The 60,998-nt window shown below is 44.6% G+C and overlaps 2 protein-coding genes across 6 annotated transcripts; one reads left to right on the plus strand and one right to left on the minus strand.

The window, feature by feature from the left end:
- Nucleotides 1-11,397: 11,397 nt before the first annotated feature.
- Nucleotides 11,398-15,239, plus strand: PLA2G2E (phospholipase A2 group IIE). Its single transcript, XM_009234230.3, has 4 exons — nucleotides 11,398-11,495; nucleotides 12,390-12,528; nucleotides 12,740-12,846; nucleotides 14,694-15,239. Exons 1-4 carry the CDS (start codon nucleotides 11,456-11,458, stop codon nucleotides 14,834-14,836), a joined length of 429 nt encoding a protein of 142 aa, XP_009232505.2. The 5' UTR covers nucleotides 11,398-11,455; the 3' UTR covers nucleotides 14,837-15,239.
- Nucleotides 15,240-22,135: 6,896 nt separating this feature from the next.
- OTUD3 (OTU deubiquitinase 3) lies at nucleotides 22,136-53,640 on the minus strand. 5 transcript variants are annotated; one of them, XM_024235211.3, is made up of 8 exons: nucleotides 52,410-53,640; nucleotides 44,600-44,748; nucleotides 40,644-40,756; nucleotides 37,464-37,586; nucleotides 30,754-30,861; nucleotides 30,141-30,237; nucleotides 28,514-28,698; nucleotides 22,136-27,566 (listed from the first exon to the last, which is right to left on the minus strand). In XM_024235211.3, exons 1-8 carry the CDS (start codon nucleotides 52,853-52,855, stop codon nucleotides 27,390-27,392), a joined length of 1,398 nt encoding a protein of 465 aa, XP_024090979.2. In that variant the 5' UTR covers nucleotides 52,856-53,640; the 3' UTR covers nucleotides 22,136-27,389. The 5 variants fall into 5 exon arrangements, with proteins under 5 accessions (XP_024090979.2, XP_024090977.2, XP_024090973.2 ...); XM_024235209.3 differs by having other exon boundaries at nucleotides 28,514-28,692; nucleotides 30,730-30,861; XM_024235205.3 differs by having other exon boundaries at nucleotides 30,730-30,861.
- Nucleotides 53,641-60,998: the final 7,358 nt, after the last annotated feature.

The following is a 60,998-nucleotide window of genomic DNA, read 5'->3' on the forward strand; positions in this document are numbered from 1 at the left end:
AGTCTGGGTGACAGAGTGAGACTCTGTCTCAAAAAAAAAAAAAAATACTGTTGCTTTAAAAAGCCAATGTGTTTGGGGGTGGCTTGTCACTAGCAACAGATTACTGGAACCCAGCCTCTTTCCCATCTGGCATCCCCCACTAAGATCCCACCAGAGCCAGGGCTATGGCACGATTTAGAACTGTGTGGGTGCCTGCAGTTTCTCTCAGGTGAGAAAACAGAGGCCTGGGGGTGCCTCCCTAGGCTAGGGACAGAGCCAGAAGCCTCATCTCTCACCACCCCGTGTGAGATTCTTTCCTCTACCCTATGTCTTGGACTCCTTAGATTCTGAAGGAGTGGTCCCCTCACTGGTGCTCCATTGTTGCCTGGACAAAGACCAACCAGGCCCAGCTGTGCCACTTAACAAAGATGCTGGTGACCTTCTAAAAGATGACAACAAACCCATGCCATGGACTCCCATTCTTTACTTTCCATCACAGACAAGAGAGCCCGGCTGTGTGATGACAGCTGTGCAAAGCTTGTTCCTACTGGAGGGACAAGCCTCCCAGGCCTTTGGGTACCCACAGAAGCTCCCTGCTGTGGGGAGCAATACTAGGATGAAAATAGCACAGGGTCTGTCAGAAAAGTGTCCCTTTCTCCTGGGGGACTCCCTGATCTTCGCCACCACCTGCAGGCTCTAGGCCACCTGCACCAGCTCAAGCAAAAGTCTTTCTGTCAAGGGAATGGGAGATCAAGTTCCCAGGGTCAGCTTCCCAGCAAATCATGCCCTTCCAGGCCCACCCACCACCAGCACCAGGTCTTCAGCTTCCTTTCAGCCTTTCCTGGGTGCCATCTCCCTCAGACCACAGGGCCTTTGCAGGCTGTTCCTCCATTTAAACTCTCTCTACTTCTTTCTCTACCTGGGGAAATTTTTGAGATCCCTGGTCAATCATTTCTTCCACAGAGAAGCCCTCACTGACCCCCTGCCCAGAAGAGACAGCCCCATAAAACACTCTTATAGCCCCATGGAATTTTTTTTTTTTTTTTTTTTTTGAGACAGAGTCTCACTCTGTCACCCAGGCTGGAGTGCAGTGGTGCAATCTTGTCTAACTGCAACCTCCGCCTCCCGGGTTTAAGCGATTCTTCTGCCTCAGCCTCCCAAGCAGCTGGGACTACAGGCCTGCACCACCACACCCAGCTAATTTTTGTATTTTTAGTAGAGACAGGGTTTCACCATGTTGGCCAGGCTGGTCTCAAACTCCTGACCTTATGATCCGCCCACCTCAGCCTCCCAAAATGCTGGGATTACAGGTGTGAGCCACTGCACCTGGCCCACCCCATGGAACTTTCTATCAAGCTACTTACCTCTATTTGTAAGTGTCCATTCAGTATGTAATGAGTAATATCTGTCTCCCCACTGGACTGTAAGCTCCATGAGAGCAGGAACCACACCTGGTTTTGCTCTCTGATGGATGCCCACCACATACTAGGTCCTCAATATAGTTTATTGACTCAAGAAGCAATTAATCCTTCCAGGAATAAGGTTATCCCATTTTGCTTAGAAATCCTTAAAGGTCTGAGGGAAGCAACACAAGGCTGAGTGATGAGATGTAGCAGATAAGGGCCGTCAGCATAGTGCCACCATATAGGGCATTAACAAATGAGATTCATTTATTCTGCCATTTTGATCGTTAGGATAATGATGATGATGGTGGTGGTGATGATGATGATGATGGTGGTGGTGTTAGTGGTAATGATTGTGATGGTGATGACAGTGATAGTAATGGTGAGTATGATGATGGTAATTTCATGATGATTATGATGGTGATAATGATGATGGCGATAATGATGATAATGGTGATGGTGATGATGATGGTGATGGTGATGATGATTATGGTGATGTTGATAGTGATTATGATGATGATAATGGTGATGGTGAAACGGTGATGGTGATGGTGAAGATGATGATGGTGACGGTAATGGTAATGATGATGATGATGGTGATGGTGATAATGATGTTGATGGCAATGATGGTGATGTTGATGGTGATAATTATGGTGATGGTGACTATAATGATGGTGATGGTGATAAAGATGATAGTGATGACAGTGATGTTGATGGTGATGATAATGGTGATGAGGATGATGATGTGGTGATTTTATTAGTCCATTCTTGCATTGTTATAAAGGAATATCTGAAACTGAGTAATTTATAAAGAAAAGAGGTTCTGTAGGCTGTACAAGAAGTATAGTGGCTTCTGCTTCTCAGGAGGCCTCAGGAAACTTAAATTGTTGGGAAAAGGGCTTGTGGGGTACCTGTATAAACTGGCCATAAAAATATAGGACAATAAGTTATGAAAAGCCACAAAAGGCCTCTGAGGAGGAAAGCCTCCTAATTGCCATCATGTTCCCATGCTCAGAGCGAGACCCACTCTCTTATCTCTAAACACTGTGTTGAAGGAGAAAGACACTCCTTTGAAGCACTGGAATGTGGACAGACGTGCAGGCTCCTAGTTAAGCCCACTCCCACTAGCTACTCTCTGATAAGTTAAAGATACACTGAGCACAAAGGAGATTCATTTAAACCGCTATTGCTATAAATTACACCTATGATGCACTGCCACCCTTTCACTGTTTTGCCCTGAACATCTGCTTCTTAGATCTAAGTGATTGTACCCAATAAATAGTGTGGAGACCAGAGCTCTGAGCCTTTTGCAGCCTCCATTTTGCAACTGGTCCCCTGGCTTCCACCTTTATGAACCCTTAACCTGTCTTTTCTCATTCCTTTGTTGCCACCAGACTTTGGGTACCCTACGGGTGGTGTTGAGGCTGGTCCCCAACATTCTGGTGCCCAACATGGGGCCTGAAAGAATCCGGTGAAGGAACACTCAAGTCTGTGAAACAGAGGACCAACAGACAAAGGACTCCCAAGGACGAAAAAGTTTCAAGCTCTGAAGGTATGCGGGGCACTTGGAGAAAGCTAGGAACACAAATGGGACAAACTGAAAGTAAGTACACCATGTATTTGAGCTTGCTACAGCAGCTCTTGAAGCATGGTGGGGTAAAAGTTGATATGGAAAATCTTATGGATTTGTTTCATGCTGTGGAACAATTTTGCCCTTGGTTCCCGGAACAGGGAACTTTGGAATTAAAAGATTGGGAAAGAGTTGGAAAGGACCTTAAAGGAGCACATAGAAAGGGAAAGGAAATCCTTTGCCTGTTTGGTCAGTTTGGTCATTGGTGTGTGCAGCACCGGAGCCTTTTCAGACAGATGATGAGACTGAGTCAGAGGAGGAGAGAGAGGAGTTTAATAATCAGGACTCTGAACCACCTCTACCAAGTACTAACAAAAAGGAGGGTCCAGAGATGATTTCTCACAATCTCCCCAGTCTCCCTAAACCTACTCAGAAAATTGTTCAGCCCATGGCTCCTTCAGAGGAATGTCCGGAATGGCCACCTCCTCCTCAGCCAAGTGAGTGTAGGGGGAGGGAGCCCAAGACTCAGCTCGCCGTGCCCATTATTGCCCGACCAGCAGTTCATTATGGAGAGGGGGAAATTCAGGCTCATCCTGCAGCTCACTATGGAGAAGGGGCCACACAGGCTTCCATTCGTCAGTCACGACAAAGTGGGGACTTGGAGACTTGGTAGTTTCCAGTGACTACAATACTGCCTCAGCAGGCTGGGGGGCATGCTCAGGCTCACTAGGAACCTTTTCCTTTTAAAATATTAAAAGATTAAAACAAGCAATAGGGCAGTATGGACCTAACTCACCTTATGTTCAGGCCTTATTACAGGCTGTGGCTTATGACAAATGTCTGTGCTCCTATGATTGGGAGACATTAGCTTGGTCTACTTTATCCCCTTCTCAATTTTTACAATTTAAGACTTGGTGGACAGATGAGGCCACTAATCAGGTGCATAGAAATGCTAGATCTCAGCCTCCTGTTAACATTACCTTTGATCAATTGCTTGGAATAGGGCAAGCCTGGGGTACAATAGAACAACAGATAGTGATGAATGATGAAGCCATTGCATAAATCTTATCAGTGTGTATGAGGACCTGGGAGAAGATTCAGGATCCCGGTGTTATATATCCCTCCTTTAATTCAGTCAGACGGGGCCCTAACGAACCTTACCCAGACTTCATTGCCTGCCTACAAGATGCAGCTCAAAAGGCTATCTTGGATGCACATGCCCGAGAGACAATTGTCCAACTATTGGCCTTTGAGAATGCTAATTCTGAGTGCCAGGCGGCCATTAGACCTGTTAAAAGAAAAGCACCAAAAGACAAGGTATTAAGTCAATATATTAAAGCCCGTGACGGCATTGGAGGACATGTATACAAAGCTAACCTCCTAGGCCAGGCAATGGCAGGTTTAAAAGTTGGAAATAACACACAGAAGTTCTCAGGGTCCTGTTAAAATTGTGGACAAATGGGACATACTAAAAAACAATGTAAGAAGGATCAAAACAACAAAAACACATGATAACTTTTCCTCAGCCTAAAGAGCTGAATTACAGGCAGTGATTACAGTATTAAAAGATTTTAATCAGCCAGTTAATATTCTTTCAGACTCAGCTTATGTTGTACAAGCTACTCAGCATATTGAAACTGCCTTCATTAAATATATTATTGATGAACAGCTTTATCAATTGTTCAACTCTTTACAAACAACTGTGCATACTCAGGATTTTCCTTTCTATATAACTCATATCTGAGCACATGCCAATCTTCCAGAATGCTTGACTGAGGCTAATGAGCAAGCTGACTTGTTGGTTTCCCCCATACTTACTGATGCCCAAAGTTTCCACTCATTAACACACCTTAATGCAGCAGGACTTAAAAACAAACATCAAATTATGTGGAAACAGGCCAAGGACATTGTACAACATTGTCCTCAGTGCCAGGTACTGCAACTATCCCATCAAGAAACTAATGTTAACCCTTGAGGGTTGACACCTAACATGATCTGACAAATGGATGTCACCCATGCTGCTGCATTTGGCAAACTTTCTTATGTCCATGTGATCATAGACACATATTCTCATTTTATATGGGCTACTTGCCAAACCAGCAAGACTGCAGCACATATAAAAAGACACTTGCTTTCCTGTTTGCTGTTGTAGAAATTCCACAAAAATTAAAAACAAACAATGGACCAGGCTACTTTAGTAAATCTTTCCAAACATTTTTAAAACAATAGACCATTGAACACAGTACGAGTATCCCGTATAATTCTCAAGGGCAAGCGATTGTTGAGCGAGCCAATTGAACCTTAAAAATGCAATCACATAAACAGAAAATAGAGGGAGATAGGGAAAATTCCACCCCTCATATGCAATTACAATTGGTTCTTGTTACCTTAAATTTTTTTAGCATCTCCTGGAATCACGTTACTACAGCAGCTGAACAGCATTTAACAGGACAGAAGGTAAATGTTCATGAGGAAAAACCTGTGTGGTGGACGGACTTTAAAACAAAGTCCTAGGAAAGAGGGAGAGTTATAACATGGGGAAGAGGGTTTGCTTGTATTTCCCCAGGAGAAAACCAGCTTCCAGTTTAGGTACCTACAAGACATCTTAAACTCTACCATGAGCAAAATTCCAAAGAAGAGAAAAGGATTTTGGAACCAAGATCTCCACCTCCCAGCATGCCTGATGGCTCGAATGAATGTTTCAGCTGACCAGATGAAGACCAACAAAACCCATCAAGCAAGCCCACCGACTTGAGGATAGATCAAGAGGCTGACCCAGCTTGCAGAAAAAAACCGAAAAGCACAACAAAAACCACTAACCGCAAGTAACCTGATGGTGGCTATAATTGCGGTAATTACCATGGCGGTAAGTCTCCCTGTGGCTACAGCAGACCAAAATTATACCTATTAGGCATATGTCCCATTTCCGCCTTTAATTAGGCCTGTCACGTAGTTGGAACCCCCAGTTGAGGTTTATATTAATGATAGTGTTTGGATGCCTGAGCCTACAGACACTCATGGGCCCTGTCAACCCAGAGGAGGAAGGAATGTTAATAAATGTGTCCATGGGTTATCAGTTCCCCCCTCTTTGCATAGGGCCAGCTATCAGTTGCTTAAAAGGCTACTGACAACATTGGCTAGTTAAAATTCCAGGTCATAATCAAAGACCGGTATCCTATCATTTATTTTCTGGATGGAGCCCAGATCATTCACAAAGTTCGGTTCAATTAAAACAGTTCAAGCCCAGAAAAGAGAGGTGTCAACAACCTCAACAATGGTCAAAGAATTTAGAAATATTGATTTGGAAAAATTGCATCTCTGATCATGCTGTGGTACTACAAAATAATTTCTATGGAATTGTCATTGATTGGTCCCCTAAGGGGACCTTTGCAGTTAATTGTACCAATGAGAATAATAGATGCAAGACAGGACTAAAACAGAAACTATACAATCAAAAGGATGACACTATTTACACTAAAAAACATGCCCAGTTTCCCATAACTTGGACTGATTTTGGTGCAGCCGGCCCACAACCTAAAATGATTAATCCAATAATGGGCCCTGAACATCCCAAATTATGGAAGTTAATGGCCCAATCTCATATTCAGGTTTAGGAAGAAAAATATTATCTTTAAAAAAAAGTGAGAGACTTCAATTTGTGTATCAGTTTCCTTCCAACCGAACAGTGCCCATTCAAAGTTGTGTCAAGCCTCCTTTTATGTTGATGGTCGGAAATATTGATATTCGACCTAATTCTCAAACTATTACTTGTCAAACCTGTCGCCTTTTCACCTGTATTGATTCCACATTTGATGTAAAAACATCTGTGTTGCTGGTGAAGGCTAGAGAAGGAGTTTGGATACCGGTTTCCCTCAATAGACCTTAGGAAGCCTCTCTTTCCATTCATATTGTCACAGAAATGTTAAAAGGAGTGTTTACCAGAACAAAAAAAGTTATTTTTACCCTTATAGCAGTCATTATAGGCCTTATTGCAGTCATAGCTACTGCTGTGGCTGCTAGAATTGCTTTACACTCCTCTGTTCAAACTGCAAAATAGGTAAACAATTGACAAAAGAATTCCTGAAAATTGTAGAATTCTCAGACCTGGATAGACCAAAAATTGGCAAACCAAACAAATTATCTTAGACTGTTATTTAGATAGGAGATCATATAATGAGCTTAGAGCATCGATTGCAAATGCAATATAATTGGAATACTTCTGATTTCTGCATAACTCCCCATTCGTATAATGGTACTCAACATCATTAGAAAAAAGTTAGACATCATCTGGAAGGAAAGAATAAAAATTTAACATTAAATGTAGCCAAATTTAAGGAACAGGTTTTTAAATCATCTCAGGCTCATTTAACTCTCCTGCCTAGGACTAACACTCTTGCTGGAGCTGCTGATGGACTTTCAAACATAAACCCTCTGAAATGATTTAAGACCACTGGAGGATCAACTATTGCAAATTGTGCTTTAATGTGTATCTGTTTATACTGTTTGCTTTTAGTCTACAGATGTGAAAGACGCCTCTGAAAAAAAACCAGACACCACGAACAAGCCATAATAGCAATGGCGGTTTTAAAAAAGAAAAAAGGGGGGCATGTTGGGAAAAGGGCTTGTGGGGTACTTGTATAAACTGGCCATAAAAATATAGGACAATAAGTTGTGGAAAGCCACTAGAGGCCTCTGAGGAGGAAAGCCTCCTAATTGCCATCATGTTTCCATGCTCAGAGCGAGACCTGCTCTCTTACCTGTAAACACTGTGTTCAAGGAGAAATACACTCCTTTGAAGCACTGGAATGTGGACAGACATGCAGGCTCCTAGTTAAGCCCACTCCCACTAGCTACTCTCTGATAAGTTAAAGATACACTGTTTGAGCACAAAGTAGATTCATTTAAACCACTATTGCTATAAATTACGCCTATGATGCACTGCCACCCTTTCACTGTTTCGCCCTGAACATCTGCTTCTTAGATCTAAGTAATTGTACTCAATAAACAGTGTGGAGACCAGAGCTCTGAGCCTTTTGCAGCCTCCATTTTGCAACTGGCCCCCTGGCTCCCACCTTTATGAACTCTTAACCTGTCTTTTCTCATTTCTTTGGTGCCACTGGACTTCAGGTACTCTACAGGTGGTGAAAATTGACACTAATTTTCAGTTGTTTAGAAGGTAACTCCTCAGTGATTCACTGTTTGGGCTCTCATAACCCAGGCCAGGAGAGCCAGGGGCTTCCAGGAGATCAAAAGGAAATGGTGAACAAAGGTCTCCCTTTTCAGGAGACCATGACTCACAGCCGCTAGGGGAATGGTACTAAACCATTAGAAAACAGCACTAGGGGAATTGTACTAAACCATTAGAAACTGCCCCCCATGATCCAATCACCTCCCATCAGGCCCCACCTCCAGCACTGGGGATTACATCTCAATGTGAGATTTGGGTAGGGACACAGATAAAAACCATATTAATGATATTGATGGTGATGAGGATGGTGATGGTGATGGCAATGGTGATGATGATGGTAATATTGATGGTGATGACAATGATGATGATGATGATGATACTGATAGTGATTATGATGATGATACTGATAGTGATTATGATGATGATACTGATAGTGATTATGATGATGATACTGATAGTGATTATGATGATGATGATGATGATGAACTTCTAAGCTAAAAGGGAGAAGTTTATACTAAGAAAAAAAAGATATCACTGAGAGGCTGGGCCCTGTTCCCTCCACACACCTCCAACCTAACAACCCTCCATCGTGAAAGTTAAAACCTGTCAAGTAGGGACAGTAATCCCATCAAAGTGCTGGGAGCCCTGGCCAGGCCGCATGCTATACCCCAGTGGGAGTAAGTGCCTTGAGCTCCTGGGGCATCTGCTTCCTCCGTGGCCAGGGAAAGGAGAAAAGGAGGCACCCAATATTTATGGCTCCCGGGCAAGGCCTCCTGCAATGGCTTTACACATTTCATTTCCATTTCTTCTGGTCTACAACCTTGACAGGACAGTCTAGTTATCTCTATTTTATGGATGATGAAGCTGGGCTCAGAGAAGTGATAGGACTGGCCAAGATCACACAGCCCCTAAGTGCAGAAGCCATCATTCAAGCCCTGGTCTTGCTGATGCTTTCTACCACATTGTGCCAATGGGTGGAGACCATAAAATCAATTACCTTTCCTCAAATGTCTGAACTGTCCTCCAAGAACAAGTCCTACCAGCACTCCAGCTTCAAACCTCAACTGAGAGCACCTCCGCCTGGAAGCCTGCCTGGCTTTTTCTGTTTGGCTCTGGCCCTACAGTCTTTACTTTTCTGCTACATGTATAGACCTGCAGGGACTTGGAGGAGCCCTGTCCTAGCCAGGCCAGGATTCAAAATGGGTCACAAAAAGGATCGTCTCAGAAACCTGGCCCTTCCTGGGAAACACCCCTTATGCCACCACAGGAATGGCTGTGGGCCAGACCTCCTAGGGAATCGACGCTAATTTTCAGTTGTTTAGAAGGTAACTCCTCAGTGATTCACTGTTTGGGCTCTCGTAACCCAGGCCAGGAGAGCCAGAGGCTGCCAGGAGATCAAAAGGAAATGGTGAACAAAGGTCTCCCTTTTCAGGAGACCATGACTCACAGCTGCTAGGTGATCCTGGGCAGGTGGACTCACCTCTCTGACCCCTTCTCCCTGCAAGTCTTCTCTGAAGCAGGGTGAGAAGAGCCCAGCACGAAGAGAGTTCCAGGAGGAGTTATTAGCAGGAAATGAATGGGAGGGGCAGGGAGACAAGGGTTTCCTGGGCTTTACTCGTATTTTATTTATTTATTTTTTTCTGAGACTGAGTCTCACTCTATCACCCAGGGTGGAGTGCAGTGGCGTGATCTCGGCTCACTGCAACCTCCTCCTCCCAGGTTCAAGCGATTCTCCTGCCTCAGCCTCCTGAGCAGCTGGGATTACAGGTGCACACCACCACACCTGGCTAATTTTTGTGTTTTCAGTAGAGATGGGGTTTCACCATCTCTCGAATTCCTGACCTTAAGTGATCCACCTGCCTTGGCCTCTTAAAGTGCTGTGATAACAGGTGTGAGCCACCGTGCCCCGCTGATAAAAGGTTTTTAACACAAGAGTATTAACACTCAGCCCTCCTCTCCTTACTCCAAGGCGAAACCTCCCCGGGCCTCTATCCTCCGGCTGGTTGGGGTCAGGGAATTTGTGTCGGGATTCTTTCCAGCCTACAGGGTGAGACCCAGACTCAGTGGGTTTAGTCTCCTCTCCTGGAAGGGAGGCTGGCTCCAGGCCCTAGACCAGCTCCTGAAGCCTGGAGCCTGCTGGTTAGGCCCAGGGCTGCAGTACACCTGTTGTCATGGGCCCTGGGCACATCGGCCTTTGTGGGCTCTTCCTCAATATATTAAATGTTATGACTGTGTTGGTTTGAAGACAAATATAATCCAGGTGGGATGGTACTCGTTTTTCTCCTACTTTTATAAGAAATTAACACATTCTGTTGGGGTTAAAAGTAGCATGGGTGCTAGGCACCACCTCCACTTCGTGCTGGATGAGTTGGCCCAGGTGAAGCCCTTTGGGTTGCCTGGGTTTAAATTCTAGCTCATCACTTATGCATGTGCCTCAGTTTCTTCCTCTGTAAGATGGGGATGACTGCAGCGCCCACATGATGGGGCTGTGGTCCTGCTTGAAAGGGGCTCGGCACAGCAACTGGTGCATAGCAAGTACTTGGTGAGGGCTGGCTGCCTGGTTGTGTGTGAGTTTTCCGTCCTCTTGTGCGGGAGGCAAGAGGGACACCTTCTATCCTCATAATACAGGCAGGAAAACTGAGGTTTCAAGCAAGGGAAAGGACCTGCCCACGGCCGCCTAATACGCAGTGGAACCAGGACTCCAAGGCCACAGACCCAGCGACTGCCAGGCTCTGAACAGTGACGGAGGTACATGGTCAGTGATCCCAGTCACAGACCAGAGCAGGAGGGTCGGGGAGGGGAAGCGCCAGGCCAGGCCGGGGCCCCTGCCTCCGGTTCTACCTGGGTGGAAACTCTGAAACAGGACGGACTTGGCCCTGGGCACATCCAGGCTGTGAGAACTGAGATTTTTCAGTCTCTCTGAGTCTCAGTCAAGTGGAGATAAGGAAAAGATACCAAGAATGACAAGCACCCGGCACAGCCCGCGCCTCACAGGGTGGTCAATGGATGATTTTTTGGAAAGGGTGGGCGACAGGAAGGGTGTGAGTAGAAAGAGCCACGAGATTGCCCGCCATCCCCCACACTGCCTGGAAGCAGAGCCCACAGGCCCCAGCTGGCCCCTCCCCGGGGACTTGGCCAAAGTGTCAGACCTGGAAGAATCGTTGCATCACTGGGCACTCACGGGTTAATGACAGGGAGTGGACAGGACCTGGGTATTTAACTAATTAGGAGGCTCCCTGAGATCAGAGGTGGCCCTGCTGCTTTCTTCTGCTGACTTCTGTGCTCCTTGTGCACCTCCCTTCCCCCCAACCTGGGATGAAACCTCCCCACGTGCTGGTGTTCCTTTGCCTCCTGGGTAAGTGATCTTTGTGACCTTCAGCCTTCTGCCCCATCTGACAACCCCAAGCTCCCTGGATGCCCCTGAGCCTGGCCCTACCGAGGGTGTGGTGGATACCAAACACTGGAGGCTGCCCCCTTCCTGCCACCAGGGTGACCCTGAGGCCAGTTTTGCCTGAGCCAGCAGTGGCTGGAGCAGAGGGGAGGAGAATGCAGGCTGGAAGGGGTGAGGGGCATGGGCCAGGGGCTGGCGCGTCCTGGATGGCACACCCTAGGCTCCTTCTCCTACCCTAACTTCCATGTTTGGCTCCAACCTGCAGAGGTGGGCAGGATTCAGCCCCATGGCTGAGTCAGGAGCACCGGGAAGAATCTGGGGAGGTCAGCTGAGGTGGTCAGGTGACAGGTCCAGTGATGAGACTTGGGGGGACAGAGTGTTCCTGGGTGAGATAAGGGCTGACACCTGGGGAGGACTGGTGGCTGGTGGGGAGCCCCTGGAAGGGGTGAATGAGTGATATCGTAGTAGATAGAAGAGAAGAGTGGGAGGGGACATTGTGGGGGCTGACACACTGGAGGTGAGGACTAGGGGATGAAGGTGCAAAGGATGTCATTGGCAATATTATTACTTATTACCACAGTTGTTGTTGAGAGTGGGTTGCTTTGGGGAGGTGAGCTTAACTGGACAACTGGAGAGATGCCTGTGATCAGATTTGAGGGGACATCAGGGGAAGTTGGCTGCAGAGGGTGGGGCCCTCCCTCTCCCTGTCCCTCTCCCTGTCCCTCTCCCTCTCCCTCTCCCTCTCCCTCTCCCTCTCCCTCTCCCTCTCCCTCTCCCTCTCCCTCTCCCTCTCCCTGTCCCTCTCCCTCTCCCTCTCCCTCTCCCTCTCCCTCTCCCTCTCCCTCTCCCTCTCCCCAGTGGCTCTGGTCACCGGGAACCTGGTTCAGTTTGGGGTGATGATCGAGAAGATGACAGGCAAGTCCGCCCTGCAGTACAACGACTATGGCTGTTACTGCGGCATCGGTGGCTCCCACTGGCCGGTGGACCAGACTGACTGGTGAGAAAGCGGCCTGCAGGGGGACCTCCATGGGGATGGAGGAGCTGGGGGATCCTGGGAGGATCCTGGGAGAAGGGGGGAGCCTGGGGGCACCTGGAAAATTCAGGCTGATCTCTCCTCTGGGCTGCTTTGGGCTTGGGGCCCCCGAGCAGCCCCTGGTCCAGCCCAGCCTGGCTCACAGGTCCCTCCAGGTCAACCATGATCCTTACAGGTGCTGCCATGCCCACGACTGCTGCTACGGGCATCTGGAGAAGCTGGGCTGTGAGCCCAAACTGGAAAAGTATCTTTTCTCTGTCAGCAAACGTGGCATTTTCTGTGGTAGGTGGACAGCCCTGAAGTGACCCAGACACCCTGCGGTGAGGTGGGTGGAGGCAGCTTAAGACAGGAAGCCCCTCCTGACAGTGACCTTGGGCCTTATCAGAGCCAGACCCTGGGCTGGAGGCATGGGGTTTCCCGTCACCATGTAACAGTGGAGACCCAGATGTTCACCGGGTACCCAGGCCAGAGAAGCCCGTACCCCATCAGTGCAGCCCTCAGCCCCAGGTATCTCCCTACCCACAGACACCTCCCAGCTCCAGCCTCTGGAAAGAGGAGCAGAGGGGTCTGAGCTGAGCCAGGGCCCAGAGGAGCTGGACTCAGGCACCCTCCCAGGCCTCAACAGGAGCTAAAGGTGAAGTCCTTAGGACAGAACGAGCTGGGGCTTTGACTGGGGACAGCAAATGCTGTTTCCAAAGGCTGACTCCTCACTGGGAGTGAGGCTGGACCCATTTGCTCAGCTGTGCCGTGTCCAGTGCCCATTTGGACCAATTAGCTTTCCTTCAGTCCCAGGCCCAGGCAAGCAGCCTAAACCAAGTGAGACTGTCGAGGGACCCCACGTGAGAGAGCCAAGCTTTCTCCCTGCCACAAAGCCAGGAGCAGCCTGAAAGAAGGGCAGGGCCTGGTGGACGGATGGTGCAGCACGGAAGGATTCGGGAGGTTGCGGAAGACTCAGCTTAGGTCTCTGAATTCTGTCCTGGGGATGGGGCAGAGCTGGCTCCATTTCCTCTGCAGCCATCCACTCGGCAGGGCAATGTGCCAGGTACTGAGTCTCTGTCGCTGGGAGTCCATGCAAGGCAGGAGCAGCCACCTGCCAGGATCAGGGCTGAGAGGAGTAGGCAGGTGGGTGGAGACATCAGCTGTGGATTCTACCCAGGGTGTCACCTTCCACCTGCCTGTGACTTTGGACAAGTGATGTCATCCCTGGAAAGCCTCTGTTTCCTCATCTATAAAACGGAGAGACTTATACCCACTTCCCCAGCTCAGTCCAGCTCCTGGAAAGAGCCCCCCAAAAGAGGCTGACTGGCTCGGCGTTGAGTCCCTTCCAGCCCTGGGTGTTGCTGACATAGCAGGCGTGGGCAGAGCCCTGACAGGAGACGAAGGCTCACCTTCAAGAGGGGAAATGAGGCACCTGGCCTGAGCTGTGAGATACAGTCATGGGGACAAAAGGGAGCCAGAGCCACTGCAGGCAGAGGTGACAGAGGCAGCTGCAGTGGAGAGAGGAAGAGCCTTCTGGGCCCCTCAGAGCTGATGCCAGCTGGCTCTAGGGAGGGCAGGTCAGGGTAGAAGTCTGACTCCCAGGCTGGGCATGGGCAGAAAACTGGGCTCCATCCACTCTGATGAGGACAGGCAGAGGGCCCTGAGCAGACCCCAGCTTTGGTCCCAGTGGCTTCCAGCCTGGGCCCACGCCACTCTGGGGCACACATAGCCATCAGATTGAGTTGCTGTCATTTCAAAGCTGTCCTCTCTGCTTGATGGCCACAATCCGCCATCAGCAACGCATCACACAGCGGTGCAGGAGTTGCCTAGAAATCCCCCTGGCCGGGGGCAGTGAGAGTTAGCGAACCACGTGGTGTCCCTAAGGCCGGAGAGAGCTAAGGGCAGTCAGCGTGGGCTTGGGAGAGCAGGGAGGGACAGCGAGGGCAAGCTTCCAGCTTCCCTGGTGTCCTGAGCCACAGTGCGCCCCGCCCTTGTCTCTTGTCTCACCCATCCCTGAAACAACCCGGGAGCTTGGGCTTCCATCAGAATGGAGTTGGTCCAGGTCAAGAACGTGGACCCAGGAGCAGCCAAGAGCTGTCCCACACGTGTCCTGAGCTTCTGTGGTCCCTGACTCACTTTGTCCCATCCAGCCGGCAGGACCACCTGCCAGCGGCTGACCTGCGAGTGTGACAAGAGGGCTGCCCTCTGCTTTCGCCGCAACCTGGGCACCTACAACTGCAAATATGCCCATTATCCCAACAAGCTGTGCACCGGACCCACCCCGCCCTGCTAAGGCTGCGCTCTGCCTCCTCCCTGTCCCTGGAGGTCCCGCCTCGGGCTGCTGTAGTCCCAGGCCTGGGGAACATTGGCACCAAAGGCCCTCCCTTTGGAAAATTCCTTTCCTGCAAACCCATCCCTGCTTGAGAGCTCAGAGATATGTCCTGGACCATCACTAGCCTCCCAGGCTACCCCTTCTCTGTAGAAAGAACCCTGCCCCAGGAGCCATGGACCCTTCAGCACCCGGAAGACTGTCACCAGCTTCTGGGATCTCAGCTCCCTCTTCTGAATAAGTGAATAATGTTTTCCCATAATTCTAATGTTCTTTGAGTCTCAAATTCTGTCAATCATTCTAGGATTTAATTCACTAGAGTTTCATTCATACATTAATTTTCTGATCACCTACCTTGTGCTGACAGCATGCACTGGAATCAGTGGGAACAAGTCTGACATGGGTGGCCCTGCCTGCAATTTCAGCATTAAATTCTTTTAATTTTCCATGACAGTAAGTTTCTGTGACTCTGTTTTTTTTACTTTTTTTTTTTTTTGAGACGGAGTCTCGCTCTGTCGCCCAGGCTGGAGTGCAGTGGCATGATCTCGGCTCACTGCAAGCTCCACCTCCCAGGTTCACGCCACTCTCCTGCCTCAGCCTCCCGAGTAGCTAGGACTACAGGCGCCCACCAGCATGCCTGGCTAATTTTTTTGTATTTTTAGTAGAGACAGGGTTTCACCATGTTAGACAGGATGGTCTCGATCTCCTGACCTCGTGATCCACCCGCCTCTGCCTCCCAAAGTGCTCAGATTACAGGCGTGGGCCACCGTGCCCGGCCCTGTGACTCTCTTTTTCTAACATTCTACAATCTTATCAAAGATAATGCAATCTCTGGAAGGAATATTTCTGGCCATATGGCTTAATGTGAAAAGCATGAAAAATACCAACCTAAAAATATTGTCCCCACTGTGTCATCAGGCCTCAAATCCCCAACACTGGCAAAGATTGGTTAAGAGTGAGAAGCAGCTCTAGATGGTCTTATCCACACCCCTTCTTTGATAGGCCCCTGGGGGCCAGAGAGGGGATGTTCTACCCGAGGGGGTGTCCCCACTCCCTGGCCCTTCATTTCTTCATGAAGTTGTCATCAGCCACCCACACTCTGGTATTGCCACGTTAACCAGGCCTGCTGGTTGTCATCTTCGAAAGACCAGAGTGCCCAGGGCCGTTCAGCTGTGAGGACACAGGAAGAGGAGGAGGAAAGGGTTCAGCATCGAAGGCTGACTCCAACCTCCCGATTCTGAAGCCATGAAGAATGTAATGCACTCAAGGATTCCCACCAGGAGGAATGCAGCCTATTCTGGAAGCAATCTATTTCAGCAGATGTTACTTCTAAAGATAGAATTATCTATTATATGCTGATGAAATCTTACAGGACTGGGATTCGCCTGCTCAATGACAGAGCACCTGCCAATGCATTGCACAGGGCAAAGCTCACAGTGGACACTCAACAAATGACCACTCCCTTCACCCTTCTTAGGGCCTGTGTACAGCATTCAGAACCTTGAGGGCAGGGAGGAGAGCAAAGAAAATCAAAGGGAGAGCCAGTCGTGGTGGCTCACACCTGTAATCCCAGCACTTTGGGAGGCCAAGGCGGGTAGATCACCTGAGGTCAGGAGTTCGAGACCAGCCTGACCAACATGGAGAAACCCAGTCTTTACTAAAAATACAAAATTAGCCGGGCATGGTGGTGCAGGCCTGTAATCTCACCTACTCAGGAGGCTGAAGCAGGAGAATCGTTGAACCTAGGAGTTGGAGGTTGCGGTGAGCCAAGATCATGCCATTGCACTCCAGCCTGGGCAACAAGAGTGAAACTCCATCTCAAAAAAAAAAAAAAAAAAAAAAAATCAAAGGGATGTATCGCTGTGACCTTTAAAAGGTGAAGAAGCTCTGTGCTAGCAAAAGGGAGGACAGGCGTGTGTACTTTGCTGTTGTAACTGACTCAAATCCTCAGCCAAGTATCACCAGAAGACCATGTCTTGAAGCAAAAACGGCCTGTGTGGGGAAAGAGTGCAAACCTCCTTTGCAGGAAAAGTGGTCCTGAGGCGCCCTCCGGTGTCCATTCCATTCAGGCCACTAGGCAGAAACCTGTGCTTGGCTTAAACCTCGATTTCTCTTCCTCAGGTGGGCAAAGTGTGCTTCTGCGCTAGTGAAATTGGTCCCCTCACATTTTCATAAATAAATATACTGAGAAAGTGTCAAAGAAGGCCATACAACCATCTGAGGATGATGGCCGCTGCAGAAACAGAAAACACAGGGAGAAGTTGCTGATAGGGGCAGATTAGAGAGAGGTGACACCTGAGCATGATGGATTTAAGGTACCAGTGGGACACCTACCTGATGATCTTACAGTTGTATGACTGTCCGACGAAACAAACATTGAAACTTAGGAGCAAGATTCCATCGCAGCCTGCTGTGACCCCTGCCCCCACCCACCCAAACCAAGCTGTCTTTTGGCCACAGATCAGCCTTTACTCTTTGCTTTCCCAGGGCTCAATAAATGTTTTGGGTTTTTTTGTTTGTTTGTTTTTTGAGATGGAGTCTCACTCTGTCACCCAGGATGGAGTGCAGTGGCGCGATCTCGGCTCACTGCAAGCTCCGCCTCCCGGGTTCACGCCATTCTCCTGCCTCAGCCTCCCCAGTAGCTGGGACTACAGGCACCCGCCAACATGCCCGGCTAATTTTTTGTATTTTTAGTAGAGACGGGGTTTCACCGTGTTAGACAGGATGGTCTCGATCTCCTGACCTCGTGATCCGCCTACCTCGGCCTCCCAAAGTGCTGGGATTACAGGCGTGAGCCACCGCGCCCAGCCAATAAATGTTTGATGATGGCCTCAAGGAGCCTGCTTAAATCCTGTTTGCCTATATGTGCGTATCTACAGAACACCTGATACCCAGCAGCAGACTTGCAAAAGAGACTGAAAAAAGGAAGGGAGAACCCTGAACTTGAACTCGGAGGTTCCAGGTAGAGCACTTTGTTCTGCCGCTTTAGCAGCAGTGGTTCTGCTTAGACCTTTGCTGTTCAGCGTGGTCCATGGGCAGTGGCAGCCGCAGAAGCAGCAGCAGGGATCCTGTTCAAAATGCAGAATCTTGGACCTGACCCCAGACCTGCTGAAATCAGAATCTGTAAGTTAACAAGCCCCCCTGATGATTCGTGTGCACATTAAAATATAAGTGCTGATAAATGGTCACAGCCTCAGTCTCTGCATTTGTCAAATGGAAGTATGACATCTCCCCAACAGGTTGGTTGTGGCAAAGTTTGAGTTAGCATGCATGAAAATGCACAAATAATGGCTAGCACTGAAAAATCACTCGTGTTCTAGGAATGAATGAATGAATGGATAGTCCTAACAATAGCTAACACTTGCTGTGCACTTGGCATTTGCCAGGCACTGTTGTAAGTGCTTTATGTGTGCTAATTCATTGGATGAGTAAAGTAGGCAATGGGACTGTGTCAAAGCTGGGGAGGGGACATTCTTACCTAAATGTTTCATAGTTTGCCTCTCCAATTTTGATGACAGGATTTGGATTGGTTTTGCTTTTGTTCCTATTTAGCCCCTAACAAAAGCTACGCATGAAGTGCAAAGGTAAATACCTTGCTCAATAAGTGACCAGAAATCACAGTGGAATTCCCAAGTTCAATGAAGAGTCTGATTAGGATTTCATGGACATGCGTCTGCTTCACTGGGGTTCCTTACAATATCACCACCAGAGAACTGAATACTTTACTAAAGTTAATTCTTTCCTTCAGTAAGTTTTATACAAATTATGCTTCTGGTCTTTTCCTGGATGCTGGAGATAGACACGAATCAGACAGAGTCAACCAGCAGACAGAAACAGCAATAATTCTACACTAGCAAGTAATGTGACACCCCTAACAAGAAAGTATCAGGACTAATGGTTCTTAAACCCTCCATCCTTCATCACATCTCCATCCTGTCCACTGATGCCAGCTTCATTTTCCCAGAGCCTGATTTACATCATGTCACTCCTCTGCTCCTGAACCATCAGTGGCTCCCCATTGTCCACCAGCCCCTGGTATTCCAGGCTTGGTATCATCTGCTTTTCCAGCCTCTTTTATGCAGCCATATCTATTTACTAAGCTCCTCTGCTGTCCTGCCTTCATACCCTTGTGCAATAGTTCTCTCAACCTAAAAGCCTCCCTTGCTCACAGGCACATCACCACGCTAAAATCCACGGGCTTAAAGAGAATCCCAAATGTCGTCTCTTCCTTTATATTTAGAGACAGGGTCTCACTCTTGCCCAGGTTGGATTGCAGTGGCACAATCATAGTTCACTGCAGCCTTAACCTCCTCGACCCAAGCAAGCCTCCCACGTAGCTGGGACAACAGGTGTGTGCCATCAATTCTGGCTAACTTACTTATTTTTGGTAGAGACCGGGTCTCGCTATGTTACCAGGCTGGTCTCAAACTCCTGGCCTCAAGCAACCATCCTGCCTCAGCCTCCCAAACTGTTGGGATTACAGGGATAAGCCACCCTGCCCAGTCCCAAATGTCACCTTTTCCATGACGCTGTTTCAATTGGAGCAGATTTCACCCTCCTTGAACTGCCAAGCTGTGTTTATACCTTTCCTAGAACTGCTTTATCCCGTTATTTGGGTCCTTGCATGGCGGCAGCAGACTGCTCTGGGTTCAAATCCTGTCTCTGCTACTAAGCTGTGATCTTGGGCCAATTATTTATTCCTGAATAGAACCATCAGCCTCACAGGGTGGTTTTCAAGTTCAAATGAGATGATGTATCCAAAGTGCCCGGGGCATACTAGCTGCTCCATCTATGCTTGGCCACCTTCTGTATTTTTGCTCTCCAATTGGAAGTATCACACAGTAGATGCTAAACAGGTACCTGTTCAATTGAATTCTGCGCTAATGTCCCCCAAAGGCAGAGGTAGATGGTGCAGCATTTTTCCAGGCAGGCGCTACCTGTAACATTGCCAGGTTAGAATGTACACACAGGCCAACTCCAGACACTCAAAAGCAGTCAGGCAGATCTTTGTTGTTTTGGGGTTTTGAGACAGGGTCTCACCCTGTCACCCAGGCTGGAGTGTTGTGGTGTGATACAGCTCACTGCAGCCTAATACTCCTGAGCTCAAGTGATCCTCCTGCCTCAGCCTCCTGAGTAGGAGGGACTACAGACAGGCACCCAGCACCAAACCCCGGTAATTGTGTGTGCATGCATAGAGACGGGATCTTGCTAGGTTGACCAAGCTGGTCTTGAACTCCTGGGTGTGAGCAAGACTCCTGCCCCAGCCTCCCAAAGTGCAGGTATTACACACATGAGCCACTGCACCCAGGCCTGATCTTAAGAATCCATTCAGCAAGCACAGCACTACTCTTCCAGTAGTGAAAGGCACAGGAGAGATGTTTGAAGAAGTTCCCAGTTCTTCTCCAAACTAATTATACATCCATAATAAGCTCTGTCCTCAACACTGGAGCATCCCACTCCTAGGTTTTGCTTGCGCTGGCCATTCAGCCCAACATGCCTTCGCTCCCTATTTCTGTATCCTGTCTCCTTTCGTGCCTCATCCAAATCTCACTCCCTCCACCAAGCCTTCCCGAATTCTCTGAACTCACAGCCCTCTCATCAGTACCTCCTTTATGGCATGTGCTGTCTCCTGGGTCCGTGACGTGTCCACTTTCATTCCCGGACTGGAGGCTTTTTGAAGGCAGGATCCATGACTGTTTCAATGCCCAGAAATAAGGACCCATACAGAATAGAGGTTCACTAGATGTCAGATGGATTCTTGGATGTTTAGATGAATAAATTGAACAGAAACAATCCTCTCGGGATACCCAAGTCCTTCTACCATAGGGAGGTTCAGACAAGTTTCTCCAAGAAGATAGGAAATATTTCCTTCTGCCAATCCAGAATCTGTGAAGTGACAGGACCGGCCCCAAGCCTTTTCAACCAAGTTCTAAATCTCTGCATCTAAATGGTCTGAGAGTGCCCATTCCGTCAGCAAAAACCATTCTGTCCAGCCAAAACCATATTGGAACAGAGCTTTTTATGAACTGTATCTCAAGACACACACTCTGTTTCTGTGCATTGGAGGAAGGGAAAGGCCAGGAGCCTGGGGTGGTGTCTCGCTGATGCAACTCTAAACACCCAGGTTTTCAGCCAGGCTTTCTCCACGGTGACCATGAGCGGTTACCAAGAAGGGCCAAAGGCACAGCCACTTGTCCCTACCTGGCTCAAGAACACTTCTCTGTCCTTAAAGACTCATCCTATCTCCCACACAGGATCTTACAGGTCACCTGGTCCAACGCTGCCCAAACAGGAAGCCCCTCTAATCCCCAGCAGCAGCCACCTGGCCCCAGCTGAATCCCTGGAATGGGATTAAGGAGGCCATGCAAGTGTTCCAGTGTGCGGGCAGCACCTGGATTGGGACATCACTTTGGACCATAGCAGGTTTTCTGGAAGCATCTCAGGTTAAACAGGGTCTGGATCTGGGCCTCACAGGCTCAGGAACCAGACAGTGTTTGTCTATCCAGAGATGATGGGTCTCTCAGTTGTGGACTGAAGAAGAATCACACAGAGAAGATCGCTTGAGAGATTGTGGGAGAATCTGCTTGCAGGAGACAGAATATTCTTGACTTTCATCCAGGAAACCATCTAGTCCTTTTTGGTATCAAGGCATCAGGGAGCCAATTCAGAAGGCTGCTTGTTGAATACAAAATGAAGAATGGGAGAATGGGAGTCTCAAGGTCAAAATCATGACATGGTGAGGTCTGCCGAGCCAGAGCCCTTGTGTGGATGGGGCCCCTGCTGGACGCAACGAAGGACTCCCCTCGCTCTGGTTTCCTGTGGACCCTTCTAGGTGAGTCGTGCCCCGGATGGTACTGTCTGTGCCTTGGCAGGGAGTCTCCTCCTTGAATGGGGTCAAACAATCCTGAGAGTTCTAGAGGAGCCCAAAGTGGCCACTGACAGACAACTGCTACACATTTAAACAGTTTCAAACTATCAAGAGATGCTCTCAGATATCAGGCAGAAATCTTAAGTGTGTAGTCCTTAAGAATGGCCCTGCCATTGTGTGTGGTGGCTGCATTTAGGGGCACTAAAGCAAAAATCAGCTGTTCTAAGCTTAGTCAGATCCCAAAGGACTATTATACACCTAGAATACTCAATCCAGCACACGCACACACGCAAAGCTTCCACACAAAGGTCTCCAAAAAGGACATTTCCCAGCACACTCAGCCTCCTTGCATTCATTCAAACGGTGGTCAGATACTGATAAAAACAACTTAAAACTTTGTTTTTAAACTAGAATTTATTGGTATACAAAACTCCATTTCATAGATAAAGTGGCACATCTTTGCAGCTTCTATTGCACCAAGTATCGAAGATTAAAAACACAAAAAAAGAAACATTTGGTTTTGAAAACACTGCAAATAGCCAAGTACAGTACTTTGGTAAATAAAAAATAAAATGGTTCAGATGAACACAATCCGTGGAAAGAAACGATCTAGGGGGGAAGGAACTATGGACATCAGACAATGGTCACAATTCTCACCATCGAGCTCCATAGATAAGGCAAGACTTGCTAAGTCTATGGATCACGACCCCATGGAGGTCTTAAGTATCTCCAGACTGAAGCTAGAACAAGTATAGTGCAATTAGAAAGAGAGAAGGCCCCTCCTCCACGGACACATCCACCCCTCTGTAAAGGGGACTGACGCATGCCAACACTTCTACATGGGAAAGGGGAGCCCCCGGGTGTGACGCCTGACTCCTGGCCCTTTTCTTCTTTCCTCTGAGCGTAGCGCTGGTGGAGGCTCTGGAAGAGTCACCGGGGAGGCCAAGGGCCCTTCCTACTATGAAAAATGAACCGTAAGAGTGGGAAAATGTGTGAAGCCTCTTACCAGTACTGCTCGTGGGACCTCTTACCAGTACTGCTCGAGGGACCTGCCAGGGATCAAACCGCCAGCTGAAGTCTGTGGCTGAGCTCACATGATTGTCATGGACGGCTGGCAGCCTGCTGCAGGCTGACACGCCAAGGATGAGAGCCAGGCCACAGAGGGTCTGTCCGGCAATCGCCGCCGGCCGCAAGGACTGGCAGTGAGCAACAGCAGCTCTGGATCACGGCTATGCCCTGCTTAGAATAAATTCCCTATGCAAAAGTTCGTAGTTTTACAGAAATAGATTCTTTACACTGGTACCAGCCCCTTCCCAAGTAATTCTGCAAGGATGCTAAACATTTTCATGGAACCACAAAACAGTCCTAACGAGGACAGTAAAGAGAGGGACTCTACAAAGCAGCTGCTTCAAAGACATAGGTCAAAGCCTGAGGTTTTAAAGGAATTTCACCTCGGGAGAGAACTTCCAGGCCACCCACGAGGCACTGCTCTCTCCGGAGGCCCCCATCAGCAGCGCACAGTAAGCTGTGCATCCTCCGTGCACGTGGTGACTGGTGCTCCGTGTTCTCTCCGTGTTACAAAAATGACTGTCCCCTTTCTAATATGCAATGGCAGACATCGTAATTTATGCCATCTAGATCTTCAATTCAATGATGTCATTAAAAAAATACAATTTACTAGCCAGGCGGGGTTGCTCACACCTGTAATCCCAGCACTTTGGGAGGCTGAGGCGGGCAGATAACAAGGTCAGGAGTTTGAGACCAGCCTGGCTAACTAACATGGTGAAACCCCATCTTTACTAAAAATACAAAAATTAGCCAAGCATGGTGGCACGCACCTGTAATCCCAGCTACTCAGGAGGCTGAGGCAGGAGAATCGCTTGAACCCGGGAGGTGGAGGTTGCAGTGAGCCGAGATTGCCCCACCACACTCCAGCCTGGGCAACAAAGCAAGACTCTGCCTCCAAAAAAAAAAAAAAATTTACTTTAGAGCCAGGAAAACATAACTTATAAAAAGTCCATTATTAAATCACCTCAGAACTGTCAAAGGCTCCGGAGTTTTAGCAACACTTGTTCTGAAAGCTGTGAATAATGAGAATGAAGCTGTGAATAAATGAGAATGGCAAAACAGAAAAACTGCATCAGACTGAGTCTAAAGATTTAACATGGCTAGACAGAGCCTTGAGGTAAGAAAGTGAAGAGCTACGCATCTACCCAAAACGGGAGTCAGAGAGGGCCACTGACGCAACACACTAAAATCAGGAAGCTCCATTCTCTTCCCCCCGCAAAGATCCTTTTGGTCAGGGTAATTTTTAGTCACCTCTGACTAGGAATCCAAGTTTCCTTCAACTGACTGAATATTTCACAGAGGTAAACCGATAGCATTCTATGCTGACCCAGTAAAACCCAGGCAGAGTCTACAGAGTTTCTCAGAATTAGAGAAATTGCACATTGACTACAGGGACTCACTACTAGTACAGTTCAGCGCCGAAGTCCATCTGATGCTACCTGTGTAATATGTGAGCAACTCCCCGACTGAAGGTGGCCCTCGTCCCACCCCACCCCCGACAATCACATCATTTCACACTGAAGAAGCTCCCTGGGGGAAGCAGGGCAGGCATAATAAATTACCCATGGAAAGGCTCCCTCCCAGCCAGCTCCAGCTGCTCCACAAGGGAGATCCCACTTCCCAAGCCCTCAGAATCAAATTGGCATTGGAAGTGTTTTCAGAGCTTATTAAAGAAACTACAGACAACTTCGACTAACATTTAAAATTCTTTCTGCCACAATTTCTCAACCGTACTTTGCTCCTGAAAGTGTATGTTCATTATTATTGAAAAACTAAATACATACATACATTCTAACTTTCTAGTATCTCCTAGTGGCAACTACATTATCTAGAAGTTATGGTTCTATGTTGCTTTAATACATCTACCTCTCTAGTTCAAAGCTGTTGCCACTAAAATTGTATTTATTTTGACCTCTAAAAAAAAATATTTTCAAAATCCGTAAAACCTTTATAAACGGTTTATAAGAGCAGTAAAGCAGCTATGCACCACTGCTCCATCCCCTTTCTCCTGACCACACTACAAGCTACCAAGACAATCTCATGTAACATAAATCTCTACCAGCCAAGATGTAACACAGAGGTTAAGACACATTCAGTTCCTAATAAAGAGTTCACAGGAGTACCTGTACTAGAGTAACAGCTGCTGACAACAATCATCCCAGGACTAAACATACTGGGCCTCCACTCGGGCTGCCAGTGAAGTAATTTTCAAGTGCCCACTGAGGCAACTAAGCATATTGATTCCAACCTTCTTATGTACCCAGTGAGACTGAGGCAGTGAAGTCTAAATTGAAACCATTAGCTAGAAGGTATCACTGAAGTTGGATGCATGTACCCTATTCCTAATAATTAACACACTAAACATAGACCAACTGTAACTGAAAAGCTGTGCAACAGTAATAAAAGAAAATTACTAAAGCCATTTGATTAGTTTTTTAAACCACCATTATTATACTCCAGAAATGCTGAAGCCTATTATCAGAATTAGGTAATTTAAAAAATAAATGTTCCCAATATTCTTTAATCACTTTTTAGCAGCTTCTAAAACTTCTAAAACCCAACAGGGCCCAAGGCCACCTTCATTAACCAAGTAAATAAAGCAATTCTACTACTTCTGACAATAAGTCTCTCTTAAGCTGACTGCTAATCTGAATTTCTGGCATACAATCTTATCTTTCTGAGAGGATCTGGCCTCTGCACTCAAGCAGTACAAAACAGACAGGAAAACATCTTCATTCAGAAACACTCAGCCAGTCAGGAATCTGCCCAGAGTTGAAAACCAAGACAACCATAGATCCTAACGCACTCGATCTCACTTCCTTAGAGTAAGGCAACAGAGATCTTTCATTCGTTTGGAATGAGTAGAGTAACACAGCCTCAAGCTCAGGACTCTGCGATGTGCACAGAAAAAAAAATGCTGTGTACTTTTTTTAATCTGCTAAATTTTACAATGTACTGTACCCAGGAAGAAACCTAAACCACAATGTCCTAGGAGCAATTCCAAGAGACTACTGATGCTCCAACTACAAAAAGCCACCAAAGTCAAAAACAAAATCAAAAGATACCAGTGAAACTGAAGAAAGCAAACGGCCTCATGATAAAGACAATCTGACGACTCCAGGGCCTACCAAACTTTTTAGTTTTCACTTTGCCTCTGAATTTTTATAATTCTGAAATGTGAAGGGTGGGGAAGATAACTAATAATTTACCTTTCAACTCAGCATCAATTATTTGCCCAAGTATTAGGTCCCAAAAGACAAAGATTATCCAAGATGGGCCGCCTCATACGTTATGGTTCTTAAGTTCACAACCACCTAACTCAGTTTTAGGAATGACATCCCTCCACTGCTCAAGTCTGCCTATTTCAGAACTGAAGAGTGATTCGAAGGCCTTAACCAAAGTATGTTCTCTTCTCTGCTGGTCCAACCTAAGTCAACCAACCCTGCTGGTCCAACAACTTCCAGCAGATGCTGGAGTTTTCCCAACTTTGAAACGCCAAACAGGGCTTAAATAAAAAGAAATAAATGTAGCATTTTATAAGATTTAATTTCCACAATACTAAGTTTAGCGACCTATAAGGTCAAGTTACCATGTATCTCTCCGAAGGCATCTAAGTCTAGAACAGAAAGGAAGAAAATCGTTATTTAAAATGTGAACATGAAAAACCTTATTCTTCCAGGCTTCTCCTATAAAAACATAATTCTTTAGACTCCTCTTAGGCAAAACCCCAGGAGTTCTCCTGTTACAACTACAGACCCTGCTCTACACACTGTCAGAATTCCAGAGCTGTATCACAAGCAGTAACATGCCATCTCCTCACTGTCAGGAAACAAATACCAAAAACCCAACACCACTGTCAACTTCCCAACAAGGCCAGGCCTAATTAACAGTCAGCTGCATTTATCATACATATGGCTTGAGTGCAAATGAACTAACTAGCACCTGCATCCCATCTGAAACAACATCAGAATCAGGAAGGAGAGAAACGCGGTTAATTTCCATCCTGACTGCAGGCCACAACCCTCATGTAACTTTGGGAAAACAATTCCTGAATTATTTTCTGAGTAACTTGGATTAGAAGTAAATCAAAGCATATTCCTGAGTTGGAGATGATTTATAAGCTACCCTATATATCTGTTTGAGAATGAAAGAGAAACTAAGGAAACTTGTCATTCTGAATTTCTAACAATTATTCTAAACTACTCATGAACAATTACAGCAAAACTCACCCCAAATGTTAAGGAAAGATCCTAGGGTCACTGAAGTCTGATTTTCAGGGCAAATAAAGCCACCACTTAAAAGGTTTTTCCTGACCTAACTATCTGCCCCTAAAACTCAGTATTTTAATTTTGTATTACAGAATATGAATGGCCTCACTGCATTTTCATAAAACAAAACATATCACTAATAAAATTTCGAACAAAAAAAGAGGCAGCTCAAAGGAAACTAACTCAGTGTGTGAGCTCATGTGTGGGCTTTGTTGGTTGTGTTGCGTTTTATAAAAGGACGGCCTCACTGGAAAGTCTGGCACACAGCAATCCTTTTCCAGCCGCTTCTTACAGCTCCCAAGAGGCCAGAGAGTCAGATGTTGAGAGCAGCGAAGGTCTTCACCAAGGTGACCTGCGTGTTCGCCTCTGCTTCGCTTCTGTTATTGTCCCTGTGGCTACCTCTGCTCTCCAGGGCTTTGTGGCGGTGCCTCTCCTCCTGCCGCCGCTTCTTCTCCAGCCACTGCTGTTCTCGCCTCTGTTTGTTTGTGACCTGAGAGAGAAGGCCGTGGTGGTGAGTAGGAAGCACAGGGGACTCAAGCTGCCACCTGCTAGAAGGGAGATGGTGGCAAAGGGCACAGATTGCTTTTCAGCAGGAACAGGGAAAACCAATCTAAGACGCCAAAGATGATTTACTGTCCACTGCTGCTCAAATTTACATTTAAATTTCCTTGCTGAACTAGCAAACAAAATCAATTCCATTCTTCTCTTAAAGAAACCAGCCCTCATCCAGCAAGAGTTGGTAACAAACACACGTGTCAGAGGACACTTTTCCCCACATAATTTAATGCCCCAGGTAATTCTGACAAAATCCTCAGAAGCTTATTGCATCTCTGCCTCTGCTGTGGCTTTTTACACTGTGGCATTTTGAGCTCAGAACTTCTTGGTGAAAATCTTTAAAATGATTCCAAATTCAGTAAAATGGAAGACGTCACATACTACCTGTGGGAGTGAAGGGCGGGGAGGGAGATGTACCTTTCTGGGAAGCACTTGACAATTTACCAAAAGCCTTTAAAAGGTTCATGTATCCATGACCTTTAACCTGTTCATTCCTCTTCTGGGACTTTATCCAAGAAAATAATGCAAAAACCAAAGATTTATACACAAAGGTGTTCACTGCAGATCATGGCATTTATAAAAAACATGGATAAACATGGGAAGAGCCCACACGTACAGTAATGTTAGGTGGGAAAAGGAGGCTTTTCATTTGTACACTGAGGACAATTTCAGGGTGTATTTCCTTCCAATTGTCACGGCATACACCAAACAGGGTAAGTGAGGTCATTCTGCTTCTTGATGTATCTTTACGCATCCCCCAGATTTTCCACACTACTTTTATAAATCAGAAGGAAAATACAAATACAATTCATCTCAAGCTACCCCCACTGCCACAGAATTACACCCGCCCACCACCTGCCCATTCAACCCCATCTCACATACCTTTGCCAGCTGGTTTTTATTTGCTTTGTTTTCTTCACTAGGGCTGGCCTGTGCCTTATTATTTTCGGTCCTGCCTTCATTTAAGCCCTGATTTCCAAAGATTCTGGCACCACTGCCACCCTCCTCCCACAAAGGGCCACACTGCTTCAGCACTCGACCACTGGGCTCAAGATTCTCTTCTGCATCTTCCAAAGAAAGACATTTCATTAAAACTGAGAACCTGAGAGAGTTACACAGGGTGATTACTGTATTAATGATTCCAAAATTACCTGGGTCCCTACTTCGGTCATAGGGGAAGTAAGTTTCCTTGAGACAAATTCGAATGTCAAGACAGTGGGAAACATAGGAAGAAAAAGTTGGTAAAAGTTGGAAGATAAATTCTAAAATAACCCACTGACCAGCTTTTTGATCAGCTTCCAACCGGCAGAGTACTTTTTAGATAAATTATGTTTTAACATGAATTTTTATGGGAAAATCTTCCATTTGCACCCAAAACCCAGAAAAGAAACAGGCTCTAAAGCTGTGCTGTCCAATGTATTAGCCACCAGTTATATGTGGCCATTTACATTTAAATTAAAATTAAACAACATTTAAAATGTAGCTCTCCAGTCTCATTGCTCACGTGGCAGGTACACACTATATTGAACAGCACAGATCACTGGAGGGTGCTGTTTAAAGTCACAAAGACCAAGTTACTTACAGATTTCTAAAAGTACAGCCAATACATAGTGGATAATAAAATATCTCATCACATGGAGAACTATGATGCCAGAAACAGTATCTGACATGTAACATGTGGCAATCAGTATTTATTGATATCATTTTAAATAAATGACTTGAGAAATTAATAAGATGTTACATCCTTTTCTCTTTTTTTTGAGAGGGAGTCTTGCTCTGTTGCCCAGGCTGGAGTGCAATGGTGCGATCTTAGCTCACTGCAACCACCGCCTCCCAGGTTCAAGCAATTCTCCTGCCTCAGCCTCCTGAGTAGCTGGGATTACAGGCACCTGCCACCACACCCAGCTAATTTTTGTATTTTTAGTAGAGACAGGGTTTCACCATGTTCGTCAGGCTGGTCTCAAACTCCTGACCTCCTGATCCACCTGCCTCAGCCTCCCAAAGTGCTGGGATTACAGGTGTGAGCCACCACACCCAGCCGTTACATCTCTTTTCTTTCCTCTGAGTCACAAAATTACACTTGGTTCAAGTTTAAAAAAAAAATCAAAATTATCACAAGCTAATACAAATCTAAATATTTCCACCAGAAAAACAAGGTATTTCTCTCTCCATTTTATTTTGGTTATCATTTTGGTCTTCTAAGGGCATCTTATTTCTAAACAGGCTAATTCTTCCCTGATGCGTCCCCCAGCACCCTGTACTCCCACCCCATTATGTACTATCGCACCAGTTTACCTGTCTCCACCATCCACCCTCTACCCCTGAACTATACTCCCCCTAAAGCAGACAGGACCTAGTAAAAAATGTCTACATACAGAACGTGCTCAATAAACAACTCCTAAACGAATGACAGAACAGTTACCACCTGTGACTTAGTTAAAAAATAAATATTTGGAAAATTACCAACACAACCATTTTGAAGACCTATACATATTAGTCATGGACTTACCATTTCTCTTCCCTTGGTTCATCTGAAGCATGGCAATTATTGCAGATTCAATATTATAATTTTCAGCTTCCAGGTTCTGGACTATTAAATTAAAATCCTAGCCAAGAAACAAACGAACAAAAAAACCACTTCAGAACTCTGGGTATATTTTTCTGCCTAGCTCTACTTCAATAATCATAAACATAAAGATGTAATAGTGAGAATTAACACAAGGTTTCAGGACCTTTTCCGTTTAGAAAAATGTCAATTTCCAATAAGGTTGGTCCCTTGAAATAACCATCTAACGTACATTTATAAATGAATTCCCTCTATAAAACTGCATTTGTACTACTGTAAACACTAGTCAGGAAAAATTAAATCCACATACTTCCTAAGACCTTTGAGCAGTACTGGGTGAAGTCTAGCAAACAACAGGGAAATTAATAAACAGTTCTCATTAAGCCACATATGCTAATCAAACTACAAATCTCATGGGCCTATTTTGGCCCACAAGGTGCTGATATGCTAGAGAGGTGCTACGAAACTAAGACATAAGCTAGGCACAGCAATGCTTGCTTCTAAATCATTCCTGCAAGACAGAAATACTAACTGAACATCCAGTTGCATTACAAACTTTCTGGACAGCATCCTCTACTTCATCTCTCAGGTCGTCTTCAGAGTCCATTCCCTTTGTCTTGATCTTTTCTCTTTTATTTGATTCATCTTGATGAAGCATCTGAAACTAAAGAAAACAAATAATAATCAGGGAACTATGTTGAGAATCAAACTATGTTCAGAATCTTCAACACAAGACACTCTAATCTGGAAAAATTCATATACATAGGGGAAAACATTCTAGAAACAACCTTAACAGAACAGCAATGACTAGGCTCCATTTTATCCACTCATTGTACTTCGAGTCACAACAGAGGAATTGAAAAGAAAGGCCCAAAAGACAGAATAACTGCTCAGTAAGAAAGGCATTCGCACTCCCATGTCTAAATGCCAACACTGGCAAATGACTGCTGCCTCTGACAGCACACAGTCACCTCAGCTGATTTTCAGAGCCGTGAGCTTAACAGAAAACGATCCTCTATACTCGCACCTGGTGAACTTTTGCACAAAAACGGTACTGGTCTTGAAGAAACCTACATACAACTTCCCTCTGGTTCCCAAGCCTTATTTGATCATCAGCACGCTTAGAGGTACTGAAGCTCCTGTCCCAGCTGGACAGCCACGGATGAGCATGACTCATCTAACCTCAGGTACATACCACCACACCCAGGGAAACTGGTCAATCCAAATCCTAAAGCCACAAACAACAGTTCACTTGGGATCCATGAGACCTTTACAACCTGGGCCTTAAATCAGAAAAGCTAAAATGATCCCTCTGTAGATGCTCAACCACCTTCTTCTTCTGCTTCCCAATAATGCAGGCAGATAGGTAAACGGGCAAAGACAGTTCTGTTTTTTGAATGTAAAAGTATAGTGGACTCCAGCAATGTGCAGTGTATTCCTCAGAATGTTAATACAAAGCATTCTATTATAAAATTAAACCCTAAGAATTTGACAAAGAGTTACAGGAGTCTTTGACCCAGTAGTTTCAGTTTTGAAATTTAGCCAAAGGAAATAATATCGAATAGAGAAAAGATTTATGGGCCTGGTGCAATGGCTCACACCTGTAATCCCAGCACTTTGGGAGGCTGATGGGGGTGGGTCACCTGACCTCAGGAGTTCAAAACCAGCCTGGGCAACAAAGTGACATCCCGTCTCTACAAAAAAATACAAAAGAATTATTTGGGCATGGTGGCATGCACCTGTAGTCCCAGCTATTCAGGAGGCTGAGGTGGGAGGATGGCTTGAGCCCAGGAGGTGGAGGTTGCAGTGAGCCGAGATCACACCACTGCATTCCAGCCTGGGCAACAGAGCTAGACCTTGCCTCAAAAAAAAAAAAAAAGAGAAAAGATTCAGGTAAAAGTGCTAACAGTGCTACTTATAGTCGTCAATAACTGGAAACCACCCAAAGGCTTTATAGTATGGATATGGTTAAATAACCTCTGTAAATCCACAGAATGATGTCTTCATTCCCATTAAAGGAAGAAACACAATAATCACTCCCCCCATTTACTTAACAATATTTTGGAGGTAACAGCCAAAGTATTTAGCCAAAATAAATTTTAAGTATAAAATTAAAAAGAAAAAAGTAATCTGTCTTTGTAGATGATATAATTCTGTAACTGAAACAAGAGAATCAACAAAAAAACTACTGCAAACCAAAAAAATTACAGCAAATCATATACCTGATAAGAATCTAGCATCTAGAATATATTAAAAAACTCTTACAACTCAAAAACAAAAAGGCAGAACCCAATTAAAAAATAGGCAAAAGACTTGAATAGACATTTCACCAAAGATATACAGATGGCCGAAAAGCACATGAAAAGATGTTCAATGTCATTAGCTATTAAGGAAATGCAATTCAAAACTTTAAGATACTGGCCAGGCGTGGTGGCTCATGCCTGTAATCCCAGCACTTTGGGAGGCCGAGGTGGGTGGATCACGAGGTCAGGAGATCAAGACCATCCTGGCTAACACGATGAAACCCCGTCTCCACTAAAAACACAAAAACTTAGCTGGGCGTGGCGGTGGGTGCCTGTAGTCCCAGCTACTCGGGAGGCTGAGGCAGGAGAATGGCATGAACCCGGGAGGTGGAGCTTGCAGTGAGCCACGATCATGCCACTGCACTCCAGCCTGGGCGACAGAGCAAGACTTCATCTCAAAAAAAAGAAAAAAAACTTTAAGATACTAACTAGGATGACCATTTAAAAAAAAAAACTACAAATGTTAGAGAGGATGAAGAGAAAGCAGAGCCTTCATACATTACCGGTGGCAAGTAAAACAGTACAGCTGCTGTGGAAAACAGTTTGGCAGTTCCTCAAAATGTTAAATTTAGGTTTATCATATGACCCAACAATTCCACTCTGAGGTATATCCAAAAAGACTGAAAATAGGAATTTGTAAAAATACTGTACACATATACTCACAGCAGCACTATTCTCAATAGCCAAAAGGTGGGAACAACCTAAATGCTCATTAACAGATGAATGGGTGCACAAAAAATCACCTCTCCAAACAATGGAATATTATTCAGCCATAAAAAATAATGAAGTACTGATACATGGTACACCATGAATGACTCTCAAAAACATTATACTGAGGGAAAGAAGCCACAAAGAAAAAGTCACATATAATTCCATTTACATAAAATGTCCAGAATAGGCAAATTCATAGAGAAGAAAGGCAGACTGGTGATTGCTAGGGGAGAGGGGGAATTGGGAGTCACTGCTTAATGGGTATGAGGTTTTCTTTTGGGGTGATGAAAATATTTTGGGACTAGACAGAAGAAGTGGTTGTACAACAAACACTGCGGATGTACTGAGTACCACTGGACTATATATTTTTAAATGATTAATTTTATGTTATGTGAATTTTGCCTTAACTTTTAAAAAAAGAGGGGTTCTGTGGGATACCTAAGTATGTAATTAACATCTTGTTATTAACAGCTCTCATAGACAAATGATAACCAACTAGAAAACATAAAAGATCTCTTTACAATAGACACAAAAAACACAAAACACCTTCTAAGAATAAACTCAACAAAAAGTGGGCAAGATCTATATGAAGAAAATGTTCCTATGGATCACAAAGTCAATTAAATAATAAAAGACTCAACATCAAAAAGATGTCAGCTTTTCCTTAAATCACTCTATTAATTTAATGAGATTCCAATTTTAAAAAACTCAATAGGGCCGGGCACGGTGGCTCACGCCTGTAACCCCAGCACTTTGGGAGACCAAGATAAGCAGATCGCTTGAGGTCAGGAGTTCAAGACCAGCCTGGCCAACATGGTGAAACCCCGTCTCTACTAAAAATACAAACATTAGCCGAGGGTAGTGGCGAGCACCTGTAATCCCAGCTACTCGGGAGGCTGAGGCAGGAGAATCGCTTGAACCCAGGAGGCAGAGGTTGCACCACTGCACTCCAGCCTGGGCAACAGGGCAACAGAGCAAGACTGTCTCAAAAAAAAAAACTCAATAGGATTTCCTTTGAACTAGACACATTGATTCTAACATTCATTTTGTTTTTTTCTTTAAAAAAAGACAAGAACATATAAGGAAACTTATAAAAAGAAAATTAATTATGAGTGAAAAATCCTACCAGATTTTAAAATATACCAACTAAAACAATGAGGCATCAACATGTGAACAGGGAGATCAGTGGACCAGAACCAAATGTCTAGGAATAGACCCAAATACATATGGGAATTTAGTATATGGAAAGAAAGTGGCATTTTAAATCAGTGGAGAAAAGATGTATAATTAATCAGTGGTTTGGGTACAACTAGGTAATCACAAGGGAAATATAAAGTTGGATCCATAGCCTCATACCCTTATATGAATATAAATTTCAAATGAAGCCAAGATTTAATTTTTTTTTTTTTAAGTCAAACTATGAGCTGGGTGCAGTAGCTTACATCTGTAATCTCAACACTTTGGGTGGTCAAGGCAGGAGGGTTGCTTGAGTCCAGAAGTTCGAGACCAGCCTAGGCAACAAAGTGAGACCCTGTCTCTACAAAAAATAAAAAATTAGCCAGGCATAGTGGTACACAGCTGTGGTCCCAGCTACTCAGGAGGATCGCTTGAGCCTGGGAGGTTGAGGCTGCAGTGAAACATGAGCACAGCACTGCACTCCAGCCTGGGTGACAGAGTGAGACCGAGTCTCAAAAAATAAATAAATAAATAAAGTGAAACTATGAAAGTACTATTCTAAACTATGGGAGAATTCTTTTTAACCTCAGAGTGGGAAAGACTTCCCTAGTTATGACCCAAAATCCAAAGGGCATATAAGAAAATCGTAACAAATTTAACCATGTAAAAATCTAAAATTCTTTCATAGCAAAGACCACAGGAGAAAGAACAAAAAGACAAAAGACAGAGTGCAAAAAACTATTTGCAACTCATATCACAGACAGAGGCTAATTTCCCTAATACATAAAAAGCTCCCCAAAATCATTAAGACAACTTAATAGGGAAAAAAATGGGGAAAAAAAATTAATACCATTTACAAAAAAATAGAAATATGTCTTAAACACAGGAAAAGATGAATAAATAAGAGAAATGCAAATTAAAACTAGGTTAAGTAAACAATTTTTCCCCTAACAATGAAAAGGATTTATAAATTTGGTAACGCTATGCTGACGAAGTGCACCGTGCAGGAAAAGAGCCACATATCGCAGGTGGGAGTGTAAACTGGTGAAATCTTGTTAGAACGTAATTTGACAATACACTTATCAACATCCTCTGATGTGGCAAGGACCTTCTAGGAATGTGTCCCACAGATACATGAGTGAAATGAGGTACATAAAAGGTACTGCACATTGCTTATAATAGCAAAGGATTAGAAACCACCTAAAAGTCCATCAGTAAGTGACTGGTCAAAAATATTATAATGCATCTACAGAACAGAACACTATGCAGCCTTTAAAAAGGATACAGGAAGTTCCTTATGTACTACCATGAATTAAATCCCAAGACACGTTAAATTTAAAAAGCACAGTGCAGGATGTATGTGTGGGATGTGTAGTATGTGTAGGATGCTACAACTAGTGGTGGGGAGAGTGTAAAAATGGCAAAAGTGGAATATGTGCACATATACATATATTGGCTTGGTATGTAAACCATAGCAGATTTTATGATATACTAATACCACTGATTGCATCCAGGGAAAACAGTGTGGCTGAAGTACAAGGGTAGGAGATTGACTTTGACTATATATCCCATTACATATTTTGAATTCTAATCCATGGACAAATATGACCTATTCAAGAATTAAAATTGCCAGGCACCATGGCTCACACCTGTAATCCCAACATGTTGGAAGGCCAAGGCAGGAGGATCACTTGAGCCCAGGAGCTGGAAGGCAGCCTGGGCAACATAGTGAAACTTCATCTCTACAAAAAATTAAAAAATTAACGAAGCATGGTGGCACACACCTGTAGTCCTAGCTACTCATATGGCCGAGGTGGGAGGATCGCTGGAGTCCATGTAGACAAGCCTGCTGTGAGCCGTGATGGTGCCACTGCACTCCAGCCTGAGCAACACAGCGGGACCTTATCTCAAAAAATAAATAAAATTGTTTAAAAAACAATGGTTTTGGATCATGTGTAAAAACAGGAAAAAAGGTTTATGCAATAATGTTAATTTTTTTTTTTTGAGATGGAGTTTCACTCTTGTTGCCCAGGCTGGAGTGCAATGGCGCGATCTTGACTCACCGCAACCTCCACCTCCCAGGTACAAGTGATTCTCCTGCCTCAGCCTCCCGAGTAGCTGGGATTACAGGCACACGCCACCATGCCCAGCTAATTTTGTATTTTTAGTAGCGATGGAGTTTCTCCGTGTTGGTCAGGCTGGTCTTGAACTCCCGACCTCAGGTGATCCGCCCGCCTCGGCCTCCCAAAGTGCTGGGATTACAGGCGTGAGCCACCACGCCCGGCCAATGATGTTAATTTTTAAAAACAGGAAACAAAGCTATATAAATAAAATGTCAACCATGTTTTAATGCATTAAATGAAAGGAAATCTACCAAAACAGTAACAAAATTTACATTCAGGTAGCTGAGTTGACTTTACGTGCTTTTTATTTTCTTCTTTACCTTTACTATAGTTTTCAGATTTCAGATAAGAAGCATGGGTTAGGCCAGGCACGGTGGCTCACCCCTGTAATCCCAGCAGTTTGGGAGGCCAAGGTGGGCAGATCACCTGAGGTCAGGAGCTTGAGACCAGCCTGACCAACATAGAGAAACCCCATCTCTACTAAAAATACAAAATCAGCCGGGCATGGTAGCACATGCCTGTAATCCCAGCTACTCAGGAGGCTGAGGCAGGAGAATCGCTTGAATCCGGGAGGCAGAGGTTGGGTGAGCCGAGATCGCGCCACTGCACTCCAGCCTGGGCAACAAGAGCGAAACTCCATCTTCAATTTAAAAAAAAAAAAAAAAAAAGGTGTGGATTAATTTTAAAACATAAAAATAATTTTAAAATTCCATGTTTCTTATACACATACAATTGTAACTATCAACTATCAGAAAAAGCAAAATAATAATAAGCAATTTTATCTATCATTCTCACCTAAACTAAGAAATAAAAAATATTTTTAAAATCAGGCCCACAGATTCTTAATGCCAACTTTCCACAAAAACATTACTGGTTTTTAGCGCCAGATATACAGCTCTCGACCTGTTTCCTGTAGGGCTGGGAATACGGGAGAAAACCGAGGCCTCACTCACATCCGTCTGGAGATGTGCAGGTGCCTCTGAGTTGTCATTGATCCTCCGAACACTGTCGTAGTGCTCTCCATACCGATATGCGATGTGTAACTCCCTCACGCTGCTTTTATCTGTACCACGAATCTGTAGACAAAAGAAGGGGCTGTGCCAGTGAGGATCTGAACACTGTCAACTTCTGGAGAGAAACACCCACCTGGACTGCTGAGGAAGCCCAGTCAGCAGGTCTATGCAGACACTAATTGGGAACACACCTGGGATATGTCACAAGCAATTTCCAAACTACCTCCTTCCTACGCGTGTATGCTTCTGTATGCTTATTTAATATGTAACTCCATGGAAATAAATCCACGTAAGAAATTCAAAAACCAGGGGCAGACTTGTGATGAAGTTAAATAAGCTTAAGCTTCAGAGGCTGTATTACCTCTGAGCCCCTCTAATGCACAAGCCCATTCCAAGGGTAAGGCCCAGGGGCAGATCCAGATTTGTTGAGCTTGAAGCCCTAACTATTTGAAGGTTCTCTTTGAGGAAAAAAAAAATGCAAAATTATAAATATAAAACTGGTAGAACCTCTCCCAAGACCTAGAAAAGGAGTCCTACAAATGAGTGGCCTGATGTTTCATTAGCTTCAAGGTAAATCCACCCCTTTTGTTAAAATGAAAATAGCATTTTCTGTTAACCACCTAAATGAGAAACATTATCAACAACAAACCCAAATCTCCTACCTATGTCAGCTTCAAAACAAAATTACATAAAGTAGTACGGCCTGCAGCGCTCAACCCTGCAGGCGCCACCCACAAGGTATTCTATGTGAACTACACCCCTGACACACAGCACAAGAATGGGGCTCCCTAGAGTTGTGCAGTACAGAAGCCCTAAGGTCTGGGCGTACCCCAAAGAAAACTCGCCACCTCCACAGAAACTCTCATTCTAACTTTGTCCCTTAGAAAGCCCAGTAATGGTTCCTTTGTTTAAAACTCCAAAACATCAGCACATTCTTTTTACTGAAAATCACACGTAGTAAGATACTACCCTTACTTTAAACAGTATCCATGGTCTAAAAACAAAGCAAAAACCATGGAACAAACAGGAACCACACAAGTCTAGATGTCAGTAGCGTGGAAGCTTTTCCAGTAGAATACGCAGATCTCAAGTGCAGAGAGTCTGGTTTAGACACATACAAAATAGAGAGCACCATTTGCCTCCCAGGAAGAGCAATGGGAAAGTAAACAGTTTATTAGAATCTTTGACATAATCCCTAAAGCACTTACATACCTAATAATAATAATATATATACATTATGAATAGAAAACCTAACTGGAAGAATATTCACCAAATTGTTAACCGTGACTTTCACGGGCAGATTACAGAGGACTTTCACATTCTATGTTACATACATCTAGATTGTTCACAGGAGCACATATTCCAATTATAACCAGAAAAAAAATGTAGGTTTCAATATCTCCATGGTGTGAGTATAAGCCTACTCTTTATTAATGAAAGAGCTCATAACCATGACAGTAGCAACCAATGCAGTTTCAGTTCTTAAATTTTATAAGATGCTTCACTGGGGTAGGAAGACATAGGGGGATCCAATGGAAATATTAGTAAATTTATTTTAAAAAGATGTACTTTCAATGCTCAGGAATTTATGAAAGAGAACACTACAGAAATAAATTCAAAAAAAAATTTACCTATGCAGAAATGTCTTCCACAACTACCTAGGTAACTAAAAAACTTTGGGAAAAAAGTCATCAATGGAGGAAAAGGCAAGCTGATCACTGAGTTGGTACTGAGTATTCCCCTTCAAGGTGAGGGCCATTATGCTGCGTATTCAAATGACTTTGTTAACTTCTGCAAAACAGTGTAAGTTTAACGACAAAAAATAGAACAAAGGGGTAACCAGTATTTTTGCTCAAACATCACCCTTGGAAAACAGAGCCCCATGGAAAATATGATAGCTCTACCTGGTACCCTGATGTCGGGACATCCGCAACACTGCCCCAAAGAACACAAGCAGATACTGTTTCACTCCTGCTCCTTCTATCCCCATACGGTAAAATTTCTCACCATCCCTGGACTATCTTATTTTGTTGTAGCATAATTTTGTTAAAAGGACACTGTGCCAGGGACAAAAGGCTGCATTCTTTAATATGACATTCCGGAAAGGCAAAACTATAAGGACAAATCAGAGAATGGGCTACAAGAGGCTGGGTATTGGGGGAGGGGGCCAGTGATTACAAAGTACAAAGAGCCTGGAAGTAACTTTTTCGAGAGTAGACTAGTCTGTGTTGATAGTAGTGGTGGTTACATGACTGTGTTTGTCAAAACACATAGAACTGTACACTTGGAAAAGGATGAAGTTTGCTACATGTAAATTATATCCCTATAAACCTATTTTTAATCAGCAAAGGCTATGACTGAGCAATTTACAAAGGATTATATGCAGGTGTCATATGAAAAAAAGGGCACTGTTACCTTTATGCTAATAACACAGAAATGTCCGTATATATGTGGATATGGATACATGTATGTGTTTTAAAAGTGTGTAAAAACATTGTGATATGTTCCTTTCCAGTTATGTATCAATGTTTTATAGCCAAGTGTGTGTGAATGACAGGAATACGCACTAAAACATTCACAGCAATAACCTCTCTCTGGGTGATTCAATAAAATTTTAAATATAATTTTTAATAAAATTTTTTTCTCTTTATGAGCTTTTTCAATTTTCTAACTTTTCTACAAGTACTGTATTTTAACTTCTTAATTAGAAAAAGTGAGAAATGGGGGAGTGGTGGAGCAGGGCAGGGTGGGTGGGGAATTAACAGAAACCACATGCTCAGTCTTTAGGAGCTGAGGTACAAAGCAACAGGCAGCACTCTGACTTTAGGGGGTGACAGCCTGTGTTTCCACACTAGGTTCCGTCCCCAACCTGCCCAATTAGCTGACTGTTGAATATTTATAGCATTTAAAAAGATTTCTAAATTATACTCCGGACTCCATTTGTACATAGCACAGGGATTACTTCCGAGCCACCACAAGATTTTTGTCTTTGGTTAGGCTCGCAGTCCAAGTTACTCTGCATAACTCAATGTTCACAGGTCAAGCCCCATCATCTTCGGATATTCCCAAAGCTGATTTAGAAATAAGAGCTTAAGATAGATGTTTAAATAGGTGACCTACCTGCCACAAAGGGGCATTAAGTTGATGAATCACTACATTCAACTGATGATTTCTTGCAAAGGCTACAATTGCATCATTGCCAGCAAAAGTACCAGGCTTTGCCAAACTGGCCACTGCATGGAAATAGGAAAGAAAAATGACGTCTTTATACTGGAAAAATCCAAATGCAAACATGCTTTGGTATTTACTGAGTTCCAAATAATGAGAAACAACGATATATATCTGAAAAGTCCATTAACTTTGTCAGAGTCTAGGAATTTAGCTAGTTGAATACAAGACTGCTACTCAGAAGAACACTAGTCATTCATAAAGCAAAGATCCATTTATTTCTTCTGCAATAAATGTTTACTGATTACTTCCAATATGCTAACTCAATAAAAGGCACTGGAAACATAACAATAAACACAGTAATCTTAGCAGCTTGCATTAGTGAATGGTTATTATGTGTCAAGCACTGATCTAATCACATCTCATAGACAAGTACTATTATACAAACCATTTTATACATGAGGAAACTCAGATGCAGACTAACTGAAAACTGTGCCAAGGTCAAAGAGCTGGAACACAGTGGAGCTAAGGTTTCACCTAGGCAGCCCAATGCCAAGGTCCTGGCTCTCAGCCACTCCATCAATTTGCCCTCGCGGAGTTCACAACCAGTGAGGGGCAAACAAGATAGGCGCTAATGATGCACAAGTGCTTCAGGAAGGGCATGTGCAGTTAAGAATGTGGCCTTGCCCAAAGAGAGGTCTGGCCTTTATCCTGGGCTCCTGGGAGGTCACTTCTAAACTTCTGGAATTCCCAAAGGTGATGAGCGTATCTGTTATTCATGATGGGCCTCTCCACCACATCTGGCATCAGACCTTTGTGGTGGTGATAGGGTGAGAGGGGAGACTGAGTTCAACCACTTAGACATGCAATAAATCAATGAGCAAAACAAAACAAAACAAAAACCTCTGGACATCAAAGTTAGGGTAAGCTTCCCCAGGTGACAATATTCTATGTGTGCTGTCACACACAGATGCCATGAGGAGAATATGCCCTGAGGACAACAGAAGCTTCGTGTCTGGAACCTTTCCAGACTGCCCTACGCATCTCTTCCTTTGGCTAGTAGTATTGATCTGTATCCTTTCCCTGTAACAAACAGTAACTGTTAGCATGATAGCTTTCAGTGAGTTCTGTGAGTCCTACTACCATATTATGGAACCTAAGGGAGGTTCTGGGAGACCCCAACTTATAGATGGTACCAAAAGTTGAGGGAAGTCGTGCAAGGACTGTGTTTTCGAACCCTGCAGTTTGGCTAACTCCAGGTGGTGAACATAAGCCAACGTGGAATTGAGGAGCGGGAGGTAAGGTGTATCAGAGGAGCTTCTCAACTGAGACAACTAAGCTGATACCCAAAGGACAAGGAGGAGTTAAGACCGGAGAAATGGATGATGTTCTAAGAAGAGGAGAGACAGACGAGAGAGAGAGAGAGAGAACTCTAGTATGGCAGGAACTGAGAATGCTGAGATGGAGAGGTGGAGGAAGTGAGAAAATGTTGGGGGGGAATGGCAAGAGATGAGGACAGAGAAATAAGAAAATCCCAGATCATGAAGAAGTAAAAAGTCTGGGCTCTATCCTGAGGTCAATAGATGAGTCACCAACAGCTTTTAGACAGAGGAAAAACACATTTAGATCCCACTCTGGCTGTTATGTAGAAAACAGACTGAGGGAATCAAGAGACAATGATACTAAACAGTATGGAGGAAATCTAAGCAAATGGCCACAGAGGTCTGATTTTACGGGGTAGTAGCAGTGAAAGAAAAACTGCTGAGGTAGAGTGGTAACATGTAATGAACGGGTATGAGAAGGGAGGAAGATAAGCATTAAGAATACTGAGGTTCTGATCTGGATACTTGTACAGTTGGGGGAAAGATGTTGCTGATTCTCTGAAGCCACAGTCTAAAAGAATAATCCTAAAGATACAGCCAGATGCAAGGGTGACCAGGTCCTTAATAGTATATATAGTGAACCATTCATTTATTCACTCAACAAATACTTTATGAGTGTCCACCAGATCCTGGGCACTGCCACACCACAAAACAAAGACACACAGTCCCTGCCCTTGAGAATCTCACAGTACAACAAGGTAGGCCGCACACTGACATTAAAAACAGGTAACTATGACTCAAGACTCATCAATGTAACAAGCCAAGCCTTCAACTGACACACAAAGAGAATGTGCAGACTTCCAGGTTTCTTTCCATTTCTGCTTTGGCCGTCAAAGTGACTTCTTACTTCTGTGATGCTCAAATTCTTAAGCAGCTCCAAGCAACAGGCATGCATAGTGACATTTTAAGAAAACACCTTTCCACTGTTCATCTAAAGTGACTATCACATTGGCAACCGAAGATTTGAGTTCCCTATCCTGTAACACCCCAAAATCCACCATGTGATCTTCACTGATAGTGTTCAAAGTGGAGTTTCACATCACAAACTAAAAACCCGTTTCATCCAAAATGATGTTTTCATTGGATTAATGACACAATTCATTTCGTACAGCACTAAACTACAAAATTTGTCCCATATACATACATTTAATTTGTAAACTGCCGACTATCCAGTAAACTATGCCTATCTGCTAGCCAAAAAGTAATCCCAGGAAGAGGGACCATCTGAACTCAGTGATTGGTACAAACCACCCGTTGGAAGTTTTGTTGCTCTGTGTCTGGTGCCTACTGAGTAAGTTCTTTCCTAGTAAGGAATGGGAAACACTTTGGGATCACTGATACCTTTTCTCCCAAATGTCCCCCTCCTGCTGCCCTCTCTCTTGCTAACGGTACAGCCAACTACCCATTCCCTAAGCAGAAACTTCAGAATCACTCTTGTCTCCTCCCTCTGCCCTCCTCACCTCCAACGTGTCCTGTCAATTACACTGCCAAAGTGTGGCTTGGTTTGGGCCTTACTCATTATCCTCAGTAGCTACCTTGATGGAGACCTCCTCTACTCTCATCTGGCCAGTGTGGAGACCTTCTAACTAGTCTCCTTTATCAGTCTCTCTCCCCATCCATTCTCAGCATGGCCTCCAGAGTTAGCTCTCTAAAACAAAGGATCAATTCTCTTTCCTGATAACAGACAGAAAAGACTATAAGCCCTGTGATGAAAATGCCATTGGTAAGACATATCAGCAGCGAGCACAGTAGATCCTCAGTAAATATTTGTTGAAATTAAAGTTTACAGGTTCATATGCATTTTCTATAAGATCTATGCCTATTAAATAGGAACCAATTAAAACCACTAACTGACTTGCCTCAAAGAAAACAGACTGTGTTTGGGGTTTGGGTGAGAAATTAACATGATTTTATTGGTTTTTCTGATTTTAAAAGTAATACATGATCATCTAAAAGTCAGAAAAAGTCTACAGAAGATAATTTAAAATACCATAGTCCCACCATCCCCAGATGGCTAACGCTTACTAAGGGCTTATTTTAATTTTGTTATCTAATTTAATCTTCACCAAAAAACCTATGAGATAGATGCTATTATTATCTCCCTTCTATAAAAGTTTAAAGAGAATGAGTAATTTCTGAAAAATAAGTGAAGCTAAGAATTAACAAACAAAATGTTAGTATCTTTCCAGACTTTTCCTACTGTGTGTACACCTTTTAAAAATAGGATCAACCTATACAAGCTATGTTATAGCCTGCTTTTCCCACCCCACAGAGTAAGAAGTCATGAATCGCTTTTCAGGTCAATTAACATCATCATGTTTATTAAGGGCATATACAGCTAAACCTACTGATCCCCAACTACCTAGCATGCTGCCGATAACCAAGTAGGCAAACAAATATTTGTTGAATAAATGAATGTCGTGATTTATATAACCAAACCCTTGGCTGGGAGGGGGGAGGATGCCAGTGGACTTAATTACCTAATGCATTACTCCTGAAGGACACAATGTCCCACAGTGAACATACCATGCTTCTCAAAAGGAATGTCATCTTCTACAAAGGGTTCAAAATCTTCCCGCTGCTTTATCATGTAGTCCACTGTCTCCTGTCTGTGCTTGAGATGATTTCGTGAGTGTCCCTCCAATTGATCACCAAGAGCTCTGAACAAGCAATTGCTGTCAAAACAACAACATGAGTCAAGACCTTTCAAAAATGAACTTAGTTTGTCTAAAACAATGATGCTTCTTGCCAGATCATCCATGGAAATATTTTGTGCACACAGAGGTAAACACTCAACTCTAATAGTCCAGGATTCTTCCAAGACCACGGGGGACAGCATGAGGGCATATTCAACCATATTACCTTCTTGAGAGGCAGCAAACAAGGATTCTATTCCCCATGTACCAGCTGGCTGACTCAGGAGAGTCATTAAACTTCCCTGGGCCTCAGCTGCTTCAACAAGTGGAGCCAATGATACACTAACTACCTGACTACAAGGTCCAGACCTTACAGGTCATTCCATGCCTACGGGCTATGATTTGCAGATCCTCTTCCAAAATCATGTCCTATCTACAGCCTCTTTTCTAAAACAAGTTCCACTACAGCTGCGCAGCTAAGTAATCATTCATTTAACAAATAGTACCCAAAAAATAGCAATTTGTCAAGCTGCCAATACTAACAATTGAACAATACTCTGTTTGAGTCCTAAGAACATAGTGGAGAAAGTAATGAGAAGGAAAGCACTTGGACAACAAACAGTTGTACTATGGAAAGACACTTCCTCCTTGCCTCCTCACTTAGCACCCAGGGAGCAACAATGCCATTGTTATTCCTGCCAAATGAAAACTTTAAACATCATATTTTGTTTCTCTAAAATTAAAATACTGGTAATAAACTGTAAGAGTTATCTTTACTTTCAAACCCCTCAAAGGCTTCTAAATTCCAAACTATCACAAACACAGAGGCTTAGATACACAGAGACTCAAACAAGACAAACACAATCTGGTATCCTTAAAACTACAGAAATAAACAATTCTGAAGCCAAACAGTTGCCCAGTTTTACACCCAACTGTTTACTCTTCCAAATGAAAAACTATGATACTGTAATTCCAAAGTATAAACTCATCACTTTCAGAAAGATTTCATGTCTAAATGTGTAGGAAAAAAAGGGGGTTTTGTTTTTCAACTCAGAAAAGTGAATTTTCAACAGAAAGCTATAGAAAGGCTGGAATCTCTTCTAATGTACAAGAATAGATTTTTTTTTTTTTTTTTTTTTTTTTGCAGGGGAGGGGAGAATTAAGACAGATTCTACAAATTAAACACCAAGAAGCTTTCCAACAATCTAAGACAAGATTCTAGAAGGAATGGAATGTACAGTTCTATAGGCTAGACTGAGGTGTCTTGCTAAAATCTGACAATGGCAGTCTTTTTTCAACCATGGAGAAAAGTTAATCGATAAAACAATTTAAATGTCAAGCTTTTCCCTCAAACTTTTCTTAATCAGCATCTGCCACCACTAGCCTATTCTTGAATTTAGTTTAAGAGATGTGATTTATCACAAATTTATGTAGTTATTTTACATTTATGTACCAAAATTCAGGTATTCTACAGTTACATGTTTGCTAAGAACTTTTAATAACATGAGCAAACGTTCTCCAAAAAAGTAGGTGTAAAACTGTATATGCCACATGAACTCAACCAAGTTCATCTGTACACTATACACATACACAGACATAGAAACACACATAAACGTATGCCAAGAAAACACACAGAAACAACCACTTAAATAGTTCTTACAATGTGCCAGGGACTGTTCTAAACACTTTATATGTATTAAACGTGTTGTGTCTCACAACTCTGAGATAGGTCCTATTACCATCCCTCAGGGGAAACCTGCCCAAGGTCACAAAACTAGTAAGTGGTAGGCCCAGGATCCAAGTCCAAATAACGTGGCTCTCGCTCGAATGTCAACACCAAAATGATAGCCATAGTTACCCCTAGGTAGTAGAATTAAAAGTAATATTTAAGAGTTTTAATTGTTACATTTTTTAATATGCTTTTCTATACTTACCAAACTTTCTTTGAGCTCACCCAAAACAAGTCAAAATAGACAAATCACTTCCTTTCCTGACAGGATTACAAGGTAATGAACAAACACTCCAGTGACCTGGGTTTCCTTAGGTGAGCCCAATAAGAGCACTCAAGAAACTCATGAGAACAAAGCACCGCTGCCCAAAGGGCCTCTAGGAGATCTGGGCCACTTCCTGAGTTCACACTCTCACCATTACCTATAGCAGCGCTTCTCAATCTCCACACTATTGAAGTTCCAGGATCATTTTTTTGTTGTGGGAGGCTGTCCTGTGCACTGTAGAAAGTTTAGGAGAATACTTGGCCTCTGCCATTAGCTGCCAGCAGCACATCACTACCTCCCTCCCCATCAGTTGTGACAACCAAAGATGTCTCTAGACATTGCCAAACGTCCCCTGGAGGTTAAAATCATCCCTGCTTGAGAACCACTGTGTTATAGGGATATATGGCAGGTCTCGCATTTAAGTTCACAAAAACAACCAACTACATAAAGAGCACGCAAATGTTTTGAGTGCGCAATAATTTACTATTAGACAATATTGCAATACACGCACCAAAAAACCTAACGTGCTCTCTAGGCCGCAGTAATAATACTAAATGTGCAGAAAAAGGAGAAGGTTTTATTATTTGAGGTCAGACCACAGATAGGGTACTGGGTACCATTCTAGCTACTATATTTTAATAGAGATGTATTCAGATAAATGATGTGGCTTTAATACAAATGAAGAACTACTAGTGATGTTTGGCCTAAAGAAGGCTCAGGGGGACATGTTCAATACCTCCAACTGTCATGTGGAATTAAAATTATACCTGTATAATAAAACGAAAACCTGGAAGCCACAGAGACATAGATTTTGGCAAATAAAAGGTAATTTCACCTTAGCTCTATGGAGGTAGACTATATAGACTCAGGATTCTGCCAATTTCTATAACTAGCAATTCACAGCAATTGTCTAGATGTGTGTTGTTTAATAGTGGTTGCTAACCGCATGTGACTACTGAGCACCTGATGTGGCTAATCCACAGTGAGGTGTGCTATCAGTGTAAAATACTAGATTCTGAAGAGGTCATATAAGAAAATACGAGAGATCATCAGCCGGGTGCGGTGGCTCACGCCTGTAATCCCAGCACTTTGGGAAGCCAAGGCGGGCGGATCACCTGAGGTCAGCAATTTGAAACCAGCCTGACCAACATGGAGAAACCCTGTCTCTACTAAAAATACAAAATTAGCCAGGTATGGTGGCACACGCCTGTAATCCCAGCTACGCAGGAGGCTGAGGCAGGAGAATCGCTTGAACCTGGGAGGCAGAGGTTGCGGTGAGCCAAGATCGTGCCATTGCACTCCAGCCTGGGCAACAACAACGAACTCTAATGTCTCCAAAATAAAAAATAAAAAAAAAAAATAAGAGATCATCAATAATTTTTATATTGAATTGTATGTCAAAATAGTAATATTTTAGATACAATAGCTTAAATAAAATATACTAAAATTAGTTTCACCTGTTTCTTTTTAATGTGGTTACTAGAAAAATTTTAAATCACATACGTGGTTCACATTCTATTTCCCCTGGACAGCGCTGATCTAGATCACTGATTCTCAAAGTGTGTTCCCGGACTAGGAGCATCAGCATCCCCTGGGCACTTGTTAGAAATGAAAATGCTGGAGCCCACCCAGGCCTACTCAATCAGGCATTCTGGGGTTGGGGCCCAGCAACGTAGCCCTTCCAGGTGTTTTCACTAGCAGTCCAGGTGGTTATGTTGCATGCTGAAGTTTGAGAAACACTAGTTGAGAATCTAGACTCTAAATCAGTCACTCAATTATGGATGCATGTAAGAATCATCTGTAAAATTTTTTTAAAAAAAACATCAATAACCAGGCCCCACTCTACGATTCTCATGTAGTTGATCTAGGGGAGAGCCCAGGCCCTGAATTGCTTCAAAAGTTCCTCCCCAGATATTCTAGTATGGCACCCAATTGAAAACCACTGACTGAGGCACAAAAGATGGCACTGCTGTTCAGGTGACACAGGCAATAATTAGACAAGATGATGTGTGAATGCCCTTCTACTACTATGATCCCACAATATTAAAAACAAAACTAAAACTAAAAAATAAACTACTTGTTAGTAATAAGATAAATAGCTAAAATTAGTGATTCTTCAATGTTTCAATTTTAGAACACTGCTAATGAGTAACGTAACTCAGAACTACATTTAGTAAGACACAACTAGATAAGTTCAGAGGGATGTTAATATTGTACTGCCCAATAAATAAGAGTTATACATTCTTTTCACACTATAGCCAATCATGTTTTTAAGGAAAACATCAAGGTTAAACTATTTCTTTCTTGCTTTGAAAAATGAATCCAATTTATGTGGGTCCACCTTCCAGACAACACGTGAAATATGAAGCTGGTCCAGGAAGCATTACAAAACCCTCTAAGTAGCTCCCTGATTAATCTATACTAAGCTGACTCAACCCATGTAAAGGCTGTATTACAGGATATTGGCTAATTCATCCCTAAACCCCCTCAGGTTCCAGAATGCTACAGGTACCATATTGCCAACAATGAACATGCTCATAGATACTATATCAGGCTACTCCAGATTGTAATGAAATCTGAATGACAACAGGGAACGCTAGAGATGTCAACTATTTTTTAATAAGTCTTTAACTTCATTATATTTCACCTGAGTCCTTAATAAACATTAATAAAAGAATCTGTTGGCCAGGTGCGGTGGCTCACACCTGTAATTCCAGCACTTTGGGAGGCCAAGGCGGGTGGATCATGAGGTCAGGAGTTTGAGGCCAGCCTGGCCAACATGGTGAAGCCCCATCTCTACTAAAAATATAAACAAATTAGCTGGCTGTGGTAGCAGGTGCCTGTAATCCCAGCTACTCAGGAGGCTGAGGCAGGAGAATTGTTTGAACCCAGGAGGCAGAGATTGCCGTGAGCCGAGATTGTGCCACTGCACTCCAGCCTGGGTGGCAGAGTAAGACTCCGTCTGGGGGGGGGGGGCGGGGAGAGAACAATCTGTTGACACCTGCCAACCCATCACATACACAGGAAACACCATCCCCTGCAGTGATAAAGTCTGTCATCACCACATTCGAAAGGACTAGGATACTGACGAGGGCTGAACCACAGTCCAGCTAATGGAACTCATGTGAAGAACTTGTGAACAGAAGGTGGTTAGCTCCATGAAGCCCACACAAGAGGAAATATGATCATTTTATCTAACACTGTCCGAAGAACAGGAACCTTGGAAGAGAGACATGAGCACTCCAGTCAAGCTGGTTTCTGGAGCCTAGCTTCATTGCCCGTTACGTCTACCCTTGTGCCCTACACTACCCATCACCCTGAACAACCTGTAGATCTCCCAAAAACATCGCGTCTTTGTGCCTCTGTATATACTCCTTCTCAGATGGGAACGTTCTCTTGGTGTACTCCTATTGGTCCTTCATGACCCAATCAGAGCATGACACCCTCTGAGAGGCATCTAGCAGTGTATCCAATGAGTATTTACCGAATGAACCAGAAGGACTTCCTGGCCAATTCACAGAGTAGTAGCCTTTTCCTTCTCAATAGTACCATTATAATCAGTCACTGTTACTAAAAATATATCAAACTATATTTTAATTATTTGTATCATCTGTTCTCAAAGTGTGACTCAAGGGACCGGAGATGTGGGAAGGTATCTGATATGCTTTCAGGGTATCCATGAGTTCAAAACTAAGATGTAATGTACCTTTTTGATTCTCATTCTCTCACAAGTGCACAGTGGAGTTTTCCAGAGGCTACCTGATGCATGAAGTCATCACTCTGATAGCTAATGGAATGTGTGTGTATTCTTGCGTTTTAAAACTTTGTTTTACTTTCTAATACAGTAAATACTCATAGCTATAACCCATATAAAGTTCTTTGGGTTTCTCAGTAATTTTTAAGAATGCCAAGAGATCTTAAGACCAAAAAGGCTGAGACCCACTGTTACGTGTTTCTACCTTAGGCTATGAAGTCTTTAAGTATCTTAGTCACCAACATATTCCCAGCACCCTACTTAAGGTGTGCTGAATTAACTTGAAAAGTATGCTGTGTGTGTATGGGGGTGTGGGGATAGGGAGCAGAAGTAGTACCCCCAAAGTTTCCCATAACCTTATGAAAGCCCCCTCAAGAGTTTACAACTCCCTGTGCTGATTCCTCCTCATAAGTAACCTTCTATTGAGTACTTCAGTTTCCTGGGCACCCTGACATTGAGAATACCATACCCAGTATAGCAGACACAAGCAATCCAATCATTTGCAAGGAAAAGCCCCCATGTCCCACGCCAATTCCACTGTATTCAATTGGTATTTTTGTTTCCATAACAGTGTTTTGCGCTTATGCTTAGGCTAGCTGACCTCCCTCTATTATTTTTATATTTCATTCAGCAAAAACGTACTGATGCCTTCCATGTACCAAGCACTTTGCCAGATGATGGTGAATAAATGTAATCAAGTTCCAACTGCATCTTAAGCAAAAACAGCAGCGCAGCAAAGCGTGGTGAACTCTTTGTGAGCAAAAAGAAATCCAATTTGCCTGAAGCAATGAGCATATACAGGAACGGTGGGAAAGGGAAATTAGGACCAGTTCACAGTCTTAATCAATAAGCTGCAATGTAATGTGAAATTTTTTAAAACACCTTCTTCTGCAGTTAATATCTAAGGCAATTCCTGGCCGGGGGTGGTAGCTCATGCCTGTAATCTCGGCACTTTGGGAGGCCAAGGCAGGAGGATCGCTTGAAGCCAGGAGTTCGAGACCAGCCTGGGCAACATAGCAAAATCACCGTCTCTACAAAATAACAATAATAATGAACTAAGGCAATTTCTTATGGTCTTTAATTTCATTTTAGCCTTCCCTCTGCAGGATTTGAGCACTCAAATACGGGGAGGAAAAAAACAAAAGCCAGGCTGTTATTAACACTCTCTCTTCCAAAGTGACACAGCTGACAACCAGATCCCCTTTTACCTGCCCCTGCAATGGGGATCCTAACTGTTCTCCCCTCTTCCTGACCCTTTTCCTTCTTCCATCCATGTTCCTGGAGCCATATCCCCTTTCTTGAAGCGAATTTTCTTCCTCCTCCCCACTCTCTCCCTCCGCGTTCCCTAAAGAAAGCTGGACCTGGATTCAGTCTAAGTCCCAAGAAAGCTTGGATAAGCACCTTCGCTTACGGAGAAACTGAGGCCCATGGAAGCAGGAATTACAGAAGCTGCCTTCAGCTAACAGGCGACCTAATTTCACAAATGTAAATGGGGGCACCACCCAACAACCAAGGACTCAAAGGAGGCAAAGCGTTCTACCAAGTGGGGCTTACTCAAACTCCTTCGATTGGTCTTATCATCATGGTAACTGTTTTTCCAATGCCTGGGTCCATCTCATTCCTTCAGAACTCAGCTTAAATGTCACCTTTCAGAGAGCCCTTCCTGGCCACAATCCAGTGGCCCTGCTCCCATATACGGTCTCAGGACCCACTTTCTATTTCGCTCGCGGCGTCTGCCATGATTAGGACCCTTTGGGATCCCCGCGAGCGTCTCGGGGCGAGGGACTTGTCCGCCTCGCTCGCAGCTGGACGCCCTGCACTCGGAGCGTGGCTGGCTCGCGGGAGGCGCCCGGGCCGCCCGAATGAATGGATGGACGCGAGCGGGCAACGGTCGCCAGGCCGAGCCCGGCGCGTCCCCCGGCGCCGCCTCCCTCGCTCCCGGCCCGCCTCACCCGTCCCCCGGCACCTCCCGCAGCTTCAGCCCCAGGGCCTGCAGCTGGTTGGCGAAGCTGACGAACTCCTCCTCGCAGCCGCCGCCGCCGCCGGACTCCGGCCGGTTCCGCCGCTCCTTGGCCAGGGCCCGGCGCGCCGCCCGCTCGTCCCGCTTGCGCTCGGCCTCGGCTTTCCGGCTGCCGCTGCCCGGCCGGCTCTTCGCCGCCTGCTTTCGGGACATGGCCTTAGCCTGCAGTCCCCAGCGGCAGGAGGGAAAGCCGCAGGACCCCCCAAAGTCTGCCTCAAGCGTGGAGACGGCAAAACAGCGCGGGCAACGAAGCCCGGCGACAACGACGCAGCAAGCGCGCCTGCGCCGGCGCCCGGCACCCCGGTCACATGATGGAATCCCCGCCTCCTTTGCGGGGCTCGGCGAGCAGACGCCATAGAGAGCTAGAGGGGCACCCATCTTGGTTTGTTCTATTCCGCCCTCTAGTCGTGGATGGTACTCAACGTGAGTGGCCGGAGCGACCGGAGAGGGACCAGAGAGAAGAACAAAGCAGGAACAAGTCAAGCAGAAGAGTGGAACACAGAGCAGCGGCAAAAGTTAGGACCGGAGATGAATAAAAACGATTTAAACTCTTGCTGCGAGCCTACTACAGTTGGATAGGCACTTTCACACGGCTCATTCTTGTTTAATTATCCCCAAGTTACAGGAAACTGAATCTGAGTGGTTAAATAATTTCAAGATCACACAGCTAAGAGGCAGAGCTTTGCCCTGGCTCCAAAGCCCGCACACTTGTTAATTTAATCCTGCCCTTCATCTCTCCACCTTCCTTCGTAACTCAAGGGAGAGGTCGCCCTTCTGTCCAAGACCACTGGAAATCCTAATTCCATCCTAGAGCGACCCACCTAGGTTTGCCTGGATTAGAGGTTTTCTTGGGATGCAGGACTTTCCGTTTTAAAACTGAGACAGACCAGGCCGGGCGCGGTGGCTCACGCCTGTAATCCCAGCACTTTGGGAGGCCGAGGCGGGCTGACCACGAGGTCAGGAGATCGAGACCATCCTGGATAACACGGTGAAACCCCGTCTCTACTAAAAATACAAAAACTAGCCTGGCGTGGTGGCGGGCGCCTGTAGTCCCAGCTACTCGGGAGGCTGAGGCAGGAGAATGGCACGAACCCGGGAGGCGGAGCTTGCAGTGAGCCGAGATTGCACCACTGCACTCCAGCCTGGGGGACAGAGCGAGATTCCTTCTCAACAAACAAACAAAAAAACAAAAACAAAAACTGAGGCCAGGCGCAGTGGTCCATGCCTGTAATCCCAACACTTTGGGAGGCCGAGGCCAGGGGATCGCCTGAGGTCAGGAGTTCGAGACCAGCCTGGCCAGCTGGCCAAGATGGTGAAACCCCATCTATATTGCGTGAGGCTGAGGTTTGGAATACAAATGAATCTGTCACCCATGTAGTGAGCAAAGTACACGATACACAATAGGTAGTTTTTCAACCCCTTCCCCCAACTGCCTCCTGACTCTTGTATTCCCCAGAGTCTATTGTTCCCATCTTTGTGTCCATGTGTATCCAATGTTTAGCTCCCACTTATAAGAACATGCAGTATTTGGTTTTCTGTTTCTGCCTTAGTTCACTTAGGATAATGGTTTCCAGCTGTATCCATGTTGCTGCAAAGGACATGATTTTGTTCTTTTTTATGGCTGCATAGTATTCCATGGTGTATATATACCACATTTTCTTTATCCAATCCACTGTTGATGGGTACCTGGGTTGATTCTATGTCTTTTCTATTGTGAATAGTGCTGCAGTGAACATACGGGTGCATCTGTCTTTTTGATAGAACAATATATATTCCTTTGGGTATAGACCCAGTAATGAGATTGCCGGGTCGAGTGATAGTTCAATTTTTAGTTCTTTGAGAAATCTCCAAACTGCTCTCCACAGTGGCTGAACTAATTTACATTCCCACCAACAGTGTAAAAATGTTCCCCTTTTCCCCACAGCCTCAGCAACATCTGCTATTTTTTCTTTTTAACAAAAGCCATTCTAACTGACATGAGATGGTATTTCATTGCGGTTTTGATTTGCATTTTTCTGATGACAATAAGAATGCAAAAGAGAGTTGTAAAGGTTAAATAAAAATGTAAAGCCCCAGGCATGAAGTAAGTACCTATTTAATGAAGTTGTTTGAATCAGTTCTCTGGAAATCTCATGAGCTCAGCGCAAAGACTTTCAAACTTTAGAAACCAGGGAAGAAAGGTTTCTCACCACCAAATATGTGGAAATACAGACTGCTAACATATTGATAGAAAAGCGAACACTTGCACGTCTTGTAAAAATCTTTTTGGCTGGGCGTGTGGCTCATGCTTGTAATCCCAACACTTTGGGAGGTGGAGGCGGGCTGATCACCTGAGGTGAGGAGTTCAAGGCCAGCCTGTAATCCCAGCTACTAGGGAGGCTGAGGCAGGAGAATCGCTTGAACCTGGGAGGCAAAGGTTGCAGTGAGCCGAGATTGTGCCATTGCACTCCAGTCTGGGCAACAAGAGTGAAACTCCTTCTCAAAAAAAAAAAAAAACCTTTTCTGGCATAAGCCCTTAGCCTTTAGCCCACACACAGATTTTGAATGGGCGAATTTCTCTTCTCTCAGCGGAGACCTGTGTTAGACGGTGTTTCTAAGTGCAAATCAATGCTGCCTATAAATTATATTTAAAGGCCAAAGGGAAGGAGTATAGTACTTGTAAATAAAATGAATGCTCTGCCCACTTCACTAGAGTTAATTAAAAGAATCATTGGCCCGCACAGTGGCTCATGCCTGTAATCCCAGGACTTTGGGAGACCAAAGTGGGGGTATTGCTTGAGCCCAGGAGTTCAAGATCCGCCTGGGGAACGAAGTGAGATTCCCCATCTCTACAAAAAAAATTTTAATTAGCGGGGCATGGTGATGCATGCCTGTAGTCCCAGCTATTCGGGAGGGGCTGAAGTTGGAGGATCACTTGAGCCTGGGAGTTTGAGGCTGCAGTGAGGTATGACTGTGCCACTGCACTCCAGCCTAGGTGACAGAGCAAGACCCTGTCTCAAAAATAATAATAATAGTAATCAAACCTCATTGAATGGCAGTATAAATTAGTAAAAAGTGTGACTAACAGAATTTTAGTGAAGAAATGCAGCTTTAGGACTTTCAAGAACATACCATCAAGGGTATGGGAAAATGAGAACTCTCGCACACTGCTGTTGGGAGGTAAATTTATCTAGCCACTTTGGAGGGCAATTTGGACTGTATCTGGTAACTTTGGGGTTTTTTGGGGGTTTTTTTGTTTGTTTGTTTTGAGATGGAGTCTTGTTCTGTTGCCCAGGCGGGAGTGCGTGGTATGATCTCAGCTTACTGCAACCTCTGCCTCTTGGGCTGAAGAGATTCTCAGAGATTCTCCTGCTTCAGCCTCCAGAGCAGCTGGGAATACAGGCACGCACTACCATGCCCAGCTAATTTTTTTTTTTGTATTTTTAGTAGAGGCGAGGTTTCACCATGTTGGCCAGTCTGGTCTCGAACTCCTGACCTCAGGTGATCCGCGTGCCTCAGCCTCTCACAGTGCTGGGATTAGAGGCAGGAGCCACTGCACCTGGCCTGTATCTGGTAACATTTTAAATGTCTAGTGTCTACATCTCATGATCTATCCTAAAAATAGAAATATTACATCTCCTCTAAACTCCTCGTGTGTATCCGTATTCTAAATTTTCCTGGTGCAAGACGATGAACCCCAGGGTATATACCCCAGACAATGTAGCTCCTTCAAAAGTACACTCTGAGACGCAAATAGTCCTAAAGCAAATTACATGCACATGCACTAGAAGGTATGTCCAAGTGTTAGCAGTTGGCCGGTTCAGTTTCTTGACTTAGCCACGTAAAAGAATTTGAGAGTGAGTCCAAAGTACTCCAAAGAGTAGGCAAAGGAGTTTATTGCAAAGCAAAAGTGATACAGGAGTTAAGAAGAAATCGCGTAGGCAGATAGTAAGGGCATGGGAATCCTCGGTAAGGCTTTTCTTTTTAATGAAAAGCAGCCCCAAATCATTTTCTAACAAAGAGTAGCCTGTAAAGTGGAGCTGCAGACATAGACAAACAAGCTGGGAGCTTGCACCGGTAAATGCCACAGGGAACTACGCACTAGACATGTTCAAGATGGCGGCTTCATCGCCTCTTCTCTGCCAGCCACGTGTACAGTAAGGAGCAGACAAGATAGCCTGCCAAGGATAATTTATTTGCATAATAAGATTAGGGTGGGACAACCAGCCTTCCCTGCTATGTAAATGTCACACCTGATTGAACCAATCTGTGAGCCCTATGTAAATCAGACACCGCCTCCTCAAGCTGGACTATAAAATCCAGTGCAATCACTACCAGCTGGTCTTTTCCACTTGGAGACCCCTCTGTCTCCGGAGAGAGCTGTTGCTCTTTCTCTTCTCTTCTGCCTGTTAAACCTCAGCTCCTAAACTCCTCGTGTGTGTCCGTGACCTAAATTTTCCTGATGCCAGACGACGAACCCCAGGGTATATACCCCAGACAGTGTAACTGCTTCAAAAGTACACTCTGAGAGGCAAAGCAGGCTGCTAAAAGGGAGAGGCAGCCCCTAGTACCTTAAGGGGAATTCCCTTTATGGGAGCTGTACATGCATATTCATAAAATACTGCTGAGGTCAAACATGCAAAGACAGACCTGCAGTTGGCACATGCACTCAGCATCTACACGCTCTAACATGCATCACAGGTATCATTAGCATATAAAACCACCTAGGGGTATGTTTTTTACTTTTTTTTTTTTTTTTTTTTGAGACAGAGTCTTGCTGTGTCTCCCAAATTGGTGTGCAGTGGCGCCATCACGGCCCACTGCAACCTCCACCTCCCAGGCTCAAGCCATCCTCCTGCTTCAGCCTCCATAGTAGCTGGGACTACAGGCGCCCGCCACCACGCCCTGCTAATTTTCTCTTTAATTTTTATAGAGACGAGGTCTTACTATGTTGCCCAGGCTGCTCCCGCCTCAGCTTCCCAATGTGCTCAGGTAAGCGTGAGGCACTGTGCCTGGCCTTTTGTTTAACCGTTAAAATGAGGAAAAGGTCTACAAGCTAAACCTTGAGCCTAGCTGACCATGCGGGACGCCGGAGAAGTCCCTAACCCCCTCAGGGCAGGCATTTGTAGCTAATAGCTTCTTGGGCTTTTGAAGCTGCTTGGCTGGAGATTGGAGAAGCTACAAGAAGAATTAGGGCTTTTTGTTCTCTTTTCCGGGCTGTCTGGGACAGACACCAGGAACTTGTAACCATCTGGTCGGCTGGTATCCTGTGGGACCCTTGCAGAAGAGTTAGGCGTGGGTGCAAAGGATGCGGAAGGAACCCGCGGAGCGTCACACAAGGGGACAAGTCAACATGGCCTTCTAACCTTACTTATCCTGCCTCAGAAGGATGTTTAAGGCATGATGGTGTGTAAAAACAAATAACTAGAAACAACCTAAATATCCATCAATAGGAAAATGGCTTCTTAAATTATGGATTTTATGGCTTAAATTATGGCTTCTTAAATTTATTACATACAATGCAGCAGCTTAAAAGAATGAGGTGGTGGATAGATGACGGGTTGTTAGGTGCAGCAAACCACCATGGTACATGTATACCTATGTAACAAACCTGCACGTTCTGCACATGTATCCCAGAACTTAAAGTAAAATAAAAACAAAAAAAGAATGAGGTGGTGGAGAAATGAGGTCAGTCTAGATGAACTCACATGGTTAGCTCTCCTAGGCATGTGGTCAAATGAAAAGCATGGGATGGAATGATCTGTTCAGTGCAGCCTTTATGTAAAACTCAACAACATAAGACACAACAGAAGAATTACATGTTTTCTGCAAGTATATGTGTGTACTTTTTTTTTTTTTTCCTTTTTTAGTGACAGACTCTCACTCTGTTACTCAGGCTGGAGTGCAGTGGGGCAACTATGGCTCACTACAGCCTCCAATACCTCGACTCAAGCAATCTTCTCACCACTATCTGCATACTTAGAAACATAGAAGATGGTCTGGAAAGATGCATAGCAAACGGATCGGAGTAAGGAGAGAGGAAAGAGTGAAAGTGACCTTATCGTTATTCCATATGTATTTTTAAATGAGGGTATTGTGTTCATGTATTGTGTGCATCATTACAATTAATAAAATTATTATTATTTTTTGAGACGGAGTTTTGCTCTTGTTGCCCAGGCTGTAGTGCAATGGCGCAATTTCGGCTCACTGCAACCTCCACCTCCCGTGTTCAAGCGATTCTCCTGCCCCAGCCCTCCTAGTAGCTGCGATTACAGGTGCCTGCCACCACGCCCAGCTAATTTTTTGTATTTTTAGTAGAGACGGGGTTTCACCACATTGGCTAGGCTGATCTTGAGCTCCTGACCTCAGGTGGTCTGCCCACCTCGGTCTCCCAAAGTGCTAGGATTACAGGCTTGAGCCACTGCACCTGGCAAAATTAATAAAATCATTAATTTTTCTTTTTTTTTCTTTTTTTGAGACGAGGTCTCACTATGTTGCCCAGGCTGACCTCAAACTCCTGGACTCAAGCAATCCTCCCACCTCAGCCTCCCAAAGTGCTGGGATTATAGGCATCAGCCACCACACCTGGCCAACAAAATTATTTTTCTAGACTAACAAAATCTATTCTTTCCCTCACATTGAAGCCCTATAGAGTTATCTTGGGATCTACTTTATCAGCTAAAAGGAATTTGCAGTAAGCATGTAGCTTTCCCCTAGAAACAGGGATTTCTGAAGTCTTTAAGAGTTCTTAGCATTTGCTCTCTTGCTCTTCTCACCATATCACCCTCTAATCAATCTTGATTTTATTGCTAATTTGTTCTTCTTCTGAGGACAACGTTCTCTAAGCAAAATTAAATATCAAATCAGACATGTTCAAACTGTCACAGGTTAAGAATTACTAGAATTGGGTGGGTTTTTTTGTTTTTGTTCTTGTGTTTTGAAATGGAGTCTTGCTCTGTTGCCCAGGCTGAAGTGCAGTGGCATGATCTTGGTTCACTGCAACCTCCACCTCCCAGCTCAAGTGATTCTCCTGCCTCAGCCTCCCAAGTAGCTGGGATTACAGGCATGTGCCACCACGCTGGGCTAATTTTTGTATTTTTAGTAGAGACGGGGTTTCACCATGTTGACCAGGTTGGTCTTGAACTCCTGACCTCAAGCGATCCGCCCACCTCAGCCTCCCAAAGTGCTAGGATTACAGGCATGAACCACCATGCCTGGCCAGGATTACTAGAATTTGAATTCATAATATTTCACTCTATTTGATGGGCATAGGGGACATATGTAGACATCAAATAATCAGAACAAAAAGCATCCCCTCAGCTCACCACCCAAACCCACTGCACAAGTGAACCTAGCACAGTTGGGGGTGCTCAGTACAAGTGGTTAGCTGGCAGAACCTGTGAGAAGGATGAATTCAGGTGGGCAGTCTCTGGTACCAAGGACAGGTCTTTATTTTATTTATTATTATTATTATTTTTTTTTTTTTTTTTTTGAGACGGAGTCTCGCTCTATCTGTCGCCCAGGCTGGAGTGCAGTGGCACAATCTCGGCTCACTGCAACCTCTGTCTCCGGGGTTCAAGTGATTCTCCTTCCTCAGCCTCCCGAGTAGCTAGGACTACAGCCACATGCTACCATGCCCAGTTAATTTTTTGTATTTTTATTAGAGACGGGGTTTCATCGTGTTAGCCAGGATGGTCTCGATCTCCTGACCTTGTGATCCGCCCTCCTCGGCCTCCCAAAGTGCTGGGATTACAGGTGTGAGCCACTGTGCCCAGCCTTATTTGATTTTATTTTAGAGATGGGATTTTGCTCTGTCGCCCAGACTAGAGTGCAGCAGCGTGATTACGGCTTACTGCAGCCTCGACCTCCTGGGTTCAAGCAATACTCCCACCTCAGCTTCCCGAGAGGCTGGGATTACAGGTGCACATCACCACACTCGACTGATTTTTTTTATTTTTTCATTTTTTGTAGAGATGGAGTCACACTGTATTGCCTAGGCTGATCTCAAACTCCTGGCCTCAAGTGATCCTCCCACCTTGGCCTCCAAAATTACTGAGATTACAGGCATGAGCCACTGTGCCCAGCCAAGGCCAGGTCTTTCATTTCCTCATTTGTTCCTAATGTTATGAAAATGAAACATGGTTTGATTACTGTATTAGTCCATTCTCACACTGTTATAAAGAACTGCCCAAGACTGGGTAATTTATAAAGAAAAGAGGTTTAATTGGCTCACAGTTCTGCATGACTGAGGAGGCCTCAGGAAACTTACAATCATGGCAGAAGGGAAAGAGGCACGGCTTACATGACGGTAGGCGAGAGACAGCAAGTGTGCAAAGGAGGAACTATCAGACACTTATAAAACCATTAGATCTTGTGAGAACTCACTCACTATCATGAAACCAGCATGGGAGACACTGCTCCCATGATCCAATCTCCTCCTACCAGGTCCCTCCCTCGACACGTGGAGATTATAGGGAGTAAAATTCAAGATGATATTTGGGTGGGGTCACAGAGCCTAACCATATCAATTACCTTCCATGAC

This window comes from Pongo abelii, chromosome 1 (assembly GCF_028885655.2).
Source record: "Pongo abelii isolate AG06213 chromosome 1, NHGRI_mPonAbe1-v2.0_pri, whole genome shotgun sequence".
NCBI classification, from domain to species: Eukaryota; Metazoa; Chordata; class Mammalia; order Primates; family Hominidae; genus Pongo; species Pongo abelii.

Coding starts and splice junctions, on each gene's coding strand:
- PLA2G2E (XM_009234230.3), top strand. CDS start 11,456: ATGAAACCTCCCCACGTGCTGGTGTTCCTTTGCCTCCTGG. Junction 11,496..12,389: donor GGTGTTCCTTTGCCTCCTGG/GTAAGTGATCTT, acceptor CCCTCTCCCCAG/TGGCTCTGGTCACCGGGAAC. Junction 12,847..14,693: donor CAAACGTGGCATTTTCTGTG/GTAGGTGGACAG, acceptor TGTCCCATCCAG/CCGGCAGGACCACCTGCCAG.
- OTUD3 (XM_024235205.3), bottom strand. CDS start 52,855: ATGGGTGCCCCTCTAGCTCTCTATGGCGTCTGCTCGCCGAGCCCCGCA. Junction 44,749..52,409: donor CGGGAGGTGCCGGGGGACGG/GTGAGGCGGGCC, acceptor TTGTTTTGACAG/CAATTGCTTGTTCAGAGCTC. Junction 30,862..37,463: donor CTGCACATCTCCAGACGGAT/GTGAGTGAGGCC, acceptor TGTTTTCTTTAG/TTTCAGATGCTTCATCAAGA.